This window comes from Capsicum annuum, chromosome 10 (genome assembly GCF_002878395.1).
Source record: "Capsicum annuum cultivar UCD-10X-F1 chromosome 10, UCD10Xv1.1, whole genome shotgun sequence".
Taxonomy (NCBI): Eukaryota; Viridiplantae; Streptophyta; class Magnoliopsida; order Solanales; family Solanaceae; genus Capsicum; species Capsicum annuum.
Genome location: NC_061120.1, coordinates 158,196,183 through 158,268,271, shown reverse-complemented (window position 1 = coordinate 158,268,271; position 72,089 = coordinate 158,196,183). Strand labels below are relative to the sequence as shown.

At 36.5% G+C, this 72,089-nt stretch overlaps 1 protein-coding gene across 1 annotated transcript; it reads left to right on the top strand.

The window, feature by feature from the left end:
• Window positions 1-14,020: 14,020 nt before the first annotated feature.
• LOC107846002 (PHD finger protein ALFIN-LIKE 2) lies at window positions 14,021-43,628 on the top strand. The gene is made up of 5 exons (XM_016690528.2): window positions 14,021-14,407; window positions 14,493-14,525; window positions 15,484-15,706; window positions 41,131-41,251; window positions 43,133-43,628. Exons 1-5 carry the CDS (start codon window positions 14,314-14,316, stop codon window positions 43,376-43,378), a joined length of 717 nt encoding a protein of 238 aa, XP_016546014.2. The 5' UTR covers window positions 14,021-14,313; the 3' UTR covers window positions 43,379-43,628.
• The last annotated feature ends 28,461 nt before the right edge of the window (window positions 43,629-72,089 follow it).

The following is a 72,089-nucleotide window of genomic DNA, read 5'->3' as shown; positions in this document are numbered from 1 at the left end:
AGGATCATGGTTTGAGGTATTTCATTCATCCTGGTGCTACTAAGATATATCGCGACTTGCGAGAAATTTAGTGGTGGAATGGTATTAAGAGGGGCATAGCCGAGTTTGTATCCAAGTGCCCCAATTGACAGTAAGTTAAGGTTGAACACCAAAGATCGGGTGGAATGTTGAAAGAGATTAGTATCCCTACTTGGAAGTGGGAAGATGTGAATATGGATTTCATCACAGGGTTACCTCGTACAAGACATCAACATAATTTAATTTGGGTCATAGTAGATCGAATAACTAAGTCAGCCCGTTTCCTAATGGTTAAGACTTCAGATACCGCAGAGGACTATGATAAGATGTATGTACGCGAGTTAGGGAGGCTTCATGGTATACCCTTATCCATCATTTCAGACAGAAGCATGCAGTTTACTTCATAATTTTAGCAATCTTTTCAGAAGGGCTTTGGTACAAAGGTTAAGCTTATTACTGCATTTCATTCACAGACAGATGGTCAGGTTGAACGTACAATTCAAATACTAGAGGACATATTAAGGACGAGTATTTTAGACTTTAAAGGAAGTTGGGATGACCATCTTCCTTTGATTGAGTTCGCTTATAACAATTGTTATCACACTAGCATTCGGATGATTCTATTTGAAGCGTTGTATGGGCGTAGGTGCAGGTCACCTATAGGATGGTTTGAGGTTGGTGAAGCGGCCTTGATTTGGCCTAATTCTATTCTAGAAGCTATGGAAAAGTTTTAGTTGATTCATGAGAGACTGAGAACTGCTTAGAGCTGTCTGAAATCATATACTGATGTAAGGAGGAAGGAGATCAAGTTTGACGTAGGCAATTAGGTATTCTTCAAGGTGTCACCTATGAAGGGAATAATGAGATTTAAAAAAAAAGAAAAGTTGAGTCCGTGATTTGTTGGTCCCTATGAGATAGTGAAGTGTGAAGGAGATGTTGCTTACGAATTGAGTCTTCCGACAGAGTTAGTTGTGGTTCACCCAGTGTTCCATGTCTCAATGCTTAAGAAGTGTATGGGAAATTCATCCATAGTAGTTCCCCTAGAGAAAATTAGGGTCAAGGATAACTTGACGTATGAGGAGGTTCCTGTAGAGATCCTTAATAGGCAGGTCCGAAGGCTGAGGAATAAGGAAGTAGCATTAGTAAAAGTTCTTTGGAGAAACCAATTAGTTGAAGAGGCCACTTGGGAAGCTGAAGCAGGCATGATGAACAAGTATCCTCATCTTTTTTCGTCAAGCTCTATTCATACCTAAGGTAAAGTATTATTTCCAGCAAGTTCTTTCTTCTTAAGCCCGTTCAAGTGCTCCTATATTGTATTTTATGTTGTGACAAACTAAATCCTTGTGGTAGTGATAAGATTGGTTGTAAATATCAATGTGGAGGTGTTGATTTTTTTCCCAATCCCAATCCTAGATGAATCATATTCAATGACGAATGTTTTTAAGGGGAGATATTGTAATACCCCGTGTCCAAAAGTTTTTGTTCATCATATGACTTCTCCCTTAAGTCGTATACACTCCATACGAGTAGTGTATAGTGAATAATATCTAAGACATGTGGCATGGGGGACATTCTGTAGAAGGTATGACTCAACCCTTAGGAGTATTAAAATCATCATACAAGTCGTATTAAGGAAGTTGCAGGTTCATCAGTGTAGTCCTCGTAAAATTTTGTCCAAGATATGAGTAGGGGGCTAAGAGTCGTATAAAGATGATACTAGTCGTAAATATAACTTGTATGTTTATCAATCTGTACCCTTCTTAAATCTGCAAAGCTTACAACTTAGTGAGTTAAGTCGTACCCTTCCATATGAGTTGTATGGTAGACTCATAAAGACCGACGAGAAATTTTTTGTAAAATTTAGCTAAGGGCTTTTTGTTTTTTTTCTATCTTATAACTTTCCACCACGACCTATAAACCTCAAAGAGGTGTTATTTTCTTCTATTCCTCAGTCAAATAATAAAGCTTACATCCTCTTATCTTCAAGAACATCAAGATTATGGCTTCTCTCACAAGTTCATCTTTCAAGTCCCAAAATTTAAAATTTCTTCACAAGTCAAGAAACTTCAGGCATGTGGGGCTTATGAACAAGGTTATTCTTTCATCCTTGTGCCTAAAGTGCATGGTTTTAAAATTGAAAATGAAGAGGGTTTCTAATACTCTTAGTAATTGGTCTAAGAGAGAGTATGGAGATATTTTTGCTGCTATGAAAGAGTTTGAGGAAAAGGTTAAAGCTGTAGAGGATGATATTATCAATAATAACACTGATGAAGCTACAACAAAGTTGAATTGCATCAATGCAAAGTATATCAGGTATCTCAGTTGGAGTAGGCCATTTTAAAATAGAAAAACTCAACTTCACTGGTTTAAGGAAGGAGATTCAAACTCTAAGTACTTTCATGCTTTGATGAGGGGAAAAAGGAGGAGGCTATATCTGCATAAACTTGTAATTGATCAGGGAGATTGGGTTTAAGGTGATGATAATATTGCTAAGGCTACATGTGAATATTTTCAAGAAATTTTTACTGGAGATGCTAAACTTGTTGATAAAAATGTTATTAAATGCATTCCTAGCATGGTTAGTGACTTTCATAATCAACAACTTCAAGACATGCCTAATATTGATGAGTTAAAGTAAGTAGTTTTCTCTATGAGTGCAACATTTGCTGTTGGTCCTGATGGTAGGAGTGGTCGGTTCTTCCAAGCTTATTGGGATGTTATTTTTGGTGACCTTCTGGATGTGGTGCAATACTTTTTTGTGGCCATGAGATGCCTAAGTACTTCTCTCATACTTGTTTGGTTCTACTTCCTAAAGTCGACCATCCTAATAAACTTCTGGATTTCAGACCTATATCTCTCTGCAACTTCACTAATAAAATTATTTCTAAGTTGATTGTCTCAGATTAGCTCCTATTCTTATTCATCTCATTTCTGATAATTAATCAGGATTCATTAAGGGTAGAAGCATATCAGAAAACACCATGCTTGCTCAGAAGATTATTCATCAAATAAAAAACCCAAAGAAAAATGATAATATGGTGATTAAATTAGACATGGCTAAGGCTTATGACAGGGTCTCTTGGTCTTACATTTGCTTGGTTTTGAGAAAGATGGGTTTTGGTGAAAGGTTTATCGATATGGTATGGAGAATTATGTCCAACAATTGGTATTCTATTATTGTGAATTGGTCAAGGCATAGGTTTTTCCACTCCACGAGAGGTCTCAAGCAGGGAGATCCTTTATCACCGGCTATTTTCATTCTTGGTGCAGAGGTTTTTTCCAGGTTGATGAATAATTTACATACTCATTATCTTTACCAAGGTTTTCAAATAACGGTTAATGGTCCTCAGGTGAGCCATTTGATTTTTGCTTATGATGTCATTATCTTCACGTCCACCTGCAAATATTCTCTTCAGCTTATTATTAAAACTTTACAAGTTTATAAGAAAACTTCTGGGTAGCTTATTAATAAAGATAAAAGTCACTTTATGGTTCCTTTGAAAGTGCCTATTGAAGTGATTGATAGGGTTAAGGCCATCACTGGTTTTACTCACAAGGGGAGTCCTATTACTTATCTGGGATGTCCACTTTACATTGGGGGTCCTAGAATTATTTATTTCACTGGTATGGCAGCTAAGGTGATCACTAAGATCAAAGGGTGTCAGACTAAAATGTTGAGTTATGGAGGCAGAGTTACACTGGTAAAGTCAGTATTGCAAGCTCTTCCAATATATTTGCTCATGGCTATCACTCCAACTTCTACTACTCTTAAATAAATTAAAGGTTTAATTGCTGATTTCTTTTGGGGTTAGAAAGAAAAGAAGAAGAAATATCATTGGGCTTCATGGGACACTCTCAGTTATCCTTATGAAAAAGGGGGTATTGAGTTAAACAACTAGATGGTATTTGTTTAGCTCTTCAATGCAAAAAATGGTGGACTTACAGATCGAAAAAAATATTATGGGGTGATTTTCTCAGGGCTAAATATTGTTAAAGAGCCAATCCGGTCATCAAGAAGTGGCATACTGGCCAGTCTCACAACTGGAAGCAGATGACGAATAATAAGAGCAATATTGAACCTCACATTCAATGGTACCTAAATTCGGGCACTTGTTCTTTCTGGTAGGATGACAGGCTTGGAGTGGGACCGCTTACTTATCATAATACTTTTATTTCAAGATTGAACAACATGACAGTTTCCCAGGTGTTGCATAATGGAAATTGGGATGAAGAACTGGTAAGACAGCATGCTTCTCATAGTTTGGTTCATAAAATTATCAACACTAATTTCACGTATAAGGCGGGTGTTCCGGATCAAGTTATTTGGAAGCTTCATAGTAGTGGGAATTTCACTTATTCTTCTGCTTGGGCGTTGGTGAGAAAAAAAAAGAGAGCAAAACTATGTCAGATTCTCTTTCTTGGCATAAAAAAGTTCCTTTCAAGACTTCTTTTCTATTGTGGAGAGCACTTAGAGTGAAGCTTCCTACTAATGAAAATATTATCTCATTTGGAAATAATGCAGCAAATTATTCTTATTGTTACAGACCTAAGCTTGATACGATAGATCATATATTTATTTCTGGAAATTTTGCTAAAAATATATGGTAATATTTTTCTTATTGAATGGGAATGGAGTATACTGTCACACCCTTGCGGAACTTGCTTATGAAATAGTGGTCGGCCAAATCAGAAAATGAAGTCTAAAAACTTATGCTTCATACTCTTCCTATCTTTATTTGCTGAAATTTATGGAATAACAGATGTGCTAGTAAGTATGGGGGCAAACAGTCAAGTGCTAGAAGAGTTAAATTTTCCATCATTAAGCAGGTTATCATGCTTTTATATACTATTTATCCTTACATTCAGTGGCCTAATAGCTGAAAAGACTTAGTTTTGATAATCGGGAGCTGTCAATATGAAATGACGGTGATACAAGTTACATGGACAAAACGTCCTTCTACTTTGGTTAGGCTTAATATGGATGGTAGTGATATTGATAATTTAGAAAAGATAGGAGTCGGTGGCATCATTAGAGATCACACAGGTAATTTAATTTATGCATTTGCAACTTCTCTTGGAATCAGTTCCAATAAGTGTATCCAACATGGTTATAGTAGGGTTATTCTTGAAGTTGATTCAGAGTTTCTTATTAAGTGGCTCAAACAGGTTATTTCACCTCCTTGGAACCTTATTTATTACACCATCAAGTTACGAGATTTGATTAAATTATTAGATTGCTTTTATTGCAAGCATGTCTATAGAAAAGCAAACTATCCAGCTTATATGCTTTCCAAGCACAGCCGTATGATCGACAGTACGGAGCATTATTATACTTATCATCAGTTACCACATAATACTAGAGGTTATTATATGGTTGATAAGATAGGAGTGATTAATTTTAGACGAATGAACTTGAAACGCATAAAGAAGCCTTTTTAGATTCACTTGGGTTGGACCGTCATGCACCGGTTCTCACTTGTTTCATTCATTCCATCTGAGTATCTTCATCTATGATATTCTCATTAGTTTATAGCTTTCATGAAGTGGTTAACTTTTGTTTTGATTTTTTTCTTACTTTATAAGTGGAGAGTCTCCCTTATTTATGTTTTCCTAGATGATATTGTACTGAGAGGAGTCCTCCCTTCTAGATGCTTAGATCTAGATTCCATTTATAGTATTGGGGATGAGCCGACCGGCCTTAATAGGCTAGTTGACTTTGAACCACCATAGGATCGGAGGTAAGGTCTATGTCCCCCTTCTTGTACTTTCTTTTATTTTATTTATGATAAGGCTTGGGGGTGTGTGGCTCAACCCCTAACCTCCACGAGAGGTGAGAGGCCTGGGTAAGGTCTATTTCTTAAAAAAAATTTACTTATTTTGAATTAGGGTACCCAAATAGACATATTCTTGAATTATGATATTATCAAGAGATTGAAAGCTTGAAGTGCATTAAGATTTACATATATTCATGTTTTGACTTATAAGATTCATATTGTGATTTGAATTTTATTATCTTGACTGAGATGTTGTTGAAAGATTTCAAGATAATTATTTAGCATGATGTTTTGTTATGAATTTCTATGAATTAAAACATAAATTCTAAGCTCTAAGTTCAAGTATTGAGTTTACAAGAAGATTATGCTCTTAAGCTCCATTGATAAGTCTTATGACATGATATAAAGAAAATATTGATCTTTTGATCCTAAGATAAGATATGAAATCCATAATTGTTCATGTTGATTATGATCTAAAGAAAGAGAAGCATAACTGGTTTTCTGTCTATAAAACCCTATACTAGTTTAAGGTGGATTTCTTAAAGTATGAGCATATAAGTATTCTGGGAGTAGTATTTAGCACCGAAAAATGAATGCAGATGAGCGTATCCTAAATTCCTGGAAATTACGAGCCAACGTAGGTTAAGATTTTTCCAATATGGATAAAGTATAATGGCCATTTAAGATTAAGGTTCTATTCTGATGGTAAGGATATAACAACTCTGCCCAACGTGGGTAAGACGTTGGACTCCATGATAGCTCGCATAGTTTATGTCGGTTCGAAGAATCTCCCATAAAAATGAATAAAAGTAAAGCTTTTAAAAACTAAGTGTTATGGCTCATAAAGTTTATCCTTATACTTTATTTTCATGTTTATGATCCTGCAGTTTTTGTTTATATAAAGCTCAAGGTGAGTCACTTAGCATGCATAATTTTAAAGTATATATGTATATCTAGTTACTGTTTTACTTATGCATTCACCCCCATAGACTCAGTATATTCCATAAGTACTGACTCACATATATGTCTTTGTGTTACATTGTCTTATAATGTAGGTTCCGGTGCTCATTTTCAGAAGCACGATTGACTAAAGACATCATCACCTGATACAAGTACGATCATGTAGATGGACTTATGAGGGCATATGTTGGATTTGAGACTTGTGTGGGCAAATAAAGTGCAAAGAAGGGCCTAAAAAGGCTCCAAAAAAGTCCACATTCTACACACCAAGGGCACCTAAAGTGAAGCATTTGACTAAGGGTTGTTTTGGACATTTCACACTATTTTTGTAGCCTACTATAAATAGAATATGTTAGGTCATTTACTACTTAGATTTTGATGAATGTGAAAGTGTAACACTTAGAAAAATTTCTCTTGAGAGAAAGGCCCTCCTTGGCCAAAATTGTAACTATGTTTCAACTTGAGTGTGGAATCATTAATGTTGGATTCAAGCTTGGAAACGTTGGATGCTTGGGAGATTGAGGTCCCTCTTGTGCCAACATAAGAGATAGGTGAATTGTTGTGTGTAGTGTTAAGGGTCCATGGGTGGAATAAGCTCTTGGGTTCTTAAGATTATGCCTTCATGTAGTCTATCTATCTACCCCTTTGTCTAGTGTAATCTTTGTTGTTGTTTCTTGTGTTGTTGTAACTGTTGTTTATTGTTAGTGTAATCCTCTTGTTCTTCACGTGTTGATGCTGATTTGGGTGTTATATACATCATTGAATCTTGTATTCTACTTGTTGGTAGCGAATTCGAGAGTGGTCTCTAAAAAGGTCCTCGGATCCTTAAGCTTAGTGGACTGATTTGGAGTATGTTTTGATACTTCCTTGTTTTTCTTGTATCATTTGGTATCAAAGCATGACTTGATCTTGTTCTTGCAAGATCAATATTGGGCTTTCTTGCTAGAAAAAAAATTCCAGAAAAGTGCAATATGCCCGTGTTGTGTTCTTGGTCGAAATTATTGTCTTGTGTTGTGTCTTTTTCAAGATTTTTTACTTGTATTGATTGTTTCTAGTGTTATTTTTTGTTCTTCCCTAACACTTTGAGTCTAAATCTAAGTTTGAGTTTACATTGTTGGTGTTGGTGTGGTGAACATAAGACTTGGCTGAATTGTTATTGAAACATTGTTGTGGTGGACTGTTTTGGCCTTGTGGTCTTCATCTTGTTGTTGTTCTAAGCTTGGCCACATGATATTATTGTTCATTGGTGGCCTAAGAACCATTTTTTTGAAGTTGTAGTTGTCTGGGACAAGTGTTAAAGATATTGTATTGTGAAAATTATTGGTTGTTCTTGGTGATTGTTGATGTTGTTCTTGAAGTTCTTCACAACCTTCATAACTTGTTAAAATAAAGTGAACCTTAGATCTATAAAGGTGAAGGGAAAAAGGTGAAGCTTTGTTAGTCTTGAAAGACTTACTATCACTCATCAATTAGTCAATCACATCTCAAGTACTTTCCAATAACTTTCCATGATTCAAGGACCCTTGTTTTAAGGAGAAGTACAAGTAAAGTCAAAGTCTTGAAACTTGCAATTGAAAAGGGCTCCAAGACTTGTTTGAATTTCCTTGCTTAAGCAAATTTCACCAATCCAAATTAAATTTTTGACCAAGACATGAATATTTGAGAATAACAATTCGTTAGAAAGACCACAACCAATATGTGGCTGCCACGTCATCAAGTTACTATTCACGCATTAAATTTTGGCTCAAATTTCAGATTTTGCAGTTTCCGTTTGTTGTTACTTAGTTTCAATTTCGTTGGTTCTAATACAAATTGGCAAACTAGTACTCATCTACTAGATTGCTGGTTAGTCTTTGTGTTGACTCATTCATGTTAAGCCTTTGTTGTGTGTTTTTATCTTTTGTGAATTCGTTGTATCTTGTTGGTTCAAGTCCGTAAACAAATTTTCCTTGAGTCAACTCAAATAATAAATCTATTACGGGCAAGAGTAGACTCGACCCTCAATTACTCGCAAAGTACAAGCCGACTTACAACACTTGTGAAACCAAGTATGAGACGATGAAGTGTGTGAGAGTGTGGTGAGGTTGTTTCGAACTAGCTTGAGTTTTGTTTTGTAGGCGTGTTTTTTTTCCTTTTTTAGGTACAATTACAAGGGAAACCGCGGATTCAACCTCTCAACCCATGGACAATAATGCCACCAATTTCATTTTGGCCTACCTTGACACTATGTCCCAAGACCTAGCTGTGACAAATAAAAGGTTGGATCGTATGGTAGGTCAAAGGGAGCAAGCAGGTTGCCCGAACACATGTTAAGAGGAAGGCCGTGGCTCATGTGAGCTATGAGGTAAAAACGCTATCTCCTACACTCCTATGAACTTAAAATATTGTGTTGTGGCTAGTTGTGGCCAATTGGATGTAGTTGCGAATTTACCTAGAGTTGAGGTGTTTGAGTCTCCCTATGGTGATACTCTTGGTGATGCTAGGTCACGTGAGGACCAAATTCTTATTGTAAGTATGCAAACATTAGTTGATCCTTTAGATAACGAAACTGATTCTTCTTGTAAGAATGATTTATGTCCATCTAGTGTTATCCCTTATAACTTGAACAAGGTTCTATTACCAATTGACAAGAGTACTCACACACTAGTGGACCCTTGTAAAAAATAAGGTGAGTTTACGTTGGTATACGGGTTACCAACAACTAGTGAGGTCATGCAAAATGATCAATCGAGTGAAGATGACCTTGATTTGTTTGAAGCTATAGGAAATCCGAATTGTGATTGTACTTGTGAAAATAGTTTTGGTCGTAACCCCTTGGCTGCCCGTGATGGTGTGAAGCTAAGCGCGGGTTACCCTTTTGTAATGGAGTATGACCGAGACCCATGCCCATGGCCATTTCTCTCATTTGACCCTAGTGCCATCTTAGAGTATGGTAAGAGTAGTCTTGGCCTTTGTTCCTTATTTCTTGAGTGTGGTCCCTTTGCTACCCATTATAGTTTATGTCTATGTAGGGACTACTCCCTTGAAAGAGAAAGCATTGCATGCCTAGAAATGTTATCTACTCCTTCTTTGTGTGTTTCTATGTTGAGCACACTAATGATGATGAACTTGAAATTAGTAAGTACTTACATGAGGACACCCTAGTTGGAGTTGACTTGTGTGACACCTTTCTCTACCCTCTTTGTGCTCATGATATTTTCCATAGTGGTATAAAGTGTATGCCTAATTTTGAGGACGATACTATAGGGAAAAGTAGGAGTGGCCGAGACCTAAACCCTTGGTTACGACTACCATTTGATCCCTGTGCCAACTTAGGATTGGAAAGGATTATTCTCGGTTTAGGCTCATTTTGTTTTGATGTTTATCCGAGCCTTTTCCTTTGTAACATTTGTACTAGTCTTTCCATGTTTAATACAAAGGACCCGCGGATATACTTCAAATTTGTTTCCCTTGGCATGGCATGTTGATGTGTTTATTTTGCTAACCCTAACCCTCATGTCATGAGAATGCTTGCTTGTTTGTCTTCTCTTAATTTTGCAAGGTACGGATTCGAGGTCGAATCCTTTTCAAAAAGGGGCGGATGATACAAGTACAATCACATAGATGGACTTATGAGGCCGTATGTTGGATTTGAGACTTGTGTGTGCAAATAAAGTGCAAAGGAGGGCCTAAAAAGGCTCCAAAAAAGTCCACATTCTACACACCAAGGGCACCTAAAGTGAAGCATTTGACTAAGGGTTTTTTTGGACATTTCACACTATTTTTGTAACCTACTATGAATAGAATATGTTCGGTCATTTACTACTTAGATTTTGATGAATATGAAAGTGTAACACTTAGAAATATTTCTCTTGAGAGAAAGGCCCTCCTTGGCCAAAATTGTAACTAGGTTTCAACTTGAGTGTGGAATCACTAGTGTTGGATTCAAGCTTGGAAACGTTGGATGATTGGGAGATCGAGGTCCCTCTTGTGCCAATGTAAGAGATAGGTGAATTGTTGTGTGTAGTGTTAAGGGTCCATGAGTGGAATAAGCTCTTGGGTTCTTAAGATTATGCCTTCATGTAGTCTATCTATCTACCCCTTTGTCTAGTGTAATCTTTGTTGTTATTTCTTGTGTTGTTGTAACCGTTGTTTATTGTTAGTGTAATCCTTTTGTTCTTCACGTGTTGATGCTGATTTGGGTGTTATATACATCATTGAATCTTGTATTCTCCTTGTTGGTAGCGAATCCGAGAGTGGTCTCCAAAAAGGTCCTTGGATCCTTAAGATTAGTAGACTGATTTGGAGTGTGTTTTGATACTTCCTTGTTTTTCTTGTATCATCACCTGCGTCCTACCTTTTTGCGAGTCCTCGTAGTCCGAGGACCCAGTCTCTCAGATATTTGTTCGTGTTTGAAGTGTTTTAGTTATGTGATTTCTAGCTATATTCGGGTCAGCTGGGGTCTGTCCTAGTGGCTCTCTAGTCATCAGTAGAGGCTTGTCAGACTATTTAAGTTTTAAGTTCAAAGAGTGATTTGAGGATTCTCAGGTTAAAGACTTTTATTAAGATATGTCATGGTTTACTTTCAAGTTTCTATTTATGTTAGTTCACTGTTCATCCGAGTTGCAAGCTTAGTAGATATCATGGGTTAGCTTAGGGCTATTCATAGTCTTAAGCACCATGTGACGTCCAGGGGTACTTCCAGAGCGTTACATCAACGATAGTAATAACTAATTGTTCTTTTAATATTATTCATTCACATGACACGAACAATTTTTTCATGCTAAACAGTAAACATCAGTCGTTTTGGCAAATATTTAAAATGATGGGTCTTTTTTTTTCCTTTTACACATTGTGCAATTTATGAGCCAAGTTTAGCATTTAAAAGAAATTAAAATCATGATTTGAATTTAAATCATAATTTTTTGAAAAAATTGAGATTTAAAATCATGATATAAAATCATATGTTCAAACGTTGATTTGAATCACAATTTCATTATTAATTTAAAATTTTGGATCTAGCAAAATGTTGAAGTTCCAACCAGACTTGTCACTGATCGAGCAAAAAGAATTAAGTCTAAAAATGATTAAATTTGGAATAGAATATAACGTATTTAAAATTTAGAACTATAGTTATGCAAAATATATGGTGTTCCAACCTAGCCTATTATAAATCTGGTCGAAAAAATAAATTCCAAAATTGTGCATTTTTTTAAAGTTTAATTTAAATTTAGAATTACTCCATCCATTTTATTTTATTTGATCGTTGCTCACTTGATTCGCTCTCTCGAAAATTTGAATTAGAAGTATATTTTACTAAATTAATTTTATTAATAAGATTTTAGAATTTTTAATTTAACTATTATTACTTTATGTAGTTATTTATTTAATAATAGATATAAAAAGAAAAAAGTACAATAGTTTCTTTTAATTTCATAAATTAAAAAATAAATTAACACAATAGTTTTATTACAGGAGATTATAAGGGGTCGTTTGGTTGGAAAACAAGTTATCCCATAATTATTATAATTCCGGAATTAGTTATCGTACCCTCATGGAGGGATAAGAAAAATATTATAATCTCGAAATAACTAATCCCAAAATGAGTTATTTCATATATTTTATCCCAATTAAACATGAAATCAACTTTTCTTCTCAATTAATTTCGAGATTAGTTATCCTTATTCCTCCTCTAAACGACCCTAAATGAAACGAATGGGAGAGAGTACATCTTTGCTGCTAAAATGGGTGAAAATCATTTACCCCTCAACTTTACTTTAAAAATCAAACGCCCCCAACTTTAAACAATAAACATTCTCCCCCTTTTTCCTACTTGTCTTTTTTCAATACCTATTTTAACCTTACACTATTAATCTTTATTTTTCTTTACCTCTTTAAAATTATTATATTTTTTATTTTTAATATATATAGTAAATTTTGTAAATAAAAAGAAAATTATTTTCTAGACAAAAAATGTGAGAAACATATATTAAGTATATAAGTTAGTGATGTTCTAAATGAAATAAATGACCATGATATGGAAATTTATTTATTAATAATAATTGAAACAGTAATATCTATTTATACTAGTGAAAATAACAAATAAAAATAATTTCATAAACATATTTCAATGCATGTAATATATAACATATAACAAAAATGGAGATACATTTTATACTAAATTAATTCAAAATTTTACTTATATTATAAATATATACTCTCTTTGTTCACTTTTACTTGTCATTATTTCGCTTTTTGAGGTCAACCTGCATGAAATTTGACCAATATTGTAAGATGTATAATTTAATATTTAAATTTAAAATTTGGATGATCAGAAAATATATGAAAAATGCTATAAGTTGCAATCCTTCTTCATATTAATAAAATAAAAAAATATATCTTAAAATATTTATCAAAATTTATGCAGGTTGACCTGAAAAAATAAAAAGTGACAAGTAAAAAAGAACCTAGGGAGTATATCGAAACTCATGTGCATATATATATATATATATATATATATATATATATATATATATATTACACACGCACACACTTAATGCATGTAAAATAAGAGATAAGGGACGGGGTACCCCTAAACTATATATGAAGTTGTTATGACACATTTAAACTTTAAGGGAGATCTATTACCACCTAAACTCATTTTTGCTAATCTGACCGTCAAGTATTAGAATGTTTTTGTACTTCTTTTGGGGGAGACGAATTGTGCGTTATCTCAATAAAATAACAATCATAAAAATAATATTAGCTTTTGTGACAAGTTCATTAAAAAAGTTATACTAAAAAATTTAAATAAAAATATATAAATACTTGACTAAAATAAATAATGTATATTATAAAAAAATATTGCTAATGTCAAGGTTAAAATAGACATTTTCAAGGTAAAAGGAGGGGAAAGAATGCTTATTATTCAAATAGAGAGGGGAGTTTGATTTGTAAAGTAAACTTGCAAAGAAAAATGATTTTTTTTTTTTGATTTTTCATTCGGTATTCGATACCCGTATTGAAGCCCGATTAATTCAAATTCGTGCCGGGTAAGGCCTCATTTGGGGGTAACGCTCCCAATAGAGTTTTCTCTATGTCCAGGGTCAAACTCTCAATTTCTGATTAAGGATGGATTAGTCCCATTCGCTGCACTACAAGCTGATTGGAAAATGATTTTCACTCCTGCTAAAACAGAGTTTGGGCCAAGCTTTACAAATCTGACAAAATATTCCGCTGAATACATTACCGTAAATAAATTTCGAAAAATGTGCGAATTAAAATAAAATAAAAATAACTTTATTTTAAAGAAAACGGTCCACGTAACTGTAACTTACTCTGAAAAAAAAAAGAACTGAGTTTCAAGAAAGTCTGTTTTACAATTCCGACAAATACAGGTGGTCAGTAAAACTATTTGTTTCCTTATTTATTTTTTCTGTGACGTTTACCGAAAACTCACCTCTGTCCAAATTCAACAATTTCATTCCATTTATATTTTTTCAAGATCAGTTTTATTCTGATATTCCTCTTACTTTGCTGAAGATCTCAGAATAATTCTTCCTTTTTTTTTTTCTGATAAAAAATGTCATCTGTTTCTTCAAGTCCAAAAAGTGTAGAAGAGATCTTCAAAGATTATAACGCTCGTCATACTGCTATAGTACGCGCTTTAACACATGGTACTTTGTTAACAAAACCACATGCAAATTCTTGTCTTTTTTTTTTTTTTTTGGAATTTCTCTAAAATTGATTTTTTTTTTTCAGATGTGGATGAATTCTATAATCTATGCGATCCAGGTATTTTTTCAGTTAATTTATTGAGTGAATTTGCCATTGATTTAGTTAGTAATGGAATGAAACAGAGATTCCTATAAGCAACATTTGTGATTTGTTTGATTGATTAGAGGGATATTTGATTGATCTATTCCTCAAATGTTTATAATTGACAGCATTTTTCAGTTTAGCATTTGTGATTTGTTTAATCAAGAGGCGGGTTTTCGATTTTGTTCTCACCAGTTTTTTGCAGAGTGAAGGGTGAAAAGCACACCTAAGTATTCTGGTATTTTGAGTTTCATACCTGAGCTATCATATACTAGCTTCCTACTTGAACTATCACCAACTATTTATCAAACCACACACCTCAACAATTAATTGTTTTTCATACATAAACTTTTAGTTAGGAAAAATGAACAACTAATAATTGGTGATAGTTCAGGTAAGAAAAACACACATATGATAGTTTCAAGTATGAAACTAAAAAAATGGGGATACTTGTGTGTTTTTGACCATCAATTTTTTTCATATCGTTTTTATTTTGGGATATGAAATACACTTCCATTCTCTGTGGATGTACTGCTGTTGCAAACAAAAATCACATGAAATTGGTTTCTTTGGAAAATTTTAGAAATTTTTAAGAAATTCACCGTTTCCAACTTTGAAACTTGGAGAATAATGGGCTCACTTTGCTGTTCTTTTTCATTAAATACTGGACTTGGTTCACCAACTAGGACTCGTATTCATGCTTTGCGCCTGCTACAGGTCTTTATTATACCAACTTTGTCCTTGAAAGAATAATTTGAGAAAAAATGAAACAAAAATTGTATCTCTGTTATATATACAAAGCGTTTTACATGGCCCTCTATGACTTATTTAGTTTTTGTAGATCTAGAAAAAAGTAATTTGTTAGCTAAATTTGTATGGTCCTGACTTTTCTGATTGATTATTGTATTATTCATGTTTTATTACTTGGATGTAGAGAAAGAAAATTTGTGCCTATACGGACATCCAAATGAGACTTGGGAAGTCAACCTTCCTGCTGAAGAAGTCCCACCTGAGCTCCCAGAGCCAGCACTAGGGATAAATTTTGCAAGGGATGGGATGAATCGGAGAGATTGGCTTTCACTGGTTGCCGTACACAGTGATTGTTGGTTGCTTTCTGTGGCTTTCTTTTTTGGAACTCGTCTTAACCAAAATGAAAGGTACTTTTTTTGTTAGTTGTAATTGGGATAAATTGGTATACACAGGAATGCTAAGTGTGCTTTTAAGAAAGGCAGGTTCGCTCTCCACTGTTTCTCTTTGTCTAGCTGTGATCTACCTGGTTTCTCACTTAATTGTAGTACACACTATAGTACTATTTTTCTTGACTCTTAAAAGATATGGTTTTCTCCAATTCTTTCCGGTCGAGACAGGTTTGCATCAGGGATTGACTCTTAGCCCGTTCCTTTTTGTGCTGGTGATGGACGTGTTGACGCGGAGTATTCAAGGTGAGGTGCCGTGGTGTATGTTATTTGCGGATGTAGTGCTGATTGATGAGACACGGTGTGTGTGTGTGTGTGTGTGAATGAGAAATTGGAGGTTTGGAGGCAAACCCTGGAATCTAAAGGGTTCAGGTTGAGTAGGTCCAAGACGGAGTATTTGGAATGCAAGTTTAGTGACTCGAGTCAGGAGGATGGTGTGGTGGTGAGGTTGGATTCTCAGGACGTTTGTAAGAAGGATAGTTTTAAGTCTGGGGTCTATGATTCATGATTCAGGGAAATGACGAGATTGATGAGGATGTCTCTAAATATATTAGAGCAGGTTGGATGAAGTGGAGGCTCGCCTCGGGAGTGTTGTGTGATAAGAAGGTGCCCCTTAAGTTTAAAGGCAAATTCTACAGAGTGGCAGGCTGTCCGGCCATGCTGTATGGAGCGCAGTGTTGGCTAGTCAAGAACTCTCATATTCAAAGATGGAAGGTGGCGGAAATGAGAATGTTGCGTTGGATGTGTGGCCTTACTAGAGGGGATAAAGTTAGGAATGAGGTTATCCGGGAGAAGGTGGGAGTGGTCTCGGTGAAGGACAAGATGTGAGAAGGAAGGTTGAGATAGTTTGGGCATGTGATGAGGAGGGGCACGGATGCCCCAGTTCGGAGGTGTGAGAGGCTAGCTTTGGATGACTTCAGGAGGAGTAAAGGTAGGCCATAGAAATATTGGAGGGAGGTGTGGAGGGCGCAGATTAGGGTGGACGGCTAGTGTAAGTGTGTAGGTTGTGGCTAGGTGTTAGGAGAGTTTTGGTGTGGTGGATGTATTAGGTCTGTGAGTGCATGTTACTATAACATGAGTATCCGTTTTCTGTTCCCCTATTCCGTATTATTCGTATTTCTCTTATTTCCTATTTCTCTGATACTTAGGGTTATTATTTCTTATCTCTTATCTCTGTTATGCTATACATCCTGTTTCATGTCTCATTACGACCTTGGTATATTATTCTCTATCTTGAGCCAAGGGTCTATCGGAAACTACCTCTCTACTTCCTCGGAGGTAGTGGTATGACTGCGTACATTTTACCCTCCCCAGACCTCACTTTGTGGGAATATACTGGGTTTGTTGTTGTTGTTGTTGTTTATCAATATGTAAGTAAAGTTTCTAACTGGCTAAAATTGAATGTTTGGTTAAGGAACTGACTTTAGCAGGGTGTGTCCCAAAATCCTGCTCTGAGATTCTTTTTTGGTTCTGCATGTTTTTGGAGAATTAATCAACAGTCAACTATGCCTTAGTCCCAAACTAGTTGACCTTGGGCCAGCGATTTGAATCCTTTTCGTTCTATATGAGCTTATTTTGTTCCAAAAGTGGTGAGTAGTATGCATCTTAAGCCTTAGGGGTTCTCTAGGAAAGAAATTCTCTAAATCTCACACTTACCCCACATTTTTCGCTACCCAGCCCTAATAAAAATTATATTTTAGTCTTAATTTTATAAAGGAACCTCCTTTAATATATGTAGCTTTCGTCGGATTTCCTAAATCAGAGAACTCTAAGCAATGCTTGATGCAAGAAATCTATAGCATTTGCTTTATGCATCAATAGGTAACATGACTGTGCAGGATCGGGTTGCAACATTTTCAGTGTTCATGTGGATAGCAACATCAGCCGAATTGGCCGAATTGGCCGAATTGATGGGATGTATAGTTGAGAAATTCCCCTATTGTTTGTTTAGGGCCTCCATTGGGTGCCAAGGTGATGGATGGAAAGATTTGGTAAGGAGTTTTAGATAGATGTGATAAGAATCTAGCCCCTAGAAAAAATAGCACCTATCCTTTGTTGGAAGCGTCACGTTAATCAATAGTGTATTGGATAGATTCCTGAATATTTGATGTCACTTCTTCCCATTCCTAGCTGTGTTGAAAAGATCATGAGATGTCAGTTTCTTTATGTAGGGAATTTTGAAAGCAAAAAGTTCCATTTTGTAAGGTGGCATAAAGCTATAAAGTGCAAGAAAAGTGATGGTTTGGGAGTTAAAAATTTAAAACTTCATAGCAGGAGTTTGTGGTTGACAAAAATAAAATAAAATAGCAGGAGTTTGTTATTCAAATGGTTGTGGAGGTAAAATGAAAATGCAAACAGGAAGTGAGGAGGCAGATTATTCACACCACATATTGTAGGGAAGTATCTTGGACACCAGTGCTGTGTTAGGTCTTGAAAAACTGGATTATCAGAGCACGTAAGTCGATTATGGCTTAAATTTCTGAAATTCTTTCATCGAAGGTTGGACATTGGAGTAGAATCGAGTTCTGGACAACTTTTGGGCTGGAGAAGATAAGCTGATTGAACACAATTTCCTACATTCTATAGTTTTAAGAAGGAATAAACAGTGTGCAGAAACAAGTGTATGTAGAATGGCATAGTTGTTCACGATATTGGTCAACTTCTAGCCTTGCTGGGGTCGTTGTCTTCGCTGCCTCAAGATATCTATGACTCCATGATTTATCAAGGCATACCCTTCATTATCTTCTTCAGCTTCATGTTCCTCATCTTCATAATTTGAGACATTGAAGGCCACCGATTTCTTTCTCTCTTCCTTGGCGTGCCTTTTGATGTGATTTTGTTCATAAGCAATGATGTTTCCTCGTAATTCATCGTAAGTCATTTTGTCGATATCTCCGTCTTCTAAAATAGTAGATTTAGTCTCCCAAGCTTTAGGTAAGTGTCTGAGAAGTTTTCTTACTTACAGCCCATTTGGATAAACCATTCCCAACAATTTAAGTTCAGCTACTATTTTGCTGAATCGAGAAAACATTAATTCAGTGTTTTCTTCTTCAGTCATTCGAAATAGTTTGAATTCGTTCACCTAGGCACTGATTCTGGCTTCCTTAACCTTCTAGGTTCCCTCATATATGACTTCCAGCTTGTCCCACATTTCCTTTTCAGTTTCGCACGTTGATATCTTGTCATGTTTAGACCCACTGGCTGCACAATAAAGCAAACTAATAGCTCTTTCAAATCAATCTTGTCGCTAGTTTAATCCTTGCTGGTTGAATCTTTTGAAGTGATTCCAGGGATGGGTTTTGGTCCTTTCTTAATGACCACCCAGGCTTGGAAGTCATTTGATTGAACAGAGATTTGAACCTTTCCTTCCAATGAGAGTAATGTTGTCCATTGAAATATGGAGGTTGATTTGATGAATGTCCATCTTGCAGGATTGCTCCAGGTATTTGATAGTTAGCCATGAGATAGGTGAGGCCTCTCTCTAATACCAATTGATACTCAAGAAGGGAGGGGTGAATTGAGTCCCTTTTAAATTCTGTTTAGCAATAGTCGACTGAACTGGTGTGCTAGTCGACTTACCTGCAGAATAAGGTTAGTGCAGCAAAAATAAGGCAAGTAAGTAATAAAGTAAAAGCGCAAAGTATTGACATAGTGATTTATAGTTGTTCAGAACACCCTTCTGGTGCGTACCTCCAATTCCCTTGGGTTACATGGGTTCTCGTTGATTCTTGATTGATTGCTCCATAAGTTAACCCAACGGATTTGGCTCAATCACTCTTGAAATTGATTTGAGTGATATGAGCTGATATCTCCATAGATCTTGTTGACTGATTGATTGGGGTCGTCACGAAAGGAAGGTTTCTTACTGGATGATAGAAGTGTTGATTCCTTCTTCCTTTTCTGATTGTTAATAGTTTTCCAGGGACTTGATTTCATATAATATATTGAGAGGTTGATTTGATATTCTTTCCATTCGCAACTTTAACCTCTTAAGTGTTTCCTTGTATGGCATTAGTCTTGACTGATCTTTCCTTGTAAGTCTTAATTCTATCCTTGATCTTCCTTCCTTGTGTGTTTTGATGATGTGTTGTTTTCCTGCAATAGAAGGAACATTTTTAGGGTCACCATTAAAACAATTTCAGGCTAACAAGATTGATTGAACAATTACTTCTAAAACTACGAATTTTGCTAAACTAGGAATTTTATCGTACACTTGAAATGCAATAAAAATATTTTGTTTTTCAATTAGGTTGTAGCTTCAATATGGCAATACTACTTCATGAACACAATTATCTTGCTCAAATACACAGGATTAATGAAAATGATCCAATTGATAATTACTTGCTAGAGTTTTCCAACTCTATCAAGTTAATCCACAAAAGTTCTTCCAAAGCCAAGAAAAAATATTAAGACCCCATTGATAGACCCAAGTAAGGATCTCCATATTTCTTGTTCGATTCCGTTAATCAAGCATAATAATTCCGTAACATACTCAATTCAATTCCTTGCTACTTGTTAAAGGCCCAATCAAATTTTCCACTATTCCAAGCAAGTTTAGGATATGAAGGGCTTAATCCAGTGTTTGCAACCACTTGACAAATAAGCATGTAAAAATGTAGATAATCACAACGCACATAAAAAGCCACAAGAGTCTACAACCCCAGCTAATGGGTTTAGCTACTCGTGCTAGAAATGGAAAAGAAAAGATGAAATGAAAATGGAAACCTAATTAAAGACTAACTAATAAAGTAATACAAACTCTATGATGAAAAACCTTCAAATCCTTGCAAAATTCTCTAATACAAATGCCCTAAAAATCTATTTAAAACTGGGTAAGCGATGTACGTACCAGGTAGCTTAGGTGGGTGGGTGATTCCAAAAGTTTCCCTGGACTGCCTTCTCAATGTGGGTGAGCTACGTGGGAGAGGCCACACATGTGGGTGAAGTGAAGCACATAACCCCTCAGATTTTTTTATTGCTCTTTTTAGGCCCTTTTCTTCAACTTTTGGCCTTCATGTTCAAGTTTCTCAACTATTTGAAGCTATTTCAATATTTTTGTTCTTTAAAGGCTTCCAAAACCTAAACTCATATCATTCAAACCATTATTAGACAATTAATCACACAAATGGGGCATGAATTCATCATCAAAAATGTCTCGTAAGTTGGCAAAAATTTATCTATTCTTTGAAAAATTCTGATTGTGATGTTTCTAGAGTTGCTAATAAGTCACGTCTCTTTAGATAACTTATCCTTCTATTGTAATATGTTTGGTATTAGAGCGGAGTATTCTCCCGGGATGATGAGGCTTCTGCCGTGCCTTTTCTTTTTCCTGTATTCATACTGAAACAAAAATCGTTAGTTGTCTTCTTTTATTAATCTACTTAATAGTTGATTTGCTAAGTTATTATCTTTTCCTATGACTATTTTTCTTCTATCTCTCTTCCTAGAGCCCCTGATAATTTATTAAATAATCTAGCTCCTAGAGTCTGATCAAACGAGTTCCCACTAATTGTGCAATAATAAAAGTAATCATTTAGAAATTCTTTAATCCATGGCTGAGTTGTATTCTCGTTCATACTCGTCACTGTCTCCGTCTAACTCCCCCAAAGTTAACCCTTTGCTTCTCCTTGAGCTAATCAATTACAAGTACTCATGAGAGAAGTTAGTCATTCTAGCCAATTCAATCTATTTTGACCACAAATCAAATCACAATCCAATGTAAGCAAAAATCTCACTATTTCGGTTGGCACCAACATTTAAAACATTCAATGTTTTAAGTACCATTTTCATTTAAAACATTTAAAAAGTCTCATGATAGTCTTTTCAAGATTCCATTTTCATTCAAGTACCAAAACATTCAATCACTCAAACTAAATAATCCAAATCATGACACTAAAGCTTCACAATTTGCCTCTTCTTCTCACAATGACTTCCTTTTGTTTGTGCCCTTCAATTGAGAAAAGAAAAGCTTTCACAACTCGAGTTTCCATGTGTCCTCACAATCAAGAGACTCCCACTCACCATATGCATTTCAAGACAAAGGTGGGATATCAAAATAGGAAGAATTAACGTTCTCTCACTAGGATGTTTAAATGCTCAAAAGTGGTACAATAAGCTTGCCCTTTGTGTAAGTCGCCACTAATGTAGGTGCACATAGCTCAAAATCATTTAGGACTTGCTGGAATGTAATGTATGCTTTTGGTTCGAGATAAGATATCAATATGGGTAATAAGTGACTACGATTTTCCTAAGCACTGGAATTCACACTTCAACTCATCTCTATTTTCAAACGTTCACTTTTTTCTCCTTGTCATCCCTTTATTTCAAATTCCATTCCATTAGTTTTTTCTTTCATTTTTCCTCATTCATAACAAACTTTATTGATTCAAATTTCTCTCTTTGCACTTCCTTTTTCAACTTCGTTCAACTTCCACAATTGACAATATATTGTTCCCATCTCCTCCCCCAAACATAGGCTTTTAGCCTAATTTGATACTATTAAGTGCTCAAGAAGTCGGGGCATCAAAAGGTATAATTACAAAAGGGAAAGGGCTTGTAATATGCTTGTCAACTTTTTTTTTTTAGAAAAAGTAAAGGCTATGTGTCTTAAAGGGGTTGACTAAGGTAATGGTTTTAAATGAGTAGGCATAATGAAGACTCAAGTGTTCCAAGTGAAGCCTAAAATAATGTTTCAAACCAATTGCAACCTAGGATTTCGCCTTGAAGCACACTTACAGCAAGTTCTAGACTACAAGTGAAACAAAAGTACTCAACAAAGAACCTTACCACATATGGTACATGCAAAACTAAGTAGAATATGTATTCAAAGCTCAATTGAAGCACAAAAAACTCAAATAATCACATACAACCTACTGCTTAGTGAACAAAGAACCAAAAAGTGAACCTTAAAATCACAAAATGCATCATCAACTTCAATCATTTTATTAAATTTCAATCAACAACTCATACGTCAAAGTTTAAAACTTTATTAATACCAAATAAGCCATAAGACTAAGAGCAAAAAGATCGCGTCAACATCAAAAGATCTCGAGTCCCTACAAAAATAAGGTTCCTCCCTAAACACAAAAATATGCATTCTCCCCAACCATAGGAAGCACAATAAAAGGGTACCAGAGAACTCCCTCACTTTCTTGGTGAATCTAGGGTAGTAGCAGTATTAGAATGATCAAGAGCTAAAGTCTACTAGCTATGAAGTAGCCCACTCTCTAGTTCTTCATCACCCGGAGCCATCTTCACAAGCTCAACATCCTCTATCTGTGTGTTCACATCAGTCTTGCGGGGCTGGTCACCTAAAATTTTCAAGTGACTTAATTTGGCTAGAACTACTTAGAGTATCTATGTCAAGACAATATCCTTAAGCCTTTTCTCTTTTTCTCATCTCTTCATTCAGTTTTTTTTTTCCAGATCTTCTTTGCTATTTGAGTTTCAATTTCACTTTGGAGCTCAATCAAGTGGGTGCCAAATTAGAAATTTCTCTAGATAAACATATGTGAATTAGGAAACTCTGGTGGTGGAAACACTCCCACAGGTTTAACTAAAGCATCGACCTTATCATGGGTGCGGAGTGCTACCTTCCCTAATTGTTTGAGTGCTCTCTTCTTAACGTCCATTGTTTCATAGACATATTTACTAGGAACTGTGCTAAGATCACTGACAGTTGTTGGAGAGGAAGATATACTTGGGGTGTCCCGAGCACTAGTGAGAGGAGTGTTGATTGAAGATGGATAAACATCCTCTATAGTGGTAGATGCAACTGTAGGAGCCATAAAAGAAATAACTGCCTCACTCGGAGTGGCATAGGTGAAGCACCAGACATTCCGGAGGATGATGTAACACCCTGCATTTTTGGGCTAGAATTCAAACCGTCGTTCCTACGTGTATAAACTCTAATCCAATCATTTTTATATGAATATTTGGTGTCATGATCATTACCTAGTGTTTAAAGTGCTTTCGAGGTAAAGAATGTTCATAGAAAACACTTAAGTGAACTTGAGTTAAGAACTTTTAATTTGACCCAAATTTTGGTATTCGATCCTACCAGGGTCAACTTTGAACACGTATAAATTCTGGAATATATGAAATTTTGGAGCTTAAGACCCACCAAATTATAGATAATTGTGTCCTCTTTCCAAAGCATCCGTTTTTGCCTTAATCCGATATCCAAACAAAAAGTTATGAGCATTTTTGTCAGGAACCTTTGAGGGTGCGTGATTTCAGAGTGGCACGGACCTTGTGCTCCGCGATTTCGCCGTGGCATGGACCTTGTGCTCCGCGATTTCGCTGTGGCACGGACCTATGTTCAGAAACGCTAAAACCCGCGTTTTTCTTCAGTTTTTTGAGGGTAAACAAGTCATTTATGTCCTAAATCATCCTATAACTGATATAAATGTGATTTTATCATCCCATAACCCCAAAATACGCAAAATACACAAAATACAAAATTTCTCTTCTCCTAAATCCTCAAGAACACAAAATAAGGGTTCTTAAAAAAAATTCAACTTCTAAGGATCCAAATTCATGCTTTTCTTCGAGAAGTCAAGAAATTGAGGTATGTAAAACTATCCTAACTATCATGGGCGTATGCATGCTGTTTTGATAAGCTTTAAATTGTATATGTATGCATATATTATGAGTTTTGAAATTGTTTGAAGAGCTTGGATTATGAATCCCTATTTTAGATGAAATTGTATATTTAATATGGGGGATTTTCTACAAAACTTGAGATTCTAGTTATGGGTAATAGTTTGAAATATGAACCCCCATTTTTTATACGAATCTTGTATTTAACAATTGTTGTGGGTTCTCAAATAAACACAAAATATGTGCATGTGTTATGAATTTTGAAGTGGATTTGAGAGTATGAACTATAAATCTCCTTTTTCGATCATGAGATTTGTTTACTGATTGTTGTTGGGGGTTGTTTAATGAATGATGATAAACATGAGTTTTAAATGCCTCTTTATCAAATATGCATTGTATTTTTAAATGTGTTCAAAGAGATGTTGATTATTGATAAATGCCCTTTGTGTTAAATGGAAGAATTTCATGTGATTTATGTAAGAATTGGCCACCATATGTTAAAGTCTTGAAAGAGAGTATTTTGCATTAGTTTCATATGCTATTTGAAATAAGAACTCTCATGTGATGTTTAAATCTTTTTGTGGTCATTAACGTGCTTTTGAATGAGAAGGGCTATGGATTTGATATGATATGATATGGTTTGCAAGTCTAGGTATGACGATACCTATTATGAAGTGCCCTTGACATGAAAAGTAAATGAACATTTTCAAGAACAAGGCATGGTTTTTAAGGACTAACATTGATCTTAAAGAGAGTTAGATAAGAATGCATTTGAGTGTAAGGGCTCTTTGCTGGAAATCGAGTTTTGCCGACTCGGGAGATATGATTTGCAATGGCTAATGTATACTTGCCCTTGGGCACTGGTATACTAGAATAGTATGTAGGACCCCTATCCTTGCGGCCAACTTGGATTAGGGGGCTTGGCCGCCGAGTTAAAGGCGGATTCCATATAGCCGTGGGATTTTAGAAATGTATGGTGTGCCATCTAGCTCAGAACTTAAGTAAAGAGTTCATTCAATGTTTTACAAGCATGAGTTGAAGCTCTTTTAATTATGCCTATGTGTTTTACATATATTATTATAAATTGTTTTCACTATGCTCTCAATTATTTTACATGAAATATACGTTATTTTTGGATTGTTCTGCATACCAATACTTTCCAAGTATTGACCCCCTCTCCTCCCTCCCATAATACAGGTTCTGAGGCACAGTCTCGTGGTCCATCACATCATTAAACCATTTGAATATGACAGAGTTGGTAAGCTATCCATCTTTCTGAAGGCAATTTATTCATATGTTGACTTCCTTTCGTTTATGGTCCAGCTGGGGGCCTTGTCCCGACCTATACAGTTAGTATTTAGTAGAGGCTTCGTAGACGATATTTGATTATTGTATTGTCACTACTTTGTTAACACAATTTAGGGTTATACGCTTCTCTTTAATTTCATTATATCTTCTGCACTTTGATTTATGTATGGATTATGCTTATGATAGTATGCTAAGGGGTTTCTCGGGTATTCATAATTTGGGATGCCCGTTGCGGTGAGAGCCTCGGCTCGGGTCGTGACAAACTTGGTATCAAAGCACGGTTCATGGTCCCAGGGTGTCTACGAAGCCGTGTCTAGTAGAGTCTTGCTTATGGGTGTGTTGTGCACCACACTTATAATCAGGAGGCTACCGGGCATTTAGGAAATGTTTCCTATTCTTTCCTACTCTAGTTCGTGCTATAGCGTCGTCCATACAAAAGTTATCCAAATTCCTTCTTTGCTTTAATTTTATAGTTTATGCCTCATTATCGAGGCAATACAAGTGCAAGAGCTTAGATTCCTAATGAAATGGTCCTTTCCAATTGAGTCATAAAAAATTATGAAATTGCACAAGGACTTGAGAGTAGCCCATTAGTGCTTCAAGTGTATTGCTTCGGGGGTATACCTCTGTCTTAATGAAATCGTGCTTTTCAGCCTGAGGTAAGAAGCGTATTAGTCCCTTTTCAAAGGCCTTGTTGCAGATATCACGCTTAATGGTAGAGATATGTATCGGAATGTTGGAACAGTATTTCCATCCGAGAGGTAAATAAGTTAAGGTGTTATAACCTATGAGTAGTAAGATGATCCCAGATTTGGTGTTATGAAGTCATAAGTTTTGAAGTCAGAGTGAGGGTTACTATTGAGTAGGGAAGGTAGTTGTAGTTGTGTAACCTTTGAGTAGAAGGTGGTATGCCTTTTTATGGTGATTGGCTAATATTGTAGCAAGATTTGTAGGCCATGTGGTAGTCCGTGGAGGAAGTGGTTAGTTGTGTTAATTATTTAATTAAATAGGGAAAGAGCTCAGAATGGATAGTTATAGTAGTCGTAGAAATCATTTATAGGCCGTGAATGGAAATGGGTAGATTAGCTAATAAGTTATAAGTAGAGACTCGCAGGTGTTTGTAAAATCTTGAAGTTAGTTGGGATCTATGCATGGGTAAGCAGATATGATGTGAGAAAGTAGAATATGTTAATAAGATCGTAATGGGTTGTATTATAAGATTAAGATCGACTATTCTCATTAGGTGACTTTACCCTTCCCCTCTTGATTCTCTTTTCTCTAGTAGTGGTAAACTAGTACAACATGTGAGAAAGGGTGTCGTAAATTCTAAGGTGTAGTAGTAATGTTGTGGAGATGAGCTTATAGGCCGTAGTTAAGTCCAATAAGAGATTTAGGTTGATTTCTCTATTCGGTGGGCTAGTATATTATGTGGGATGTTTCATCGGTGGTACACGATTGGTGCTAGGCACTAGGCTTGAACTTTGGATATGGGCTGTGGTGATAAGAAAGTTAACTCAAGAATTGTGATGCAAGATTTGTGGGGATGAATTAGTAGGCTTGATATAGTATGTGGAAGAGGCTTAGGTTGATAACTTATGAAAAGTTTGAGTGGAAAATTGTGATGTATATGTATATGAGGATTAGTGTTGGAGCAATGAGATTATAACGGACCGGGTGTTTGTGGAGTCTAATCGGGTGTTTGTGGAGTCTAAATTGTGCTTAAAACGAGCCTCTGTGATCCCTAGATTGAGTGTAGAGTGCTCCGGGATAGGTTCCAATGCGTTGGGGGAAGTTTAGGCATGGAAAATAGGATGGAAATCGCGAAGGGGTGGGTTTGCGTTTGCTTCGTGCCGCGAAGGAGCTCGCGAGGGCTCACTGCCTCAGCTTTGTGCGGAGCTATTACTTTGCGTTGGGTATCACGCTGCGAACCTCCCTTCTCTCATTGACGGGAATTCGTTTTAAAAGTGTTTTGAGGTTATTTTGGTCCTTTATGTCCTATAGACCATCCCATCTTTTCTTAACCCTTTTTTAAGCCTTAAAACTTTCATATTCCGTCAAAAGGGTCACTCTTCATTTCCAAACTAAGGTTGGAAGGCAGTGAGGTTAGAGTTCAAACTTGGAGGCTAGAGGAAATTGAGAGTAGTGCCCTTGGGAGAAATGTCTTAGCAAGAAGTTAGTACTTTTCTTGTATGGTTTATTGGGTCGAGTCTGACGTTCAAGTGTATAGTGATACCCCCATTGTGTTGAGAGTTGTGGTTATTAATTTGATGAGGGTATATGTCCGCAATTCTAGGATTGTGACTTTGATCTAAGGGGGAGATGATGAACTAAGGTAGTTCTTGAATTTTCTCATGGTGGCAAGTTTCGGGGAAGAGTCATGATAAATCTATTCCTATTCAAGTAAACCCCTCCTACTTCAATATAATGAGGACATTCTATCAATGTCTTATGCATTCAAGTCATGCCTATGCCTAAGGTTCGAGTTCTCCATGCACTTATGTCCATGTTTTGACCTCCAAACTAGAAGCAATAATGTCCCTCAGCAATCCACGCTTCCAAGTATACAAGCTCTATGTTAGGATGCTCATGATCCATAAAAAACATCCATGTCCCATATTATGCTCAATTCTAAGAAACTATGCTTTCTATATGTTACCGGTTCATTTTATGTCGGGTCTAGCCAAAGCGATAAGGTTTATGCAAACTCATGGCCATTTCAGTTCTTAAATGAGAAGCAATAGCTTCAAGTAACAATCCTTGTCTCAATCGTTGACTACATGAATCTCGACTTTATGTTATACAACTTATGATATATACACTCATGTTTCTCATTGTGCCCAGTCGTAAGAACTCATGTTGTGTTGTGCTTATGCCCGAACGATTCTCTATTTATGATCTAGACATTTGATAGATGAAGCACTTTGTGCCTATGATATCATATCTTACATCTCAGGCCCCACCTTGTGTAGTTCAACTATTATACGTTATAATTGAATAGTGTTACTCTCATTCGTGATGGTTGTGCTCTAGTCCCTCAATGACCCTTCTTATGTTAGTATGATAGTGGATATGGAAGCGTAGTAATTTCTTAGATAAAGGAGTATATATTTCTTATTATTTTAAATTTCAGGTGTGACTACTCGAGCTAAGGCTGTAGGCGAAGAGTGAAGAAGGAGATGAACTTCCTTTATGTGAAATAAATAGGAAGTGGATATGTGGCGAAAATCTTAGTGAGAGTGATTGAAGTTACTGGTTTTTAGTGGGGAGATCCATAAAGCGGGTGTAGTAAAGATAGGCTTGAATGTTATGATTGATAAATACACAAACCATTGTGCTATATGGCTAGTACTCCTTGATTTAAGACCTGAGGTTGTTTGATTATAGTGATGAGGTGAAGTAATCTTCTTAAAGGGATGTAGAGTATATCTAAGTTGCTCGGACTCTCAAAAAATGTTGCCGCACCCCTATTAGATCCTTTAAAAATATCTTATTTTTGGAGGATCTGACACGCACCCATGGACATTTTTGAAGAGTCCGAGTAACTTAGGAGTATAAGGTCCCATACCTAAGCTAGCACCTTTTAACTCCGAGTTAGGCTTCAACATGGAAGTACTATACAGTAGGTGTGTTGTGGGGGAATTGTAAGTTGGAAATAATGAAGTGTGTTCATTGTTGTATAGAGCATAGTTGAGTAGTGTCACTAAATTTAAGGTCTATTGGTCGTATCATGTAAGGTGGAGGATACCTCTATCCCTATGTCCGATGAAATCTTATTTCATGTTTAGTATCATGTAAATTAGCACCTAGGGTCACCAAATAAACTCATGCCGTATGTCGTGATGATTATGATCGAACTCATGTGCAAGGTCATCTCTATGTCAATTCTCATTATCTCATGCTTCGTGCTTACACGATTCACTTGGTGATGTCATCAAGCTCTTCTTGGATGCCTATATATGTTTCGTTGGGGGAAAATTCCTAAGGTGAGGTAACCTACTTTATTCCATACTTCTAAAGCTTCAATAAGTTCCTACCCATTATTCGAGGACGAATGATTCCAAGGTGAAAATAATGAAACACCCCGCATTTTCGGGCTAGAATTCGAACCGTCGTTCCTACGTGTATAAACTGTAATTCAATGATTTGTATATGAATATAGGTGTCATGATCATTACCTAGTGTTTAAAATGCTTTCGAGGTGAAGAATGTTCATAGAAAACACTTAAGTGAACTTGAGTTGAGAACTTTTAATTCGACCCAAATTTTGGTATTCGATCCTACCAGGGTCAACTTTGAATGTGTATAACTTCTGGAATATATGAAATTTTGGAGCTTAAGACCCACCAAATTATAGATAATGGTGTCCTCTTTCCAACGCATTCGATTTCGCCTTAATCCGATACCCGAGCAAAAAGTTATGAGCATTTTCATGAGGAACCAGTGAGGTTGCGCTATTTCAGCGTGGCACGGACCTTGTGCTCCGTGATTTCAGCGTGACACGGAACTTGTACTCCTCGATTTTCCGTGGCATGGACCTTTGTTCAGAGCCGCGAAAACCTATGTTTCTCTTTAGGTTTTCGAGGGTAAACAAGTCATTTACGTGCTAAATCATCCTATAACTGATATAAATGTGATTTTATCATCCCATAACCCCAAAATACCCAATCCCTCTTCTCCCAAATCCTCAAGAACACAAAATAAGGGTTCTTTAGAAAATTCAACTTCCAAGGATCCAAATTCATGCTTTCCTTCAAGAAATCAAGAAATTAAGGTATGTAGAACTATCCTAACTATTATGGGCGTTAGTATGATGTTTTGATAAGCTTTAAATTGTATATGTATGCATATATTATGAGTTTTGAAATTGTTTGAAGAGCATGATCATGAATCCCCGTTTTATGATCACAACAACAACAACAAACCCAGTGTATTCCCACTTAGTGGGATCTGGGGGGGTAAGATGTACGCAGTCCATACCTCTACCTTTGATGAAGTAGAAAGGCTGTTTCCGAAAGACCCTCGGCTCAAGGCACGAGATACCACACAAACACATAGTAAAGCACAGAAGCAGATTACATAACATAACTACGGCACCCATAAGGAATATAAAACAGAGGAAAGCAGAGGAAAGCACACAGATTCGTAATAAACATGGAACACGGAATACAGAATCATAACAGGAATAAAACCCCACCAAGTAATTCCCTACACTAGCGACCCAAACTGGCCCTAATCCTCTGCCGTAATTCGCGTCTTCCAGACCTTCCTACCTAGGGTCATGTCCTCGGTGAGCTGTAACTGTTCCATGTCCCGCCTAATCACCTCACCCCAGTACTTCTTCGGCCTACCCCTACCCCGCCTAAAACCATCCAACGCTAGCCTCTCACACCTACGGACCGGGGCATCCATGCCCCTCCTCTTCACGTGTCCGAACCATCTCAATCGTGCTTCCCGCATCTTGCACTCCACTGAAGTCACACCAACCTTCTCCCGGATAGTCTCATTCCGAACTCTATCCCCTCTAGATGATGAAATTATATATTTACTATGGGGGATTTTCTATGAACTTGAGATTCTATTTATGTGCTTACATTATGGGTTTTAAAGTGTTTGAAGAGTTTGAAATATGAACCCCGTTTATGATAAGAATCTTGTATTTAACAATTGTTGTGGTTTCTGAAATAAACACGAAATATGTGCATGTGTTATGAATTTTGAAGTGGATTTGAGAGCATGAACTATAATAAACCCCTTTTTTTGATCATGAGATTTGTTTATTGATTATTGTTGGGGTTGTTTAATGTATGATAATAAACATGAGTTTTAAATGCGTTTTTATCAAATATGCTTTGTCATTTTTAAATGGGCCTAACACATCGACAGGTCCCTCAACTTGGCACGATCTTTCACTTTGGCACCTAAGATGGATGTTCATTTTAAGCACCTAAAGTAGTCATAAATTGTGTCACTTTGACACTTTTTGCTGATTTGGCAAAGTGAGTGTGTAACACTCGCTTTTGGGCGTGTGGTAGCGTCATTTTAGCCCATTTTTCATTTAATTTTCTCACCTTCTTCCCTATTTTTTCATTCCACTATCTTTAACCATTTTTTCAAGCTCAAACTCCTTTAATGGTACTCCAAAACTCCCCTTATTTCTTAGAGAATAATTTATTTGAATGTTTTTTCCATATCACTTCTAAATACTAATAATATAATTTAAAAAGTGAAAAAATAAAATTAGTCTAAAAATTCAACCTCCATTAATGGACATTTTCTTTACGTCATTTTGATCTAACTAATTAATCAATAAATCATTTATTCAAGTGATTGAGTTGATTTAGTTGGTGCTTCTAAATTCATTTTGCAAGTTGTATGTACATAAAAGAAAAAAAATGCTGGACATTTTGAGCTAATGATACCCATGTTTTCTTTTGTTGATTAATTTTCTAATCGAACATAGGCCTCCTTCTCCTGTATATTTTTTTTAGTCATATATCTGAAATTCAGGAAGATATTAATGCGGATCTATCATCCTTAAAGAATGAGGAGACGTGTTTATCATTCTTGAAAAATTCAACTTCCATTGATGGAGGTTAAGCTTGAAGAATGTTTGGGTAAGGAAGGTGAAGTCAAAGTACTTTTGTAATTATTTGGTCAAAAGCCATGTGTCATTAATTCATTGGACACTTTGTAATGTATTTTTTTTTTAAATAATTGTGGATGCATATAATGATGTGACAATTTAAAATAAGTTGGCACAAATTAATTGGTCATTTAATCCATGTCAGAAGCGAGCGCAATTCACGTGCTAGAGCTAATGCAAAAAGGTGCCAAAATGACACTTTGTATCTGGTTTGGGTGCTTAAAATAACCACCTTAGATGCCAAAGTGAAAAATTGTGCCAAGTTAAGGAGTCTGTCGATGTATTTGGCCTTTTTAAATGTGTTCAAAGAGGTGTTGATTATTGGTAAGTTCCCTTTTGTGTTAAATGGAAGAATTTCATGTGATTTATGAAAGAATTGACCACCATATGTTAAAGTCTTGAAAAGAGAGAGTGTTTTGCATAAGTTTCATATGCTATTTAAAATAAGAACTTTTATGTGATGTTTAAATCTGGTCATTAACATGCTTTTGAATGAGAAGGTCTATGGATTTGATTTGATATGATATGACTTGCAAGTCTAGGTATGACGATACCTATTATGATGTGCCCTTGACATGAAAAGTAAATGAACATTTTTAAGCACTAGGCATGATTTTAAGGACAAAAATTAGGCTTAAAGAGAGTTAGATGATTACCCAAAGAAGGCATTTGAGTGTAAGGGGTCATTATTGGAAATCGAGTTTTGCCAATTCGGGAGACATGATTGCCAATGGCCAATGTATAATACTTGCCCTCGGGCACTGGTATACTAGAATAGTATGTAGGACCCCTATCCTTGCAGCGAACTTGGATTAGGGGGTTTGGCCGCTGAGGTAAGGGCGGATTCCATATAGCCGTGAGATTTTAGAAATGTAGGGTGTACCATCTAGCGCAGAACTAAAGTAAAGAGTTGAGTCAATGTTTCACAAGCATGAATAGAAGCTTTTTTAATTATGCCAATGCGTTTTTACATATATTATGGTAAATTGTTTTCATTATGCTCTCGATTATTTTGCATGGAATATACGTTATTTTTGGATTGTTCTGCATACCAATACTTTTTAAGTATTGACCTCTTCCCCCCATCTGAATATGACAGAGTTGGTGAGCCATCCATCTTTCAGAAGGCAATTTATTCATATGTTGTCTTTCTTCAGTTTATGGTCCAGTCGGGGGCCTTATCCCGACCTAGACAGTTAGTATTCAATAGAGGCTTCGTAGACGAGATTTGATTATTGTATTGTCACTACTTTGTTGACACAGTTTGGGATTATACGTGTCCCTTTAATTTCATTATATCTTCCGCACTTTGATTCATGTATGGATTATGCTTATGATAGTATGCTAAGGGGTCTCTCGGGGCTTCGTGGTTCGGGATGCCCGTTGCGGCTAGGGCCTCGGCTCGGGTCGTGACAAATGATGCCTTCAGTGATCCATCTGTGACAGCCAACCTTCCATTCTTTGACTTCCTCTACCTAGGGACATTCTTCCGAGATGTGCTTAAAAGGATTACATAGGCCGAGCGCTAGCAACTTTAAGATCTGAGTAGGCATTGGTACGTTATACTTTGCAAAGAGTTTGTTAAGAGCTCAAGGAAAGGCATACCATCTTTATTTTGAAAGAACTTATCATAGATTTATTTCTCAACTGTTTCACTTACATCAACATGTCATTTAGACATGACAGTCGCAATCAAATTAACTTTTTTGATTGGTACCTCCCGGAAGTTCTTAGATGACATCATTATATTGGTAGTCAAACAATTTCAGGCTGCAGTTGTGTTGTTTAAAGTATCGCTTGTTATCTTTCCTTCTTCCTTTCAGACTTGACTTAAGTCACCATTCTTAACAATTTCTGCAGCTCACTATCTTTTAGTAGTCAAATTCTTGGTAATTAATGCATCTGTCAACTGGCTTTGATCTCTTGCTTCGATTCTCAATAGTGAATTGAATTCTTGTGCATTGAAAGGAATCTTAACCCTCGAAGTACAAATTGAGATATTGTGGTGTGCTTTTCTTTTGGCAAAGAATGAACATGAGCAAAGAACTCTCGCATGAGAGTGACATTAATGGGCCAAGACTGAGTGAGAGACAACCAACGTAATTTGAGCAATTTTGTGTCAAAATCCGAAAGAGCATCTGGAGTGTCTATCATAGGGAACCATAATAATCTATGTATTTTCTATTCTTTTGAATTGTTAGTATGACTTGCTTAACTTGAGGAAGTGTCACTGTGTCCTCAAGTCCTTGCTCAGCAAGTGATGCATCTACAGGTTCCACAGGTGGTTCAGGTGTGTGGTTTCACAGGATGACTGGTCTTGGCTCTTTGGCACCTAAAAGTAACCAGTAGATGAATTTGTCCTTTAAATCGGGTGTCGTGATGGGGAGGGGGTGGGTGGCCCATTTCCTGATGAGCAAATATTTTGAGTCACATTGGTTAAAGACAATGAGTTCTCATGGTACGCTGATGTGGGAAATTTCTTGGTGAGTCAATTATTACCACCGGGGCTTCCTTCATACCAAAAGAAAAAGTTTCTGAGAGATGGCGAATTTTATTATTGGGATGGGCCATATTTGTTTCAAATTTGTGCCAATAATATCATAAGGTGTGTTACAAAGAATGAAGGGCTCAAGATCTTGGAGCCGTGCCATGACTCACTTTAAGTTGGACATCATGGAGCCAAGAGTACAACAATAACATACCCAGTGTATTCCCATATAGTGGGTCTGTGGAGGGTAGAGTGTACGCAGACCATACCACTATCTCAAGTGACAAAATTGCTTGATTGTGGATTTTATTGGGCAAGTTCATCCAGTGATACCTCTTAGGTACCAAAGAGAGCTAAGACCACGGGCCAATCTTCTCTGCCTTCAATTTAGCCCCAACTCAGTCCGTGGAACCACATGTGGAGCTTGTTAGATGCATCACCCGCTGAGCAGAGACTCGAGGACATGGTGAAACTTCCTTAAGTTGTGTAAGATATACTGACAAATTAGAAGAACAGAAAATTCGTAGATGATTATGGTTCCCTGTGATAGACACTCCTGATGCTCTTCCGAATTTTCACATAGAATTGCTTGATGGGGTTGGCTGCCTCTCACTCAGTCTTGGCCCATTAATGCCACTCGTGTGTGAGAGTTCTTCACTCATCCTTATGCTTTTCCGAGAGAAAAGCATGCGACAATATCTCAATTTGTTTTTTGAGGGGTAAGGTTCCTATCAATGCAAAAGAATTCAATTCACTATTGAAAATCAAAACAAGAGATCAAAGCTAATTGACGGGTGCATTTACTTACCAAGAATATGGCTATTAGAAGGCAATGAGTTGTTAAAATTGTTAAGAGTGATGGCTCAAGTCCAGTCAGGAAGGAAGAAGGCAAGATAAAAAGAGATGCCTTGAACAACACAACTGCGACCTGGATTTGTTAGCAGCCAACAAATTGATGCCATCTATGAACTACTAAGAGGTACCAGTCAAGTTATTTTGATTGCGGCTATCATGTTTAAATGACATGTTGATATGGGTAAAACAATTGGGAAATCATTCCGCGATAAGTTCTTTCATAAGGAGGATGTCATGCCTTTCCATGGGCTCTTAACAAGTCTCTTTGCAAAGTATGACTTGCCAATTCCCAAATCAGATCTTAAGTAGCTAACGCCTGGCCTATGTAATCTTTTTAAGCATATCCCAAAAACATTGTTTCCTAGGTGGAGAAAGAAAAAGAATTGAAGGTTGGTTGTCACAGATGGATCCTTGAGGGCATCAACCTCCACAATGTTTGATACTTTATCTATGCCACTCCACAGTGAACCAGCTACTTCTGTGGCTCCTGTAGTTGCATCGACCACTATTGAGGATTATCATCCACATTCAACCACCACTCCTCTCCCCTGGGACACCTCAAATATATATTCCTCTTCCACAATAGCCACTGATCCTACCATAGTCCCTACAAAAGATCTTTATGAAACAATGGACGTCATGAAGAGGTTACTCAAACAGTCAGGAAAGGTTGCACTTTGCACCCATAATAAGGTGGAACTTTAGTTAAACCAGTGGGAGTGTCCCATCACTGAAGTTCCCTAATTCCACATATGTTGCTCCAGAGAAATTTCAAGTTTTGGTACTAATGGACATGTTGAACCACTTGATTGAGCTCCAAATTGTGGAATTGAAACTTAAAGAGCTGAAAAGAAGTTGAAAGAAGAGAAGAGAAAAAGAAAAGAGACTAGGGATATTATGTTGGCATAGATACTACAAGTTGTTCTTGCTAGACCGAATCACTTGGAAATTTAGGTGAGCAACCCTCAAGACTCATGTGGGCACACAGACAGAGGATGTTGAGCTTGCAATGATGACTTCGGCTGCGGATATCTAGACAGTGGCTATTTCTTGGTGAGCAGACTTTAGCTCATTCACCCCTGAGCAAGGGAGTTCTCTTATACCCTTCTATTGTGCTTCTTATGATTGCATTTGGGACAATGCATATTTGTGTTTGAGGAGAGTACTTTATTTTATTGCATTTAGGACAATGCATATTTGTGTTTGGGGAGAGTACTTTATTTTATGGGGACTCAAGTTTCTTTTTTTATGTTGATTTAGTCTTTTTGCTCTTAGTGTTGTGGCTTGTTTGGTACTAATAAAGTTTAAACTTTGGCATATGAGTTGTTCATTTTGAAATAAAAAATATTGGTTGTAGTTGATGGATGCACTTTGTGACTTTAAGGTGTGCCGTTTGGTTCTTGTTCACTAAGTAGTCTTCTAGGCTGTATGTGACTGTTTGAATTCTTGTGCTTCAATTGAGCTTTGAATACTACATATTCTACTTGAGTTTTGCGTGTGCTACATGTGGTAAGGTTCTTTGTTGAGTTCTTTGTCTCTTTTGTGGTCTAGAACTTTCCTTAAGTGTGCTTCAAGGTGAAATCATAGGTTGCACAATTGCTGTTGGTTTTTAGCTTTGAAATTGGAGAAATTAGCTTTATAACAGTGAAAGAGTTGGAGAAAAATAAAATACGGCAATAGTATTATCAAAGGGAATTATTTTATTAATAACTCAAAACATGTATTTATAGTTAAATTTCTAACTACACTCCAATTTAAATTGGGATAACTAATTCCTATTCAAATAATAAAGGGACAACTAATTCTAAGTCACATAGGACTCTAATAATTAAAAACTACTAAAAATATGTATTCTTACTTAATTTCTGAGACATATTTTCAACACTCCTCCTTGGATCAGAAATTGTCTCAGCTTCGGCTGAATTTGACTTCTTGAATAAATCTGCCAATTCGTCTTTGTTCTTGCATGACTTATGTGCATCTTCTGTTTGATTAAATAAGAAACTTTTGCCTCTCATATCAATTTGTAAAATCTCAAGATTAGTGGAATTAAAGATTCGACAATAGTTATCTCCAAACAATAGTTTAAATCCTTCTTCCATTAGTTGACCAACACTTAACAAACTTTTATCAATATCGGGCACGTAAAGAACATTTGAAATTATTTTTGTACCTGAAATTGTTTTGATTGCAACATTCCCTTTTCCTTCTGCAGGAATATAGTCATCATTCCCAAATCTGATTTTCTTATTTTCCAAAGGCAAAAACTCTTTAAAAAAGTTGTCATACCTCATGTGGTTTGTACAACCACTATCAATCATTCAAAAATCAGATTTCTTGGTTAAAGAATATGTTGCCACAAATAAGTGATCTTCTTCTTCTTTGGTGACTTGGGCATCTGCTTCATATTTTTGAGATTTGTTTTTGCAAATCACGGCTTCATGGCCAAGTTGATTACAAATCTTGCAATGTGCATTTGGTCTCTTCCAATATTTAAATGGAGGATGATTTATTTTGCCACAGTGCTGGCAAGGTGGGTAATTTTTTCTTGAATTATTACCCTTGCTTTGAGTTTTGTGGTTGGCTGCCAAAGCTCCTTCAACCATACCATCCTACCTCATAAGCCTCCTTTGGTCTTGCGCCTGCAACGTATTTAACAATTCTACCAAGATAATCTTGGACAGATCTTTTGTGTTTTCCAAGGTAGTTATTGATACTTCGTATCTTTCAGGCACTGTAACAAGAATTTTTTCAACAATTCTCGAATTTTTAAATTTTGTGTCAAGCAATCTTACCTTGTTAACAATGCCAAGAAAACGGTCTGAGTACTCTTTGACGGTCTCAGATTCCTTCATCTTTTGCAATTCGAATTTCCTGATTAGATTCAACACCTTCATGCCTCGTATTCTTTCATCTCATGTATATTCTTCTTTTAGATAATCCCAAATTCTTTTGCTGATTTAAAGACTATAATTCTCGTGAAAATTGTTGAAGAAACACTAGCAAACAAAGTCGCTTTTGCTTTTGATTTTCTGATTTTTTTTTCCTTTTGGCTTTTGATCTGGGCTACCGTGAGATTATCGAGCAGCGGAACAACATCATAATCCTCCTCCACGGCCTCTCAAAGATCTAAAGCCTCAAGATAAGTCTCCATGCTTGCTGTCCAAAGACGGTAATTCTCACCATCAAAGATAGGAGGAGCTATTTGGAAAATTATTTTCAGAATTCATCTCTCACACAGATCCCTCAAGAAATTGGCTCTGATACCAATTGTTGGTTTTTAGCTTTGAAATCGGAGAAATAACAAAGAGAGTTGGAGAAAAATAAAATACCGCAATAGTATTGTCAAAAGGAATTATTTTATTAATAACTCAAAACATGTATTTATTGCTAAATTTCTAACTACACTTCAATTTAAATTAATTCGTATTCAAATAATAAAGGGACAACTAATTCCTAAGTCATATAAGACTAATAATTAAAAACTACTAAAAATATCTATTCCTATTTTATTTCTGAGACATATTTTCAACCATTGCACTTTAGTTGAAACATGATTTTAGGCTTTCCTTGGAGCACTTGAACCATCATTTTGCTTAACCACTTTACGTGATTCCAGAAGCTTTCCTTGGATGCCTTCTCAACGTGGGTGAGGCCAGCCACGTGGGAGAAGCACCTGACTCACACAGATTTTTCCTTTGCTCTTTTTAGTCTTTTTCCTTATCTTTTGTCCTTCAAATCCAACTTTCTCAACTATTTTACCTGTTTCAATCCTTTTGCTCTTCAAAGGCTTCCAAAACCTAAAATCATATCATTCAAACTATTATTAGACAATGAATCACCCAATTGGGGTATGAATTCATCATTAAAAAGTAGCATATGTTGGCAAAAAAGCCAACTTATCACAGTTGACAAGGTCAAACAGGGGCATCACAGTGAGGGAAACTACACAGTCAAGAAAGGCTGCCAACAAATTCACTATAGAAATGCTATGATGGACAACTCTTTATGAGGCATGTCTTACTCAAAATAATCTTGGAAAAAAAAAACTCCCGCTTCCAAGCAGATGCTTCTACATGTGTAAAAAAGAGGCCGAAAGTAATAGATATCGAGTCCTTCACTGTGAGGTGGCGTCAAATATATGGAACATGTTTTTTGCCTATTTGGTATCAAATTGATCACACCCCTTTCAATTAAGGATGCTTATAAGAGTTGGAGCCAATGGAGAGTTACAAAAGCCATTAAGAAGATCTGGAACATGGTTCTTGCTGTTAGAGAGGAACATGAAATATTTTGATGGAGAATCAACTCCATTAGGTCTTTGAAGGATAGGTGTATTTCCAATCTCTTTAGCTGGTCCAATTTGTATCCTTGTTATTAATGCATAATGTTTTTGGACTTCATTAGCTCACTAGTTCAGGCTTAGATAGAATATGTACAATAGTCATTTATTATAAGCTCAATTGCCGTATCTTGTAACTCTTGCATCTTCTTGATGCTTTTTATTAATGTCACTTAATTCATTTTTAAAAAAATGTAACCAACAGGCTACCAATTCTTTTGACATGATTGTGGTGATTTTTTTTTTGTTTAAGAACTTTTTTTGGGGAGTGGGGTGGGGTGGGGTGGGGTGGGGGGGCATATTTGATTTGCAAACTCAAGTTGCGTAGCTACTTTAAGTTTAAAGGGGCGTGTAAAAGTCAAGAATATTAAGTTAGTTATATTTAGAATATTCTAAATGCATTCGATGTGTTTAGTTTAATAGTAAAGCATATTCTGCCTAATTACATATTTCCGTGTATCTGTAATGATTTTCTTTATTCATTACCCCCCCCACCCCCCCCACCCCTCCTCCCCGCGCGAAACCTATTTGTCTTGGTATGGCTTTTAAGAAAAAAGGGAAAACTTTTGGTCTTAAACTTGTTTTTGGCTGTAAGACTTTTTAAAGCACATATAGGGGATTAGCAATGACGATTCTGCTAAGTGGTCACATGATGTATAGAATCTGACTGTTTTAAACATGCCATTACATTGTCAGGTTATAAAAGATTATCATTAAGGATTAAAGAAGTTTGAGCAAAGTTGTTTCCAATTTGAGGAATGGGTTGTTGTTTTTGGAATAGACTAAAAGGAAATAGGGTAAAATAATATGGAACATAGGGAGCAACCTTTTTTTTTTTCCCTTCAATTCTAGTGTCTTAAATTCCTTTACAAAAAAGCCTTGTTTTTGTGTATCTTTTTCTGCAGCCAATTCAAGGCAACTTTCCTCTTCTACTTTCTTTTTGTAGGTTGGCTACTGTTAGACAAAAAATCCAGTTTTGTCTTAGTTTTTACGTTTACTCCATGGGTGTTTGGATTAGCATCTTTACAAAGTTTATCACCTAGTTTCTGCTATTTGACAAAAGAGATGTGCATGATATGATATGCTTTATCAATGTTTAAGAAAGAAAAAGGAATTATTCTGTCTTGAAATTGTTGCTTCTTGTGTAGGAAGCGTCTATTCAGCATGATCAATGAACTACCAACAACCTTTGAAATTGTGGCGGAAAGAAAGCATGTGAAAGAGAAGCTCACTGCTGATAGTGGAAGCAAATCTCGTGGTAGTACGAAGGTATTATTCACTCTAATAAAATTTCTTATAGTTTCTCTTTCAGTACGTCCTGATTTAACATTTGTGTTTTCTTCCTCCCTGATGAGATTCCGGTGGATTTCTGGAAGTTTATAGGTAGGGTTGGTTTAAGGTGGTTGACTTATTTGTTTAACGACATTTTCAAGACGGCAAGGATGCCGGAGGCTTGGAGGTGGAGTACGATGATTCCGTTATATAAAAACAAGGGAGACATCCAGAGTTGCACTAACTATAGAGGTATCAAGCTGTTGAGTCATACTATGAAAATTTGGGAGAGGTTAGTTGAGCTGAATTGAGGAGGATTGTGCCCATTTCGAAGAATCAGTTTGGTTTTATGCCTGGTCGCTCGACGACATAAGCAGTTCACCTGGTGAGGAGATTGGGTGAAGGAAGAAGGATTTGCATATGGTATTCATCGACTTGGAGAAGGCTTATGACAAAGTTCCGAGGGAGGTTCTGTGGAGATGTTTAGAGGCTAAAGGGGTCCCGGTGGCGTACATCAGAGCTATTAAGGACATGACGATGGAGGGAAGACTCGGGTGAGAACGACGGGAGGGGACTCAGAGCATTTTTCGGTCGAGACATGGTTGCACCAGGGTTCGACTCTTAGTCTGTTCCTGTTTGCGTTGGTGATAGACATATTGACACAGAGTATTCAAGGAGAGGTGCCATGGTGTATGTTGTTCGCTGACGATGTAGTGCTGATTGATGAGACGCGGGTGGGTGTGAATGAAAAATTGGAGGTTTGGAGGCAAACCCTTGAATCTAAGGGGTTCAGGTTGAGTAGGTCCAAGACGGAGTATATGAAATGCAAGTTTAGTGAAGTGAGGTAGGAGGACGATATGGTGGTGAGGTTGGATTCCCAGGATGTTCGAAAGAGGGATAGTTTTAAGTATCTTGGGTCTATGATTCAGGGGAATGGCAAGATTGATGAGGATGTCTCTAACAGTATTGGAGTAGGTTGGATGAAATGGAGGCTCGCCTCGGGAGTGTTGTGTGACAAGAAGGTGCCACTAAAGCTTAAAAGGTAAATTCTACAGAGTGGCAGTCCGTCCTGCTATGCTATATGAAGCAGAGTGTTGGCCAGTCAAGAACTCCCACATTCAAAAAATGAAGGTAGCGAAAATGAGAATGTTGCGTTGGATGTGTGGACTTACCAGAGGGATAGAGTCAAGAATGAGACCGTTCGGGAGAAGGTGGGAGTGGCTTTGTTGGAGGATAAGATGTGCGAAGGAAGGTTGAGATGGTTTGGGCATGTGATGAGGAGGGGCACGGATGCCTCAGTTCGTAGGTGTGAGAGGTTACCGTTAGATGGCTTCAGGAGAAGGAGAGGTAGGCCGAAGAAGTAGTGGAGGGAAGTGATTAGACATGATATGAAGCAGCTTCTGCTTAGTGAGGACATGACCCTAGATAGGAAGGTGTGGAGGTCGCGGATAAGGGTAGAAAGCTAGGTTGTGTGCGTGGATTTAGTAAGTAGTTAGAGCTCAGGTTGAGTCGGGCTAGTAACCCTAGGATTGGGTCCAGAGATAGGAGCCTGATCAGGCGGTCTTGGGTCTCTTTTTCCTATTGCGCTTATTTATTTTATTTCTTATTGCTCTGAGTTCTATTTTTATTGTGTCTAATTCCTTTTCATGTTATGCCATCCATCTTGCTTCTTATTTAATTACACTTTGGTCTACTTTTCTCTATCTTGAGTCGGGGGTCTATCGGAAACAGCCTCTCTACTTCTCTGAAGGTAGCGGTATGGATTGCGTACATTCTACCCTCCCTAGACTCCATTTGGTGGGAATACACTGGGTTTGTTGTTGTTGTTGTTGTTTTCTTCCTCCCTGGCCACTAAAAGTCTGCTCTTACATTCTGTAGAAATCTACTGATGGTCAGGCCAAAAGCACTCCAAAAGTTGCAGATGAAAGTTACCAGGAGGAAGAACATGGTGAGACACTATGTGGCAGCTGTGGTGGGAATTATAGTGCTGATGAATTTTGGATTGGCTGCGACATCTGCGAAAGGTGGTATCATGGGAAGTGTGTTAAGATAACACCTGCTAAAGCTGAGAGTATAAAGCAATATAAATGCCCATCGTGCAGCTTGAAGCGGAGCAGACAGTAGTTCATGAACCATGGGGACCTTAAGTGCTGTTGCTCTGACCATTAACAGAATAGTATAGCAATCTTACTTTGTTATTGATATCCTATTATGATGTTTCCTTACATGACCCTTGGAAAGGGAAGGTAGTTTACCTTCTGCCCTTAATCCATGTTTGGATGTTAGCCCCAAATATAGAATTTTTTAAAAGTTATTGTAAAGTTTCTATACTGTATGGTCTTGTAGTTGAATAAACTAACATGCATTTGGATTCTGTTGGCAATATGTTTATGCCTTTACCAGGTCTAGGTTCTGGCAAAACACTTGGTTTTGTCCAACATAAGATTTTCGTATATGGTTGCTAACTGGAAGTAGCCAGTAATCGTGATAAGCTAAACGCTTTGGGGATCTACATAAGCCAGGCTCGCTTGTAGCCAGCCTGGTGTAGGCGTAGTCTTGTTTCCCATTTCTTTAGGAAGGGCAATAGACAGCTGACATATTTACCTTTCCTATTAGACTCATCAAATGAATTTTCAGTCTTGCTAAATTGTTGATTGCTTTTGATTCTAGATTCCTTCACCGTACGGTGTAAAACTGAACGCAAGCTGTTGAGCTTAGAAAGTTGAGGACCACTTAGAAAATTGCAAGCTTTGTTGTTATTCCTACCTACCCGCCCTTTTCATCATCTATCACCTTGACAACATTTTCTTGACAACTTTATTACTATGTATGTTCACTGTAGCTATCAGCCTTGGCCTCTTGCCCAGATCCTTGGTCATGCAATGCCTGGGAAGAGCAGAGACTTGACCTTAGTAGTTTGAAGAAACTTGACCTTCTGCATAGCACTTAAAGAATTATGTTCATTGTTTTGGAAATAGCTCAACCTTATAGATCAAGTTTCACCGGCTATGAATCAAGTTTAGAAGCAATTAAAAGTGTGTTTCTTTGATTCTCAAGTCAAACTTGGGAGTTTTATCTTTTCTCAGAATTTTTAGCCTTCTCGGATAATCGAATCTTCTGTAGATCAAGGCCGCCGTATATGAACCAAGGTTGAAAGCATTAGTAGTGTTATTTGACGTCGTTGATTCTCAAGCGATTCTTGGGTTTTAGTTTTATTCGGAATTTTTAGGTTTTTGTGTCTTGCCCGTAATTATCTTCACTGTGAATGCTTAGATTATTCGTTCACATTTTTTGAAGTCCGTTTTTGCGAGAACATCTTAAAAAATCGGCTACTGAAGGTTTATATTTTTTTTACAGAAAAATAAATTTAAAGAGTGTAAAATATAAAATAGTCTTAAATTAATAAGCACCAATAATCTAGTGATAGAAATGTATCCTACCGTAGAAAAGATGAGAGTTCAATTCCAAATTGTGCATTTTATTATTTTGTAATTTAAAAAACATGAGGTCAATACTTTCAAATAATTTTTTCAAAAAGATTGACCTCCTGAGGTAGGCTTTTTAATAATCAAAACTTTACCAACTTCTGATATGAGGTCGACTTTTGCCTTTTGAGGTCGGTTCATGGCGTTTTACTAGTGACACTGCAAAAGAGTTGTAACCATGCTGACATATAAGGAGACTAACCGGTTGTTGTGATCATACTAACATTTAAAGATTCTAGCCGACTTTTAACTCTGGTTCATTCTAATTCTTTTTCAGGGCTAATTTGGCAGTCCCCAACTTTTTCTTGAAACAGTCCAGCCTATTTTTGAATTTGATATTATAACTCGATACACTTTATGATAGTTTTTGTTATAGCTGCACTTGGAGTTACACTGTATTATCATGATTGTTAATAGTGATTAAATGTGAATATTGTTAATAGTGATTAAATGTGAATATGACGATTCGAACATTAGAGTCTTCCTTCACCTTCTTTCAGAGTGCAATTTCATGACGTTTCTAGCATTTGTTACTACAATTTCAAGTGCCTTTATATGGGAGTTCTCAGTATTATCGTGTTTAATTACACCAAAAGATAATCTCTCAATACTTGACCATAAAGCATGAGGAGTTCACGAATCCTTCCTTTCTCCCTTCTTCTTGCTCTGAAGAAGTGCTACATAGTAATATGTTTTATGCTGTCTCATTAAAAACCTATCCTTTGGAACAAAATTGACCAAAGGAAAAAATAGTTCACACGTGTTTTCTTGTTTGAGTTCTCGTATCGACCTTCCAATGTATTGATTAATCGAATTGTCCTTCGAACACAAACAATGCAAGAGTGCACTTCAAACAACTGATGTACCATCTATTTCATGTGAAGCACATTGAGAGGACTCCTACTTCTTCTAACTCAATCCTTTGACAACGGGATTTGTTAAGTCCTTAGTTTTGATGATTGAAAAAATTATTTGTTGGGAAATGGTTTCTGAAGAATATGTGATGACAAAGCTGCAGCTACATAGGGACCTGGTTGACCGCATTCACATGACTGTCATGAATAGTTGGATGATAGTACAAAAGTTGGTTAGAAAGCTACTATCCTTTCTGTCTCAGCCAATGAGATGCGTCCTAGGTTTTCTTGTCTCATATATATTGTTTATCTTCCACAACAAGAAAACCAAGCTTCCATATTCTCATAACAACAAAATATTCTCTTGAAGCTCTTGAATCAAAGCCTCACTCGCAACAGGGAATTGATCTCTCACAAGCTGTATTTTATGTTCTTGTTGTATTTAAGTCTTTGTCTTATGATTACAAATGTTGCCTACTGTTGCTGTCTATTATTAGTAGGCATTTTATTTCAGCTCTCAAACTTATTGTTGTCATCTAGGGTTAGTTGATATTGAAACTAGAGTTAGCTTGCTTACTTAGTTAGAGTTAGCTGGGTTGTTGATGCAATGGAGGTATTGCACATTTCTCTTTGTAATAGAGTTATTACTAGGACAAGAAGGATTAAGAGTTTTAATCCTGTCAGGAGTCTATATTCAAGGTTGCTTGAATACTAGTGGAGCTTTGAAAATCCTGGAGGTAGGTCGTGGTTTTTCTCCATTAAGCAAGGAGTTTACACATAAAATTACTGTATTCTTGATTATTTACTTTATATATTGTACTATTGAGTTTCTTTCTATATATCTGTTTGGGACCTAGTCCCAAAGTAGGAGAGCAACCAGCCTATTTCTTCAATTGATATCAGAACAAGGTCTTCCTAAAAGGTTAATACCTAGGAAGGATCTTTGACAATGGTTGCTTTTCAAAACCTAGAAGAAGGAAAATCCACTACACAACTACCTAGGTTCAACGGGCAATACTATGAGTGATGGAAGACGAGAATGCTTTATTTTATCATTGCTAAAGATTGCGAGTTGTGGTACGTGATTGAAGATGGTCCTTTTGTTCCTATCAGACCTATTAAAGATGGGGAGGTAATCTACGATATTCCCAAAACTAGGAAGGAGTTTGACGATGTTGATAGGAGAAATATTGAGCAAAGATTTCACGACGAAAAAGGTTCTTGTATATGGTATAGTTCCTGACGAGTACAATAGGATTTCTGCATGTGAGACTGCTAAGGAGATTTAGGATTGTCTCCAAATGACTCATGAGGGAACCAACCAAGTGAAAGAGTCAAAGATTCATGTGCCAACCATGCAATATGAGACTTTTACCATGAGAGAAGAAGAGTCTTTCAAAGAAATACATACAAGATTTACTGCCATAACTAATGAACTCCCCTATTTGGGTGAGGACATTCGAACTTTAAAACAGGTTCGTAAGGTCCTAAGCATTTTACTCAAGTCATGGGACAACAAAGTTGATACCATTACTAAAGCCAGGGATCTGAAAACCATGACTATGGATGAGCTTATAGTAAATCTCAAGACATATAAGATTAGAAGTAATAGACGAGTCCAAAAGTGAGCATAAAAAGGAGAGGAATCTAGTGTTGAAGGACACAAAGGATAACACCCCTGTTGAGGATGAGAAAACTACTTATATCACCAAACGGTTCCTCAAAGTCTTGAAAAGAACAAGAGCTTTTCCTAGAAGAGGAGAATCTAACGTGCACAACAGGGAAGGAAAGACAAGTGATACCTGTCACAAATGTGGAAAGATGGGTCACTATATCAAATATTGTCCTCTACACAAGCTTGAATAGAAGAAATATGTCAAGCAAGTTGGTGAAAAAGAAAATAAGAAGGACCGAGTCCCAGATAAGTATAGTACAATGGCTGAAGCTGACAGAGTAGTGAAATAGGTTCTAGCTGTAGGGGGTGATTCCACCAGTGATTCAGATAAATCTGTACAACAAGAAGATATCTCCATAATGGTGGTAGATGATGATGTCCAAATCTATGTCTCCCTCTTTGCCTTGATAGCAAAGTTAGATGATGATAAAGATGACAAGGTAACTCGTTTGGATATTAAAGAGAACCTAAAAAATCATTCTCTTAAAGAATTAAAGTCTCTTGCTATTGTGCTTATAGATACTGTTAATGAACTCACTAAAGATGAAGAATATCTGAATAAAGATCTTGACAAATGTGAAGAAGAAATAGTTGAATTAACTATACAAGTGACTGAACTACAAGCAACTAGCAAGTCAAACTACCTTGAAAGTAATCTTTTAAATAAGAAACTTAGTAAAATGTCTAAGTTTAACTTAAAAGGAAAGAGTGAGGGAAACAAAATTCAATTTGAATTAAAAGAGAAATTGGCCAAGGCAAGTGCAGATTTGACTGCCTCACTTGAGAGTATTGCTAAACTTGAGAGGGACCTGGTTCAGGTCAAAGTTGAGCTTAAAAAGGCTCTCAAATGAACTACCTCATCTCAAGTATTGACAAACATTACTAGTCAGGGATCAAACATCAGAAGAGGCTTGGTATTCCACAGTGTTTATTCAGGCTACAATTCTTATAACAAATATGTCTCTGTCAAAGACAATCTCTTATGTACTCATTGTGGTAAAAATGGCCATACAAGAGATTCATGCCCCCTCTAGAATTGCAGTTGTAAGGAGGATGAAAAAATTCTCTTCCTCTAAAGAAAGTGGTGAAAATTTACCCTGTTGGACCAAGAAAAGTATGATATTTCCTTAGTCACCATCCTGAGAACTCAAGCTGAAATGGGTTCCCAAAACTAATAACTGATTGTTAACACAAGGCAAAACAAGAGGAAGTAACCACCACTGGATCATAGATAGTGATTGTTCAAAGCACATGACTGGAAGAATTGAAGGCTTTCTATCGCTTAAGGCCCATGAAGGAGGCAGTGTCTCCTTTGGTGATGGAAACAAAGGGTAAATTATGGGAATTAGAAAGACTGGGAACAATTTGAGTCAAGCCATTGATGATGTCTACTTTGTGGATGGACTCAAGTTCAGCTTGCTGAATGTTGCTCAAATTTGTGATAATGTCAATAAAGTTAAGTTCATGTTGGATAAGTGCACTGTCATAAGCCTCAAGGATGGTGTAGTAATGTTGACTACATGGAGAAATAAAAATATATATACTGCTGATCTGGGGTCTTGCATGCCCAGGAACATGATATGCCTGAGTGTTTAAGAAGATGTTATTGAATTATGGCATAGGGGATTAGGCCACATCAGCTGCTCATTGCTGAATAAGTTGGTCAGCAGGGACCTAGTTCAAGGGTTACCCAAGATGAAGATTGCTAGCTCTAAGGTGTGTGACGCGTGTGTGAAGGGAAAGAAACCAAAGACCTCATTCAAGCCAAAGAAAGAAGTGAGAACATCCAGGCCTCTGCAACTTCTCCACATGGATCTATGTGGACTTGTAAAGATTTCTAGCAGGGGAGGAAAGAAGTACATACTGGTCATTATAGATGACTTTTCTAGGTTCACTTGAACTTTCTTTCTTAGATAAAAAAAAGAAATATTCCCTATGTATGAAACATTTGCCAGAAAATATTAAGTGAAATATAATAAGAAGATAGTAGGAATCAGATAAAATCATAAAACAGAGTTTTAAAATACAAGGTTCACTTAATTCTATAATGAGTTGGGTATCAGTTACAACTTTTTAGCTCCTAGAACATCTCAGAAAAATGATGTTGTAGAGAGGAAAGATAGGACACTATGCAGGGATAACTCACAACTTTTAGGCTAAAGCAGTCAATACAACATGTCATGTGATCAATAGGTTTCTTGTTAGCTTTATTTTGAATCAGATCCCTTATGAACTCATGACCAAAAGAAAGCCCAAGCTTAGCTACTTCAAGACTTTTGATTGCAAATGTTTTATGCTGAATAATGGGAAGGTTGACCTTGGAAAGTTTGATATGAAGGAGTTTTTGTTTGATACTTATCTACCAGAAAGGCCTACAGGATCTACAACAAAAGAACATAATGTATGGAGAAAAGTGTTCATGTTGTGTTTGATAAAGCTGGTGGCATTAGTGAAGGTAGCACCTAGATGATGATGATGATTCAGGAAATACCCTCAATGTTCTAGAAAAGCAAAACGAAAATGATGATAATGTAGATTAACAAAGATTAGGTTCAGGATCTGAAGATGAAGATTTAGAAAATCATCAGAATCTTGGCCCATCACAAGCTCCACTTGAAGAACCTGAACCTCAATCCAGTGAAGAAAATGATCAGTTTTCTAAGGGTAACACCTCAATAGGAATTGGTACCAGTATAAGTCAACCCACTCCTCAAAGGTCCAGTTGGAAACATTAGCCCTCATATCCTCTTGATAATCTACTGTCTCCTCTGGACTCATGCATGCGGACCATAAATAGAGCAAGGAATCTATGTGTTTTCTCTGCATTCTTGTCTTAAATTAAACTTAGGAATGTAAAGAATACATTGAAGTATGCAAATTAGATCAATGAATACAAACAAAGCTACATCAATTTAAGAGAAGAAAAGTGTGGCACCTGGTCTCACCTCCCTCAGATAGAACTATTTAGGTACCAGGTGGGTGTATAGAAACAAGGCTGATGAGCATAAAAATACCATCAGGAATAAGGCTAGCTGGTGGTGCAAGGATATAACTAGGAAAAAGGCATAAATTATGATGAAACATTTGCTCCAGTGACTAGAATAGAGACAATTCGAATTCTCATTGCATTTGCCTTTTGTATGGAGTTCAAACTACTTCAAATAGATGTGAAGAGTGCTTTATTGAATTGTCTTCTCAAGGAAGAGGTCCATGTGAAGCCGCAGCCATCTTTGAAGATGTTGATTTATCACCACTCGAGGCTACCCCTTAGTCGTAACAGGGTGCTTAAGGCCACAAGTGACCCCAAGCTAACCCATAAACTGGTACCTGCTATGCTATGAGTACTGAATAAGATAATAATAAAACATTATGTGCGGAAGCTAAACTGATAAAAAATATCAAGATATAATACTAAAACAAATACCAATGTGTCTGAACTGCTAATACAATTGAAAAACAAGTCTGACTATCTAAATATCTAAATATTTGAAAGCCTCTAAGTCATGAGGAGTTGATAGGACAAGCTCCCAACTAACTTCGACTACTTGAAATAAAGAAAGTACTACAATTAACTGTAAATACTTATCCTCTATGGAAAAAGACTCACCACAACTGCTGCTGAGCTAACTAAGAACGGTCAGGGAACTGAGCATCCGAACCTATATTATGAAATTAATATAGAGCCAAAGAGAGTATGTAGTCAGTACTTTGAATGTACTGGTACGTGAGATAGGGACTAACAAAAATGTATATGGATATTGAACATGAATTCATAAACATGTAAAATGAATGCAAAACCAAGTAAAAACATGTACTAAAATAATTTGTAAAACTGACTAAATGAATAGTTAATAAACTTAACATTTAGTCATGCAAACTTGAGCTGATAAAATCTGGATACTAAACATAAAACTGTGGGAGCTATCATGTAGATTATATTCGGGGTCCAACGTATAACCCCAGTTGGAAAGGTGTCAGTACCTTGCCATGGGTACCAACACTGGCTGTGTGGATCTACTAAACAGGTGTCCCAAAGGACTAGGGGGTCATCCTCTACTGGCAGGTTCCCATTAGAGAGTGTCAACCCTCAATTGGAAGGAATACCTCTTAAAATCTATGGCAGTTATGCTATTCTGGAACTCAGGGACTGCTACTAAAGGTCACACCCTCGACTAGTAGGTGAGCCCCCATCCCTGGGTTTACTCAGTGCTAAATCCTACTCCAAACTGAACTGACACTAGTACTGATTAGATTCAACTGGAAATCATAACTGATAATACTCAACATGATCATGATTGAGTATTATAATAAAACCATGATCTGACTGACTTGTTTCTTTAAAATGGAAACATATATAAATAGATAGGTATCGGGTGTTCATAACTCTCCAACACTAAATATTACTTTAAATACAATGACATCATTTAACAACACTGTAAGGAAATTCATGATTTAGAGTCCCAAAATATAGAATATATCCCCAATTGATGAAATCCATGAGTTAGTATGGGAATATGTTAAAATTATGAGGACAACATGCTCAAATGGTTCAATTCATAAATTGATAAATTAGCATGGTGTCAACTGAACACAATGTGGTTGATTGAAATTTAAAGCATTCAATAACATAATTCACATGGGTAAACATATTGGCATGGCTTAAATTCAAAATTATGAGAAGAACATTGAGTAAATTCATTCTTACATTGGAATTTCATAAAAAGAGGAAAAAAGGTTTATACTTGAAAAATACGGGATTCTTAGGATTCAATAGGTGGAACGAACCCATTTATGAATACCCCATATACCTGAGTTTCTTGAATTATTGAAGAGAACTTGGATTTGGGACCTTGAATGATTGAATCCTTGGGAAGAAACTTGTAATTTGAGTTCTTGGGAATAGGGAATGATTTCATGCTGTTAACTGATAGGGAATGGGGCAAATAATAACCCTTTTTGGTTTTAATTCATGATTTGTACATTTAGGAAGAGGGGTAAAAGACCCAAGTGCCCATTTGGGCTTTAAATAATGATGCAGGAAAACATAGCCTCTATGGTATGAAGGCTATCGCGGAGACTAACCTCCGTGAAATGGTGTGTATTGCGGAGGCTAACCTTTGTGACACGCCATGTATTGCGGAGATACAACCTTCGTGACATGCCTAAATAGCGGAGGCATTCTTCCTTCATGGCTCAAAACACCCCAAACCCCTTCTGAAAATTTCAAAACTCTCCCGGATGACCCTTTTAACATCCCTAAACACATTTTAACTCAAAAAGCAATATTTCAAACCAACCTCAAGCTGAATCTGAATTCGTAGAGAAAAAATAGGGATATTTGGCTCTCATATCTGCTTTTTCTTTCCATGTAGCTCCCTCAACAAATTAATTCCTTTATAGAACCTTAACTAAGGGAACTTCTTTATTCCTCAACCTATGAGTCTGACGGTCAGGGATCTCAACTTGGACTTCTTCGTAGGAGAGACTATATTTCACATCCATACTTTTTAAAGGAACAATAGAAGTTAAGTCACCAATATATTTCTTTAACAAAGAGACATGAAACATCGAATGCATTGATGCCAATTCTGCATGCAACTCTAACTCATAAGCTACCTTCTTAAAAAGGCTCAAAATCCAGTATAGGCTAACATAGCAGGGACTAAGCATCCCCTTCTTACCTAACCTCTTCACCCCTTTTATGGGAAAAATTTTCAAATAAACCAAGTTTTTTAGTCACCAATAACAAACTCAAGATATCTTCTCATCATACCTGCATAAGATTTATGATGACTTTAGCCTGTCTTCAGCCTTTCTCGAATTAACTGAACTTTCTCCATTGCCTCATATACTAAATTTGGACCTATCCAAGAAGCCTCACCTACTTCAAACTAACCAATAGGCGATCTACACCTTCTTCTATATATGGCTTTAAATAGAGCCATCTGAATATTAGAGTGATAACTGTTGTTGTAGGAAAACTCAATCAAATGTAAGTGGTCATCTCAACTACCCTTAAAGTTGATAACATAAGCCCTCAACATATCCTCTAAATTCTAAATGGTTCATTCTGCCTGACTATCTATCTGAGGATGAAAACCAGTGCTGAGATGAGCTTGGATACCAAGACCCTTTCAAAAAGTGAGAAGTAACTGGGTACCTCTATCATAAATGATGGTCAATGAAACCCCATACAAATTTAACAACTCTCTCAGGTAGATTTTAGCATAGTCCTCAGCTGAGTACAAAGTATGAACTGGTATGAAATGGGCTGAATTGTTCATTCTATCTACAATGACCCAAATTGAATCATGTTGACGATGCGTATGAGGTAACCCTGTCACAAAATCTATGTTCACCACCCCTCACTTCTAAGTAGGGATGCTTAACTCTTGAAGCGTACCACTAGGCCTTTGGTGCTCAACCTTAACCTGCCGACAATTCGAACACTTAGCCATAAATTCTACAATATCTTTCTTCATACCACTCCACCAATAGATTTCCCATAAATCACAGTACATCTTAGTAGCTCCTGGGTGAATAGAGTATTATGCAACATGCGATTCAACTAATATTCACTGTCTCAAACCATCAACATACGGAACACATAACCTACCTTGGCAACGAAGCACTCCATCTCCCCATTGGGAGAAAATCTCTAACTTCTGATCCCAAACTGCCTCCTTCAATTTGAACAAAATAGGATCCTTGTCTTGCTTTTCTTTCACTTCAGCCACCAGTAAAGATTTCAAACCATTTTGAACCCATATACTACCTTCAGCTGAATCAACCAATCGAAAACTTAACTATCAAGATAATGAACCTCATGGACTAACTCCTTCTTATCATCCTTAACATGAGCAACACTTCCCATAAACAATCTACTAAGGGCATCGGCCACTACATTATCCTTACCCGGGTGATACATTATATTCATATCATAGTCTTTCAATAATTCCAGCCACCTTCTTTGATGAAGATTCAGGTCTTTCTGCATGGACATTTACTGCAAAATTTTATGATACATAAATACATCAGCATGAACCCCATAAAGGTAATACCTCTAAATTTTTAAGGTAAAGACAACTGCTGCTAACTCAATGTGATGGGTCGGGTAATTATTCTTATAGGGTTTAAGCTGTCTAGAGGCATAGGCTATTACCTTGCCTCGCTGCATTAATACACAACCAAGATCAACTCTAGAAGCATCACAATAGACTAAAAACCCATCTGTGCGATCTGCTAAAGTCAACACTGGAGCGAAAGCGAGTCGAGTCTTCAACTCTTGAAAACTCTTCTTGCAGGAATCTAACCACTAAAATTTGACTTTCTTTTGGGTTAGCTGAGACATGGGAGAAGAAATAGAAGAAAAACCTTTAAAAAACCATCTATAGTAACCAGCTAAACCCAAGAAACTCCTGATTTCTTGTGGAGAGATGGGTCTAGGCTAATTTCTCACTGCTTCGATCTTTTAAGGATCAGCTTGAATGCTATCACCGGAAATGATATGACCAAGGAAAGCTACTAATCTCTAGTAGAATTCGCACTAACTAGACTTACTGAATAACTGGTGATCCTTAATGTCACACCCCTTTTTTAACCAAAAAGATTATGATTTTAAGTTTTGAAAGAGTTTTTATTATTAAGTGGCAAAAGTTGATAATTTGTTTAGAAAAAGATTGTTTACAGTCAAAACTCAGAGTCACCACTTGGCATAAATCCAGTGTGCCAATTCACCTTTGGAAATTCTTATCAAAATGATTTTGAGTCCTTAAAACTGATCCACAAATAGATATTTCAGTTAAGGAATTCTGTTGACTAAGGGGAAGGTGTTAAGCACCCCCCAGTCTCTTGGTTTTATGATGGTCGCTTCGTAGAGTATTTCGGCTAGTACAACACTATGGACTAGATAAAGCACACAAGACAATCAATCAAACAAACAAAACACAACAAGTCCAAAAATATAGTGTCCATTCCAATTTATTACAAATCGAGAATAAAAAATGCTGAAATTAAAACCTAAACTATTCTAACTATCCTAGCTATGATTTACTCGATGCCTTGGGCCTTAATCATGAGCTTCCTTTGCATAAATGATACTTAGGGTCATTCCTCGATGAATAAGTACAATGTGACCTCGAGGCATTCCCCAACAAATAAATACATTTGACAGAAAATGCGATATAAATGGGAAATCATTTCAAACAAGCATTCACACATTCATTTATATAGAATCCTAAGGATTGCCTACCCCAAAAACTATAATTTGCCTATCGATTTGACTTATCATGATTCTATCATGTTCCATATCATCAATAAATCAAAATAAATCCGAATTCATTTTTATCACAATCAATCCCTCCCCAAATTCCATTTTAACATACCAAATTTTTACCTGAAATAGTTGTCCACCATATTAACATCAAACTTATACAACGATCAATTATTCAACATGAAGCGCCGACAAAACACACACAAACATAATCATAACATCAATCAAACCAATTAAGATGAAATAAAGAGAAAGAGTTTAAGAATTGGAACTTTTGAATATTTTTGATTGAGTTAAAAAGAGAATAAGATAGCTATCTCAAAACCTCGAAGAATACCAAAATACCGGCTATGATCCAACTCACTAAGAAAATATCCCTAATAGTTGTTTTGAAAGAAAACCCATGATAAATCAAGCAAATTGGAACAATGATCAACCGAATCTAACCAAAACTCAAACTCGACCATGATTTTCAGATCTGTTTGGATAAATGGTAGATTCTTTGGTGAGGTTTGGTCTAAAAATGAGGAAGGAGAGTAGATGTTCAACGTGAATCTGGCTGAAATAAATGCACCGATGCTATTTTTCGATGGGTTTTGCTGTAGCAGCGATCAAACAGTTACTTTCGGAGTTCCTGGTAGTGATTTTGGTGGATATTCAATGAGGAACTCATCGAAAAATAATCCAACAGGAACCCTTTTTCTCCTCTCTTGTCTCGATTTTAAATCTCTCGATTCCCTCTTTGTTTTCACACTGTTTTTGATCAACTCTCTTTTTTCTTTTTCACTCTATTTCACTATTTTTCTCTATTCTAGTGTGTGTGCATATGTGTGTAATATGTGAGTCTTGTTTTTGGTGTGAGGTGGTGTGTGTTAATGGCATCATCGGTGTGTGTGTGAATTCCCCCATATTCTAAGTATGTTGGTGTATATATATGATTATCTATTTTCAGTGAGAATTCCTCTTCTTGGTATGTGTGTGTGTAATGGTGTATGTATGTATATGTGATAGTGTATCTGTAGCTAATCCAAAAAAATAGAGGCTTGTGTGTATGGGAGTATGATTATGTGTGTGTGTGCTGTGAGTGTGTAATTTCCTCAATGAGGAGAAGAAAAAAATAGAGATTCTCTAGTATGTATATGTATTGGCAGTGTGCTTGTTCTCTAACTAAAAAGAAATATGAATTCCATTTTGAAGGGAAGGGGGGCACGTGGGGTAGGTGGTTAAGTAGGGGTAGGGGGTTGGGGTAGAAAGTTGTTATTTTTTTTAGGGTGAGGTTTCAAAAATGGTTATGAATTTTTTAAGTTGGCTTTTAGTGAGGGGATTGTCACATGATTGAGGGTTCATGGTAAGACGGGGTAAATAAAAATACACTTTCAGGAGGGACAAAATTACGTGTCTATATCATGCCCCTCTTTGGATATAAACACAAAGTATTTTCAGACAAAGAAGTCGACAACGAGACCGAATTTTAACCTGATCATTATTCAAAGGGAGGAAATAAAAGGAAGGAATACAATCGATTCTTGATTTTGGACATCCTACTAAACCAAATTATAAGGGGATTAAGTCACAGGTATTTTAAAGGGTTGGAAGGAGAAAGATCATATCGAGTTGGAGAGTTGAGTGAGTCCCTGTTGAGGTTCTGATCCATGGATTTGTTATTACATGAAAATTACAAGTTAAAAGATAACAAAATTACAAAAGTCCTATCTATGCAACTTCCTTGGACTCTTGACTTGAGTTTTTAATGCTTTCAAAATTGACAAAAGATTTGATCTTCTTTGGGTTGAACTTGAGAATAAATTCTTTCTCTAAACAAAATTTGATGTTGGAGATGAACTCACAAATTGATCATATTTTGTCGGTGGTACTTTTGAACCTTGATCCTAACTTGCAATTTTTTAATCTTTTGATTCTTAATTTTATCACCCTATTCCTCGGACGAGCTCCCGACTTGTAATTTCCTTGCTTTATTGACTTTCACTTGATTCACCTTGTTGTTTGACTTTCAATCTCTTAACCTTGTTGCTTGACTTTCAATTTCATAATCCTGTTCTTCAGGAGGGCTCCTGATTTGAAATTTTCTCACTTTGTTCTCTAGGCGAGCTCTCGGCTTACAATTTCATCTCCCTGTTATTTAGGCGGGATCCTGACTTGCTATTTCCTCACTCTATTCTCTGGGCAATCTCTCGACTTTCAATTTCATCACCCTGTTCTTCAGGCGGGCTCCCGACTTACAATTTTCTCAGTCTGTTTTCTGAGCGATCTCCCGACTTGTAAGTTCATCACCCTATTTTTTAGGCGGGCTCTTGACTTGCAATTTTCTCACTCTGTTCTCCGGTCGAGCTCCCGACCTTCAATTTCTCACCCTATTCTTTGGGCGAGATCCTGAGTTGCAATTTCTTCACTTTGTTCTTTGAGCAAGCTCCTGACTTTCAATTTCCTCACCCTGTTCTCTAGGCGGGCTCCTGAAATCAAAATCAAAACTAGAACAAAAATTATCCCAAACAAAGATTATGATAAAGAAAGATTCCATATTTAAGAAAAATAAAGTCTCATTTTCTAGGAGTGTCCTAAAGTGAAGTTCCATATAACATGAATTACTTTTAATTTTTGCCCCAGTTTTCATCAAAAGCTTTTGCTAGCGTCAAACCCAATCACAACTACTTGCAATAGTGCATAATGCAAAGATAAATCAAGATCCTGATTAACAAATGCCCCTTTTGAGGGTAAAATTTAATGAATGAGACTAACAAGTCTCTCTCTTAAGAATGAAAGCGAAAGGTTCTTATGAAAAGTGCATCTTTTAGAATTAACAGTTCAAATTAGCAAGTGCACCTCCTAGCCGTGTGACATGAAAAACCCAAATTAGAGAATGTGTCTCTTAGGGTTCAAGATAATGAGTTTGACCATAATTGCGATTACCAAACCTATACAACAACACTACTCTTACATTTGCAGAAATGAGGAATCACACCTCTGGACATTTGCGCTTTGAAGGTAGACACTATTCCTGTTTCATAAAAAGAAAACTTGTGAGTTTAAGATAGGGTGGTTGGCTTGCGGCTTTGGATTTTGAGGCGATTTCTCTTATAGTCGTCAGATTTAAATCTTACTTTTTATCATTAACATTTGTCATTGACTTGTTGCACCATTGATCAAAACTCAGAATATTAAGAGTGACTCTGAAACAAACATAGTATCTCTACTTTGCTATGTTTCTCAGATAATTTCTTTTAAACCTTGGTATTTCTGCGACTCCCCCAAATTTGTCTGTTGACAACAACCTTCTGCATGACTTGTTCTGACTTGCAATCTTGTTTCTTTCAAGTGCTGACCTTTTGTCTTGCTTTGTGAAATTGAAGAAGTAGGTAGCCAGTATTTAAATTTTTTCTCACTTGCTTTGGCATGGACTTGACTCAAAGATATGAGAAAAATAATTTTTGTTCGAATGATAGACTCAAAAGGACAAAAATAGAAATAAAGAGAGGAAAGAAAAGACACTGTTTGACGCTTTTTGAAAATAAAGAAAAGAAAAGAAAAGAAAAGATTTATCTGAAAATGACAATCATTTCTAATGATTATGTCATACATTTTGGATTAAGCTGCCTGATCTTTTAATCAAAACTTTCCACCAGTTGTGTTTGAGTTAATAACCCTGAAATTAAGTTGCTTCCTTAGGTCAATTGCACTTATAGACCTCACTCGACTAGTGACACCTTGAAGGATTTTTGCCAACAAACCTCTCTCATTTTTCTTTCTCTCAGCTCACCATTGACTTATAGTGTCTGTGAGGGTTTTCACCAATAAGACTCTCTCATTTTTATTTCTCTCAACTTACCATCGTCTTACGGTGCCCATGAGGGTTTTCACTAATAAGACTCTCTTATTTTTATTTCTCTCAACTTACCATCGCCTTATGGTGCCCGTAAGATTTTTCACTGATAAGATGCTCTCATTTTTATTTTCCTCCTGGTTCCTTATGCTAAGGAAGACAAGTAGTACCCAAATGCATCATCACATCCATTGAATGCTTAGCCTTAACATTCTCAAAGATTGATCTGAAGATTTTTCTTTGGTTGTAGCTTGAATTTTAGATATGGTTAGAATGAAAGGATAGCATGAGGCCCAAATGACACTTGAAGTGTAGTAGGACTTACAACTTTTGGAATCGACTCAAATAATAAAGATTAACTCATGCCCTAGTTTCTTTTGATTGGGCAATTCTAAATCTATTATTTGGTTAGACCGAGCCCAGAGTAGGGCAGCCTACATATCTCACCTCCGAGAGAGGAGAATCAGGTCACACCCCGTTCCAACAATTTGTTCTTTTGCTTGATTCTAATTTTTCTTTTCTTCTCTCTTTTTTTATTGACTCTTTTCTCTTTGGAACTTTTTATGTATCTATTTTTCTTTACACTCTTATTTATTTTGACACATTTGTTTCTTTTCTTTTATTCTATTCTTTACTTGACACATTTCTTTTGAACTTTGCTGACTCTATTTTGATTTCAAAAGAGAGGTATGAAAGAAAATAGAACTAAAATCTTAAATGTCATTTACAAAGGATGACAAAATGTTTGGATAGAAGAATGAAATGCCTCCGTCATATCAATCTTTGAAAATACAAGTACATATCATGCAATGTGAAAGTGAAAGATGGAGATCATTCGTGACATTTTTACAACACTAACTTTAAATGAATTGTGCATAACTACTCTTGCAGTTTGTTTAACATACAACTCCATTTTCTTGTACATTCCTTATGCTGAATGACTCATGATTTCGTGGAGCTGATTTTCTTTCTGTTCTTTTTGACATAGGATCGCACATTCACTATTTAACCTAACTGAGATATGCCTTTCAATTGATGACCAAGTTATTCTTGTGATTCTCAAAATAATTTCCTTGATTTTTAAAGAAGGCTTCAACTTGATCACCAAATGCCTCAACACTCTATCTATTTTCTCAGATGCTCTCTTTTTCTAACTTTAACCCTTTAATTCAATGTTTCATAATTAAACAAGATTTTAAGATCTGGCTGAAAATTCCACAAACATGTCATATCACTAAAATTAACATAAATTGTATTGTGTAAAGAAGACAAATAACTTAAAATAAGACAACATTCAAAAGGGACACTACATTTTGCCGAAAGGAAATATAGTAGGGTTTAAACATAAATGACAAAGACATAAAACAAGATGGATTCTGAATTACAACCCTAAAATAACCTAAATAAAAAGAAAAACAAAACAAACTACTAAAACTCCCTCTTGATGGGGAAAGGAGTGACTTCCCAATTGTTAAGCTGGACATCAGGACCTATGAACTGCACATCTACCTTGCTGGTACCTTCTCCTACTTCCACGAACAGGTTTTGGAAGTCATCAACTAACTCATCTTTGAACTCTATAGGCTTCATGACACTGCTCTTGACAAACGCCTTACTGAGTAGCGACACTGAGCGAGGGAGTGACCATGTTTTCTTCTTCCTTTTTCTGGACTTTTTCCAATCTCCAGCTGTAGGTTTGAATCCTAGACCAAAAGTCCCCATGCTCTCACTCGGGCATATTGGACGAACTATACCGTGTAGAGACACTCCTAAACCTTTTTCTGGCTCAAATCCATATTTCAACATCTCATTTACCATCATGATAGAAGTAGAAGTAGTGCTTTATTGAATTGTCTTCTCAAGGAAGAGGTCTATGTGAATCCGTACATAGGCTTTGAAGATGTTGATTTATCACAACCCGAGGCTATCCCCTAGTCGTAATACGGTGCTTAAGGCCACAAGTGACCCTAAACTAACCCATGATCTAGTACCTGCTGTGAGCACTAAATAAGATAATAATGAATTATCATGTCCGGAAGCTAAACTGATAAAAACACTATCAAGATGTAATACTGAAACAAATACCAACGTGTTTGAACTACTAATACAACTAAAAAACAAGTCAGATGATCTGAATATCTAAATATTTGAAAGCCTTGAAGACATGAGGAGTTGATGGGAGAAGCCCCTAACTAACTCCCACTAACTAAAATAAAAGAAGTACTGCAATTAGCTATAAATACTTTTCCTCGATGGATGAAGACTCACCACAACTGCTACTGAGTGGTACTGAGCTGACTAAGGGCGGTCGGGGAACTGAGCGTCTGAACCTATATTGTAAAATCAATATATCTCAAAAGAGAGTATGCGGTCAGTACTTTGAATGTTCTGGTATGTGAGATATGGACTAACTAAAATGCATATGGATACTGAACATGAATGCATGAACATGTAAAACAAATGTAAGACCAAGTAAAACATGCACTAAAATAATTTGTAAAATTAACTGATTGAATAACTAATAAACTAAACACTAGGTAATGCAAACTTGAGCTAATAAAATCTAGATACCAAACATAAAATCGTGGGAGATATCATGTAACAAAGATGCACCAATCTAAGCTAATCGGGGTTCAACCTGTAACCACAGTTGGATGGGTGTTAGTACCTTACCACGGGTACCAATACTGGCTATGTGGATCCACTAAACTGGTATCCCTAAGGACTTAAGGGTCACCCTCTACTAGCAGGTGCCTCTAAGAGAGTGTCAACCCTCAAATGGAAGGAATACCTCTCAAAACCTATGCTGGCTATGTAGTTCTGGAACTCAGGGACTGCAACTAAGGGTCACACCCTCAACTGGTAGGTGAGCCCCCATCCCTGGGTTTTACTCAGTGCTAAATCCTACTCCCAACTGAACTGACACTAGTATTGATTAAGGTTAACTAGACATCATAATTGATAATGCTCAACATGGTCATGACCAACTAAGTATGATAATAAAATAATAATCTGACTGACTTGTTCCTTGAAAATAAAAACATGAATGAACAGATAGGTGTCGGGTGTTCATAACCTTCCAGCACTAAATATTACTTTAAATACAATGACATCATTTAACAACACTGCAAGAAAATTCATGAGTTAGAGACCCAAAACATAGAATATATTCCTAACTGATGAAATACATGATTTTAGTTTGGGAATATATTAAACTTATGAGGATAACATAATCAAATAGTTCAATTCATAATTTTGATAGATTAGTATGGTTTCAACTAAACATGATCTGGGTGATTGAAATTTAAAGCATGTAATAACATAATTCACACATAGGTAAACATATTGGCATGGCTTGAATTCAAAACTACTAGAAGAAAATTGAGTAAATTCATTCTTAACATTGGAAGTTCATAAAAATAGGGAAAAAGGTTTATACTTGAAAAACAATGGATTCTTAGGATTCAATGGGTGGAAGGAATCCATTGATGATATCCCACATACCTGAGTTGCTTGAGTTATTAAAGAGAACTTGGAATTGGGACCTTGAATGATTGAATCCTTGGGAATAAGCTTGTAATTTTGAGTTCTTAGGAATAAAGAATGGTTTCACACTGCTAACTGATGGGGAATGAGGGAAAATAATGCCTCTTTTTGTGTGTTTAATTCATGATTTGGACGTTTAAGGAGAGGGGAAAAAGATCACAATGCCCTCTTGGGCTTTAAATAATAATGAAGAAAAACACAACCTTCATGAAATAGAGGCTATCGTAGAGACTAGCCTCCGTAACATGACATGTATCGCGAAAGCTAACCTCTGTGAAATGCCCAATCATGAAGGATTCTGCCTTCGTGGTCCAAAAACACCCCAAACCCCTTTTTAAAATTCTAAAACTTTCTCAAATGACCCTTTTAACATCCTTAAACACATTTTAACTCGAAAGCCAATGTTTCGAACTTAGGAAGGCCAAAAATAAAATGTTTGGAATCTTAGGGTCTTAAAATTTCTAAGTTTCTTGTACTTAGTGTGAAATAATGACTTTGGACCCCTTTAAACATGCCACTAGTAGCTGGAAACTTGTCTTGGATATTGTGGGGTATTACATGATTTTTCCAATCTTGTGTTCAAACTAGACAAAGCCTTGTATGGATTGAAGATCCTAGAGCTTGGGCTGAGAGGCTTTCAAAGTTCTTTCTCGAGAATGGCTTCATTAGGCAAAATATTGACAATACCATGTTCCTGAAGGCTACAGGAAGAAACCTACTCATTTTTTAAGTGTATGTTGATGACATCATATTTGAAGCTATAACCAGTTCCCTGTGTGATGAGTTTGCTAAGATAATGAGTAGTGAATTTAAGATGAGTTTGATGGGAGAACTCAATTGCTTTCTTAGGTTACAAATTAAGCAAAGTACAAGTAGGATTACTGTATATCAGTAGAAGTACATTCATGAGTTGCTCAAACGATTCCATATGGAGGATACAAAGCCTATTTATACTCCAATTTGAACTTCCTCAAAACTAGACTTGGATAAATCAGGCCCCTCTATCAATAAAACTATGTATAGATGAATCATTAGTTCATTGCTCTATCAAACATCCAACAGACCTGACATTGTGTTTAGTGTTGGAATGTGTGCTAGATTTCAAGCAAGTTTAAAGGAATTTCATCTAAAATATTCCATAAAAATTGTGAGATATCTTAAAGAAATCCCTGACCTGGTCTTATTCTATCCCGCTGGAGATATTTTTAACCTGGTTGGATATGCTGATGCAGATTATGCTGGGTACCTGGTGATAGGAAGAGTACCTAAGGAATAACTCATTTTCTTGTATCATCTTTGATCTCTTGGGGTGCTAAAAAGCAAAACTCAGTGGCACTTTTAACTGCTAAAGCTGAATATAATGCAGCTGCCTCATGCTATGCTCAATTACTTTGGATCAAGAAGCAACTTGAAGATTTTGGCATTCTCTCAGATTGTATGCCTCTATTTTATGACAACACAACACAAGTGCAATCAATGTGGCCAAAAATCTAGTTCAGCATAAAAGGACAAAACATATTGATATCAGACATTATTTCCTCAATGATAATGCAGAAAGAAGGTTGATCAAGATGGTGTTTTGTAGTACTAAAGATCAAATTTCTGAGATATATACCAATACATTTAGTAAGGAACAGTTTAAGAAAAATAGGAAAAAAGCTGGGGCTGATAAGACCAAGTTAAATGCATGCTGCTCCTCTTAATCTTCCAAATTTGGCTATGATTTTTTGAACATGTATCTAGGTTAGATGATTTCACACGTCTAATTCAGTATCATATCTTCTGAATATATACACCCACAAAAAAGAGTAAAAGATAAAGAGGTGGGTGAGACTACTTAAAATGCTTTGTGTTTAGAAAATTATGTTGGGACCAGGTCCCTAATTAGGTTAGTATCATGTCCTATCCTTAAATAATGGATTTTTAAAATTAAATTATAGGTGTGCCATATCACTGTTCCTTTATTTCTTAAAATCCATTACCTCTACTTTAAGTCCAAGGGACACGCACATCAAACTAGACACGTCTCATTGATCAAACCTCCTAAATAGATACGAACCGTCCCCTTAATTCCTAGTTAAACTAAAATTTGATATCTTATCAACCTATGTTTCAAAAATCCCCTATTTCCTAACCTATCAGTTTCCAAACCATTTCCTAAGCCTTCCTCTTACTTCATCCTTCGAAATTTACCAATGCTTCTCTTTAAACTATAATGTCGAATCCTCCATCAACATTTTCTCCCAAAGAAAAGCTAATTCCTTAGAGAGTGCTTGATATGACATCCCTACCCTATGATTCTAAATCTTAGAATCCATTTGCCATTACAAAGTTCTCTCCTATTTCCCTTCATAAGATTGCTAGGGAATTTAGTGCTCAAGAGAAGAAAAAAATCATTTGATAACTCCATTCTAAGAAAGATGATAAAGTCCCCCGTCTATTCCTAACCATAAAATAAACCCCTATTTAGACAAAGAAAAAGACCCTAAAGTCAATCCTCCTCAAGAAAAAGTTCAACTAGTTTCTTCTTAGTCTGTTTTGGACTCTTTCTCCAAGGTTATATATCCTGATAAGGATGGGTCACCCTGTAAGTCTGGTAGTAATTTTATTGATGAGAATATGTTTGATGGTGATTTACTGACCTATAAGGAAACCGCCTCAAATATTCAGGCTATGAGTGAAGAAATATGAGTTCAAGGTCTCACTGCTCTTAGTGGAGAACCTCCTAAAAACCCCTGCACACCTGACTCACCAAAGTGGGACACAATTTTGGTTACTTTGTTCAATAGGATAAAAAATAATCCTCCTAAGAATGCTAAGGAAGAAAATCTGGTATTATCCCCTATGCTTGACCTATATGGTTCTCATGTGGTTGAAAAGGGTGATTCTGATAGTGAAGATAATAGACCTTTGTCTTGAAAGTTGTCTAAGAAGGGATCCTCCTTTTTTACCAAATCTTCAGCTGGGATTGTCAAACCTCTATGGACTAGGTTGAGTCCCAGGAACCTGAAGAAAGAGGCGTTGGAGAAGAACAAGGACAATACTAAGAAAATAAGAAATCTAAAAAAGAAGGGGATGGCTGTGGTTAAACTCCAATTGAAAAGGTTGTAAGATTTGAGGAATCAAATAAGGAAACTGAAAGTGAGTTTGATGATAGTAGTGATAGGGAATTTGAAAGTCTCTTTAAGAGTATGTCTGATCAGGATGAAAATGATTCTGAGGGTAGTAATTGTAGCTCTGATGTTGAAAGAAGTGTGGATATAACTAAGGCCAAATAAAAAGGAAACACTGCTGCTTTTCCCAAAGAAGGGCATCCAAAGAGAGTGATGATCATGAAACTAGTGACCACAAGCACTGGTAAGAGAAAAAGGTTTGAAAGTCCTAGCACTAAGGGACCAAGTCCTAGTTCTAAGTCTATTAGGACTTTAGGAACACCTGGTGTGTATATGAAAGAAATTGGTCCCCCCAAGAAAGCCTCTACAATCAAATGGAAGGAAAAAGTTTTATCAAGAGAAACAAGGCAAGAGATCCTCAAAACCCAATAAGTTTTGAGGGGTGGAGTGTTTGATTTTGCTGTTGCTGGGATTCCTGGTATGATTGAGTTGATAGATTAAGTAAGGTTCCAAAATTGGGAACACCTGTTTGAGGTACCAGTTCCCCCTTGCATGAAAAATAAGTTAGAATGTTTTATCATAATCTAACTTTCTCTAATAATGGTTGTCATTTGACTTCACAAGTCAATGGAGTGAATCTTGCAATAGATGAAGAAGTGCTGTCGGAGATCCTTAGGCTGCCTGCTGAAGGGACCAGGTCCCTAAGGAATAAGAAAGGTTCTAAGAAATTCTTAAATATTTGTGACAAGCTTGATGACATGAACATAAAGAATATGAGCAAAAAAGACTTGAAGGAAGAGTATCAACTCCTTTTTGAGTTGGTAAACAAGGTAATCCTCCCTCGCTCAGAAAAGACGACCACAGTGATAGGTCTTGACCTGTTCCTAACGAATATCCTAGCCAAGTTTTATAAGGTGAACCTTCCAGAAGTTATTATTGAACATATGAACACTGTAATGTTGGCTAAGAATAGAAAGCATGTTTTAGCCTATGGTTTTTGGTTGAACATGGTCTTTTCATAATTTAATGTTTAATGTGGCCAAGAAAAGGCTGTATCTGTGAAGCAAATGTTCAATATAACCACCTTGGAAGACAACAAGTGAATCTCTAGAAGAGGAGGTAGGAAGTCAAAGTCTATTATCACTAATCTAATTAATGTTCAAATAGGGTTGAGGGAGGAACTAGGTGCTCAAAAGGATGAAAAAATTACATCACTGAAAGCAGCATTAGTAAAAAGAAGTGATAAGGCAATAGGTTCAATGGGAAATTTGAGTGCTAAAAATTCAGACCTGCGGGAGAATGTAAAGAGATTAAAAGAAATGGTTGAGGTCTTGACTGAAAAGAACGAGGATCTGACTCAACAACTCTTAAGGCTCACGCTGCTGTAAGTGAGAGAATGACCACTATTATTAGATAGTTGTCTCATAATCCTCCTAGTCATTCCTCTTAGATCTTTCCCAACCTGATCCTCACTCTGTATATTCCCCTCAAGCCCTGTACTGACATACCTTAATTTTTATAGATTCCTATTGTGATTGGTATTCCTATTTTTTTTTTGTGCTACTGGTTTTGAATAAGATCTGATGCTATCCTACTTGGTTAATGAATAAAGTTTCTTTGTTCTATTATATATCTATCTATTTTCTAATCTTGCTTGCTTATGTTAGGGTAGCCTCAATGGCCATGTGTTAACATGTGTACTTGTCATGACCCAAGGCTAACCCCAAGTCGCGATAATGGTGCTTACGGTCAAGAGTGACCAAAAGCTAACCCATGGGTTGGTACTTGCTGTGAGCACTGAATAATATACTGATTATGAACATGTGCAGAAATAATTGAATAAATCCATAAGGTTCAAATACTAAAAATACGATTTAAATCAAAAGTCTGAATGTCTGATGACATACTAAAAACAATGATCAAACAACTGATAAACTAACTAACTTTCTGAATGACTAAAAATATCTGAAAGCCTCTAACTGACTGAAGAGTTGATGGGACATGCCCCAACTAACTCCAAACTGAATAATCTGAAATAAAATATGGAAAAACTAAAATAGGTTAACAGGTCCTCGACATATGAGGACTCACCACAACTGCTGCTGCTGATAGGCTAAACTGTTTAAGCACGATCAGGAAACTGAGCGTCCGAACCTATGATATTAAACATCATAACGAAAAGAAGAGTATGCGATCAGTACTTTGAATGTATTGGTATATGAGATAAAGTTAGGCTAAAATGCATAGGATTATGTGCATGAGATAATGACTAACTAAATAACACGAGATAACTGATGCATAAAATGCGTGAAAGCTGTAAAATTTGAGAATGCATGACCAAGAATATAACATAATTCTAAAATAGTCTGTAAACTGAAATACTAAAATATGGTAACTGAATAATTGATGTACTGTATGTTATGGTCAAGAAAAATTGAACTCAAATCTGTTCTAAATACTGAACTATAAATGTGGGAGGTATTATCTAACCAACGTTCCCTAATCTGAGCTAATCGGGGTACAACCTGTAAGTCCAGTTGGAAGGGTGTTAGTACTGTGCCACGGGCACTAACGCTGGCTATGTGGATACACTAAACTAATGTTTCAAAGGACTAATGAGTCACTCTCATCTGGTAGGTGCTCTAATGAGATATGTCTTACCCTCGACTAGCAGATCAACACTTTATCAACCCTTAACTGGCAGGTTAATATCTTTAACCTGCACTGGCTACGTAGTTCTAGAACTAAGGGACTACTACTAAAGGTCACACCCTCTACTGGCAGGTGAGCCCTTATCTCTAGGTTCGTTTGGTGCTAACTCCTACTCCTAACTAAATGACACTAATTATTGAACTGAACTAAGCTTGACTGAGCAAACAACTGATCATGAAACTAATCAAATGACAACACTCATGGTTTATCTGAAATCATTCTGAAGCTATTGAAATTATGTAAACAACTAAGTATCGGGTATTCATAACCCTCCAACACTGAATGAAAATAATAATAAGGACATATGAAGCTTTAAAAACAATAATAAAGGATCATTTCTCAAAACCCAATATTTATACATTTCATAAAACACATGTGAGTCATGAATTTAAGCATGGGAATGGGTTAAACATGTGATTGAAAACATACTTAAAATACTAAACTAATAAATTGTGGATTTAACATGAGAATTTCACTGCTCAAATCAAATAAGGGATCATTCCATAAAAAACACTTATAACATAACTTGTAATCAAAATCAATAACAACTTAATAGAGGCAATTAATCATAAATATGTAAAAACTCATAATTTGATATCAAAAGGGGATTCTTGGACTCCATGGGTGAAAAGGGCCCATGGATGAACATCACACATATCTTAAATCTTTAAGCTTGAAAGAGAAACACAATCTTGATGCTTTTCTTGAAAGTTCTTGGATTTGGGAGCTTGAGTTCTTAGTTTTCTTGAAGGGAAGGCAATTGAATTTGATGAAATTGGGAGATAGTTAGGGTTTATTTGAGAGGAGAGTTGAAAAAAAAGGGCATATAATGCCCTAATCGATGTTTTAATTCATGTTTTTATGATTTGGGTTAATGGGAAAAATGTAACTTCCCCTCAGGAAATTAAATCCGTAACTAGAATATGGATTGAAAGGCCACCACGATGTGATGAAGGGCTCATCACTATACCCACCGCAATATGAATCAAAATCCAAATATGACCCAATCCTCATCCAAAAAATCCAAAACATCCCTGAGACATTCTCCTCACACCCCTGAACATGAATTAAGTTAAAAACCTATATCTCAGAGTTGGAAAGACCAATTAAAAAATTCTCAAAGTTAAGAGGCCAAAAATAAGTCTAAGCCCCCAATACTTAGTGAAATTTTCAGGCTTTAAGCCTCTTATACATGCAACTAGGAGCTGAACTGAGCAAAGAAAAGTATGGGGTATTAAAATATCTCCTATTTAGGAACTTCATCCTAGAATGAGATTGATTAAGCTGAGAATACTAGGGAAACTTAGATTATATACTAGGCATGCATAACTGAAAACATATGATACATGAACTGAACTAATTCGTGAATGCATGCAATGACATGAGAATGATTATATAGCTGGAAATAAGAATGGAAAGGAGTCAATCTAAGGAAAATTATTACCTTAAGTTGAGTTTGATTTTATGGATAAAAGATGAGGTTACTTGGTACGCATATCTTCTTCTGCTTCCCAAATGGCTCCCCCAATAGACTAATTCCGCAAAAGAACTTTGACCAAGGGAACTTCTTTGTTCCTTAGTATAGGAATTTGATGATCAAGGATCTCGATTGGGATTTCTTTGTAAGAAAGGATGACTTGAACATTTGTGCTTTCTAAAGAAACTACAACAACTGGGTCACCAATACACTTTATTTAATAAGGAAACATGGAACACTGGATGCACTGATGCCAAATCTGCAGGTAACTCAAGCTCATAAGATACCTTTCCAAAATGACTCAAGATTTGGTAAGGGCTAACATATCGGGGACTGAGTTTCCCATTCTTGCCAAATCTCTTTGCTCCCTTTATGGGCGAGATTTTTAAATATACCAAATACCCAACTTCAAACTCAAGATCCCTCCTTCTTATATCTGCATAGGATTTCTTACAACTTTGGGCTATCTTAAGCCTTTACCTAATTAGCTGAACCTTCTCCATTACATCAAACACGAAATATGGTCCTATCTAAGCAGTCTCACCTATCTCAAACCAACCAATAGGAGATCTACATCTCCTCCTATAGAGATACTTAAATGAAGCCATCTGAATACTAGAGTGATAACTGTTATTGTAGGAAAAATTGATCAAAGAAAAGTGAGCATCCCAACTTCCTTTAAAGTCAATAACAAATGCCCTCAACATATCCTCCTAGGTCTGAATGGTCCTCTCTGCCTGACCGTCTGTCTGAGGATGGAAAGCTGTACTGAGATGAACGTGGGTACCAAGACCCTTCTGAAAAGCTTTTAAAAAATGAGAGGTAAACTGAGTACCCCTATATGAGACGATAGACAATGGGATTTTGTACAACCTAACCAGCTCTCTAATATAGAGCTTGGCATAATCCATGGCTGAATAAGAAGTACGAACTGGCAAGAAATGGGCTGATTTGGTCATTCTATCTACAATCACCCATATCGAATCATACTGATGAGGCGTACGAGGCAAACGTATTATAAAATCCATGTTCACCTCTTCCCACTTCCAAGTAGTAATGCTGAACTCCTACAATGTGCCATTAGGCCTCTGGTGTTCAATATTGATTTGCTAATAGTTAGAACACTTAGCCATAAACTTGACAATATCCCTCTTCATACCACTCTACCGGTAGATTTCTCGCAAATCATGGTACATCTTAGTGGCTCCTAGATGTCTAAAATAATACGCACCATACACTTCTACTAAAATCCACCATCTCAAACCATCAACACATGACCTACCCTGACATCGCAACACACCATCTCCTCCTTGGGACAAAACCTCTACTTTCTGATCTCTAGCTGATTCCTTCGACTTAACTAGACTAGAATCCCTATATTGTTTCTCCTTCACTTCAGCAACCAAAGAAGATTCTGAACTATTTTGAACCCAAACACTACCTTCAGCTGGATCAACCAGCCGAACAACTAATCTAGCAAACTGATGAACCTCCTGAACTAACCTTTTCTTATTATTCTCAATATAAGCAACTCTACCCATAGATAATCTACTAAGGGCATCTTCTACATCCTTGCCTGGATGATACATCACACTCATATCATAATCTTTTAAAAACTCAAGATACCTTCTTTGACGAAGATTGAAATCTTTCTGTGAAAACACATACTGTAAACTTTTGTGATCTGTGAACACTTCAACATGAACTCTATAAAGATTATGCCTCCAAACTTTAAAGGAAAAAATAATAGCTACCAACTCAAGATCATGGGTAGGATAATTCTTTTCATGGTGCTTAAGCTAGCTAGAGGCATAGGCTATGACCTTACCTCTCTACATCAATACATAAACAAGACCAACTATG

Bases quoted from the DNA above. Each gene is read 5' to 3' on its own strand.
- LOC107846002 (XM_016690528.2), top strand. From the start codon at position 14,314: ATGTCATCTGTTTCTTCAAGTCCAAAAAGTGTAGAAGAGATCTTCAAA. The intron at 15,707-41,130 runs GTACTTTTTTTG...CTTCTTGTGTAG, and splicing joins CGTCTTAACCAAAATGAAAG to GAAGCGTCTATTCAGCATGA. The intron at 41,252-43,132 runs GTATTATTCACT...TACATTCTGTAG, and splicing joins AATCTCGTGGTAGTACGAAG to AAATCTACTGATGGTCAGGC.